The following is a 72089-nucleotide window of genomic DNA, read 5'->3' as shown; positions in this document are numbered from 1 at the left end:
TTGATCAGTCCTATAGAAGGTTCAATCGATAAAATATTTTATAATGAAATATACAATGCTATTCGAAAGACATGTCTAGCTTTTTTTATGGTTAGTATCTTGTATATATATGTTTTAAACAAGTCTCTGATTATAGTACATTATGATAAATTATGCTATTTAATTGTGTAATGAGTAAATTTACAAGCATATATGTACATTTATGTTGTATATGCAAATTATATGGAAACACTTCGACAAGTCATATTGGTAGAATACGTAAAATTTTATCACATTAACTAGATTTTCCCCAGTCCGCTCATACGCTTCGAAATGTAGTCCCTTAGCATCATTGACTGTTATAGAAGGACGAAGCCACTGGATGATGTAGTTTATTTCATGATTTGGCTCTACTGTATCTAAATCTAAATTAGTATTGAAAGGTGATATTCACTTGTGTGTCTTTTGAGTAATCTTAATACATGTCTGAGTGTGCACATTAACTTACTCTATACGGCAAATATACAGAACAAAAAGAATACATAGGTATCGAGAAATAATTTGTTTATCAGAACTATAATACATCCATTGTTATCCTGTTTTGCTATGTATATATTTTGCCCTAGTTTTGTTTGCATTTGAGTTTGAATTACGACACGTTGGTAATTTCGTGATGTGTTTTATATCAACAAAATATTGAAATATTGTAACAAAATATAGAAAATAAGTAGTTCGATTGTGTTATGCATTGTGCTAATATTTTCACAGTGAATCCTATTCCTTCTTTCTGGTCCTACAAACAGACTGACAACGCCGTGTTCTAAGATTGCATCCTGAAGCCTGTTTGATAGACAGCACTTTTAACATCACCAAATACAATGTTCCTGTCTACCAGATTGTGGTACAAACAAATGTGGGATATACATCAGTTGGATTGATAATAACAGAAAAGGAAACAGCAGACAGTTTATTCCATGGCATGCAGATTCTGCGAAGCTGGAATGAGGACTGGTCTCCAAACGTAGTAATGACGGACTACAGTCAATCGGAAATGCATGCAATGAAAACTATTTTTACAGGTAAGAAATAGCATGTCCACAATTTTGAAAAAAATAGTTAATATTCCGTATGATTTCCTCAAACTTAAATGATTCTTAAAATACTTTGAAAAGTTGGTTGATATACAAAAGTACCACATTTGTGCGGTGGTGATGACATGTTTTACTGCATTATGTAGTTTTGAAGCTGATTAGCAAGGAAGTGAAATACTTTAACAAAATGTTGTACAGAAATGGTCTATTTCCATTATACATAAGTAAACATACTATCCTCACTGATTTACCAAAGTGAAGTTATTTTTTTTAATAGCACGCATTAAACGAGATCTATAACTTTATAAGCCACATGTGCCTAAGGGAGTGTCGTATAAATCATTTCCTACAAAATATTTAGATTTTAAATCGTTAATACGTTTGTCTACACCAAGACACTTCTTTTTTATGTTACATTGTATAAGCGATTGTCTAAATAAAAGCTACTGTGCTTTCAGTTTATGTTTGGTAATATTTAAAGAATGAAAGTCAACGCAATGTTACATTTCATATAAATAACCCAAAGAAAGTAATCATATTCCAAATGATGCCGCTATAGTAAAATCTATCATGCTACAAAAGAGTAACGAAGCTAGTGTAAGCGGACACGTTTCACACTTTTGCCGTTTTATATACGTATCAGGTCATATTATCGTTCACTTGCTATTGAGCAGCTTCATTTTTATAGAAGCTACCGTCCCTCTGCTCGTTTGGTATATCTATGCCTTCTTATTGAAAAAATGTTTTTTTTTTTTTTATTTTCAAATGATCAGTGAAAGAATGACGGATGTGAACATCAAAAGTCAATAGAATGCTAAGGTGAAAATAGAATGTAATTAAATGCTTTATATACTATTGTACAATGTGGTATTTAACTGAGCCGTTTTCATACACAATATTCTGTCGAAAAAGATTTTTGAAGATTATAAAAAACAACCTTATACAGTTCAAAACACACCAAAGTTTTATCACAAGGATGGTTGTAAAATGTTATCTAATAGAAATGTAAATGCAGTAACTTTTACGTTTGATCACAGTAGTATAAATATATAATAAGAATTCAGGGCAAAACGAAAAAGTACCATGTCTGCCCCCATGTAGACACAAAACCGCTTCTACGGGAAATAGAAATAAATGACACATTCATGTAAACAGATATCTGTATAAAATAAAAGGTTTTAAGAAACACTCAACTTCCAATTAAGTCAAATTGGTATGAAAATGGACATCCCTTATAAAGCATTAGTTATTGTTCCTATTCGTCTAATGGACATCCCCTATATATCATTAGTTATTGTTCCTATCCGCCTGATGGACATCCCCCTATATATCATTAGTTATTGTTCCTATCCGCCTAATGGACATCCCCTATATATCATAAGTTATTGTTTCTATGCGTTTAATGGACATCCCCTATATATACTTAGTTATTGTTTCTATCCGCCTAGTGGACATCCCCTATATATCCTAAGTTATTGTTCCTATCCGCCTAATGGACATCCCCTATATATCCTAAGTTATTGTTCCTATCCGTCTAATGGACATCTCCTATATATACTTATTATTCCTATCCGCCTAGTGGACATCCCCTATATATCCTAAGTTATTGTTCCTATCCGCCTAATGGACATCCCCTATATATCATAAGTTATTGTTTCTATGCGTTTAATGGACATCCCCTATATATACTTAGTTATTGTTTCTATCCGCCTAGTGGACATCCCCTATATATCCTAAGTTATTGTTCTTATCCGCCTGATGGACATCCCCCTATATATCATTAGTTATTGTTCCTATCCGCCTAATGGACATCCCCTATATATCATAAGTTATTGTTTCTATGCGTCTAATGGACATCCCCTATATATACTTATTATTCCTATCCGTCTAATGGACATCCCCTATATATCCTTAGTTATTATTTCTATACGTCTGATGGACATTTATATATCCTTAGTTATTGTTCCTATCCGTCTAATGGACATCCCCTATATATCCTTAGTTATTGTTCCTATCCGTCTAATGGACATCCCTATATATACTTATTATTCCTATCCGTCTAATGGACATCCCCTATATATCCTTAGTTATTATTTCTATACGTCTGATGGACATCTATATATCCTTAGTTATTGTTCCTATCCGTCTAATGGACATCCCCTATATATACTTATTATTCCTATCCGTCTAATGGACATCCCCTATATATCCTTAGTTATTATTCCTATCCGTCTAATGGACATCCCCTATATATCCTTAGTTATTATTCCTATCCGCCTAATGGACATCCCCTATATATACTTAGTTATTGTTCCTATCCGTCTAATGGACATCCCCTATATATCCTTAGTTATTGTTCCTATCCGTCTAATGACATCCCCTATATATCCTTAGTTATTGTTCCTATCCGTCTAATGACATCCCCTATATATCCTTAGTTATTGTTCCTATCTGTCTAATGGACATCCCCTATATATACTTAGTTATTGTTCCTATCCGTCTAATGGACATCCCCTATATATCCTTAGTTATTATTCCTATCCGTGTAATGGACATCCCCTATATATCCTTAGTTATTATTCCTATCTGTCTAATGGACATCTCCTATAGATCCTTATTTACTGTTTCTATTTTTCTCATTTTTTATTCACTGATCTTTAGTTGACCGCAACTGCACCGGTTCTTACATCAATTCTTGTATCCCATTAACACAAGAAAATAGCAAATAATGTTCGCATAGAAGACCGAAAGTTACAGACAAAATAAAGCTGCTGAGTAGAAAATGATTTCTTTTTTGGTGAAGTTATTATTGACTTATTTTATATTTTACAGCTATTGCTTAAACCATTTTAACTTATTGATGGAGAGACGAACGAAGGTAGCATATAAGTGCATGATGCAATATTTTTCATGTTTGATGAAAATTTGTTCATTTAAAAAACTAGTAGCTGATAACCAATTCAAAAGTTTATCAAATACTTTCACGTTAAGGCGCCTTGATGCATACATGTCCGTTACTCTCGAATGCAGTACAGGTGACCGTAGTCATGTGTGTTTAGATCAGAGGCTTCCGATGGAATTGACTAGATGCGCGAAGGTTGTTATCATTATACCTTTCTAATGACAAATAAACAATCATTTAATTATCTTGAAAACATGCGTGATATATATATAGTTCAGCCTTCCTTAACCTTATCTGACGGATTCACACGTTAACCGAGCTAGGTGCCGTGACAGCTATGAAATTTATATCCTCATGCACTGGCTAACAAGACAGTTAATAACTGAAAAATAACTGAAACAGCAATTAAATTACCGCTTCACTTTCCGGTCACTATATTTCCATCTTAATAATGTTACCCTTTTTCATATCTTTTAAGAAATGGGAGTTGAACACACATGGGTGTTGAAATAAATGATATCTTGCGATAAGATATAAGAATATTATCATGCATAAATTCATGCAAAAATAAGAAATAAAATGAATACTTCAACGAATATCTAAGTGGCTAAAATGCAATTAATGATAGGCTTTAAAACGTTTTTAATGCGAGGAAAAATCGGTCCATATCAAACTTTGACAGTTATGACTTATCAAAATTCAATTGCGCCCATTGTGAGCTCCCCAAGGAACAAAAGAATATGCAAAATATCTACTTACACTTTGTAACAAAATTGAAAAGTCTTTTCGATGTATAAAATTGTGCATTTGTTCTTATTTCTATGTCATTTAAATGGTCGGTTACATCAATCAATGACGTAAACACTCTTGCATCAGAGCACATTTTGACTGCAGATTCTTCCCATTCCTCAATACTAGCAGACGACCATGCAACTTATGATTCCTCAATCGCACTTAACAGTTTTCGATTTTTTTTTCTTAGTCTTTATTTACACTCACACATATCTACCGTTGAAATGATTGCTTACATGCTTGTTTTTAGAGAAAGTTGAGAGAAATTGAAATAATATAAATTCTGGATTTTTTTTCCTGTTGAGTGGTTCAGAGTGGTTATTGCTCAAGAGTACAAGAAGGGTGATAAGTCCAGTTCAAATAATTTCCGAGGTGTAAGTTTAATGAGCTGTCTTTGCAAATTCAACATTTACATCTATACTGAATTCTACACTGAGTACAATTGATCCTGTTTATGCTTTAAGTTTTTTTCGGTAACAACAAACTTTAATATGCGACTGTTTCGTTGATTTCTAAAAAAAATGTTTGACCGTGTTGATCGTGTTAATCAGTGGATTAAACTAAGAAAGTTAAGAATACTAGGAAAACTCGGGTCTCTTTCAGGTGTAAATTCTGTCATCGATACTTTCTTCGTATTTCAAGATTTTGAAACTCTATAACACATTGTGACTCGCCTTATGGGTTTCAAGACTTAAGTTTATTCCTTTTGCTTTATGCTGACGATATGTTATTATTTCAGAGACTGTTCAGGGATTACCAGATCTGTTCAATGATTTAGAAAGATAATCTCGCGGAGAATATTGAAAAAACGAAAGTTTGTGTTAATAAATTTACATATTTAGGGATAAACTTGATATTTGATAACAGATTTAACAATGTTCAAAACCCGCTTTCTAACCAATGTAGAAAGGAATGCAGCACGGTTTGTACCGTTTACAAAATGTAGCAATGTGAGCTTCAATATTGAAAATATACTCCGCCGTTTGATAGGTGTGTTGGCATCATTTGTAATGATGGATGATAGAAATTGGGATCATCAAAGGCAAATGATATTGAAAAGGTTCGTACATATTTTTTAACATAACTAATATTCTTTTTAATCTACCTCAAATCTTATATATTGTAAACTAGATCGTATTCCACTTGAATATTACAGGAATTTTGGGAATAATTAGATATCGATTTTAATTACTTACGTCAGGAAATTATATTTTGAATCGTCCATATGACATTTTTTTAGATATGGAAATACGAGAAGTGTTTCAAATGTGTTAATTTTGTAAAAAAAAAAATCCATTTGGTTTCGGGCATGTATTGGAAAGAGGACCAACGTATGACAATAATTTTACCAAGATATTACTATTTATTTTTGACTAAGGCTGACAACATCTATAACACCTATAAACACCTTATTGATAATATTACTTTACCATGTTAATTAACTAAGTGCATCAGTCATTAAAATGTAGAATTCTTATAACTAAAATACGTGAACCTGCGCCGTGATTGTTTTTTAGTTGAATTTGGTCGATACAATAGTACTCCAAGGTCTGATTCTGTAATATATGCACAACGATTCTTTTCTTTTTAAATTCTTGAATTAATACGTATAAAATCTAAGGAAAAAAGAACATAAAAAGTACTATTGGAAAAAAGTCATTGTGAAGACGGTGTCAGACTGTGGGGAAATATTTACCTGAAAGTAATCAATTAAGAAATAACTAACCAATTGTATGATAATGTGCATCCCATTCTCTATGTGTTTTGTATACGCCGTGATGTAAACTACCCTACCTGATCTCATACAGCGGTCACTGATATTGTATTGAACTTTATAGCGAGCACCGTGTGTGTGGTTATTCAACTCCAACAAACTGTCCATACGATCAACTTTAGACGGAAGTGTGGCTGGAACTTCATTATCCACAATACACCTACTGCAGCACGCAATGAGAACTGCCGACTCGTTGAATGGATTAAAAATCATTTTGTTTATTGTGTATTTTCGTTTCAAGCTCTCATGTGGAAATGAAATCACACTAAAAGTCTTAAATAATTCACATGGATTTTACAAATATATACTTTAATGGTTTTAAACGCATATAACGAATATCTCGTTGAAAAATTACAATTTTAACCATTCAAGATATGAGGACGATTGTGCACCGACATACCTGATTTCCGGTTTAACCTTCGGGAACTTTCGTCACTTTCCGTAAGACATCGTCTCTTACACGAAAGCAGTCGAAAGGTACCAATTGGGCGAAAAACCTGTCCTGTCTCCTAACTATATTAATTCTGCAAGGTGTGGATATTCTTTCGATAACTGTTTGAAATTAATTATAATCAAGTATATGAAATGTTTAGAAATTTTCCAGCAGACACTTATAAGGCACGGTGATAAGATAACTATTAGTGGTGAGTTTTTTGTTGTTTTTTTTCTTCAGAAAAATGCATTTTATGTAATATGTTGTGACTTTTGAATTTCATGTAAACATATATATTTATATTTGTTTTCTGAATTATAATGTTTAACACAATAGTCTCAACAATGTTTATAACTTTACCCTCTTTTTGCTATCCAGACAAGTCAACATTACCATCTTGTATATTTGTTGTACAATAATTTTCAGGAAAGGGCTCAATATAAGTTGGTCAACTTGTGCCCAATCCCAATGTATATGTTGATACAATAAAGTATGTTTAAATCAAACATTGCTTAAAAAACTGAAGGTTCGAAAGCATTTTATGATTTGTTAATTAACATAACGAAAACTTCAATAGCAAAGAGAAAAGAAAACGATGGTAGAGAACATTCTGTTGTAAATAATGAAAACTTGTTAAACATATAACCACCGCCTTTACAAATCCGACTAAAACTATATTGTCTTTCACAATATTTTGACTACAAACTCTTTTTTAAAGCAAATTCGATATATAGTCCTTTCTGCAATATCTGTAACTCTGAAAAGGAAATTCTTGTACATTTATTTTGAAAACTTTTTTATCAATTTTTAGTCTAGATATGTTGTCGAAAGACTTTATTAGTACATTTACTGTTACCATTGAAACCGATGAGCCTCATAACGAATTTCAGTTTTTCTGGGCCAATGCTCTGAAACCATTCAAGATAATCGCTCAAACCTTTTTACACTTATTAGGCTTGTAGTATCTTTTGCTTTGGGGGAAGTTCACCATTTAAATACTTTCTCTGTTACCATGGAAACAGATATGCCAAATCACAAAGTTCAGTTTTTTTCCATGCCAGCTTTCTTAAACAATTCAATCTAGCAGAAGTTCTCAATTTCAATACTTTGTATGGAATGATTTGAATCGATCCCCAGACGGCTAGGTGAAAGACAAATGTGTTACAACTGTGCCACCAAATCATCGCCTGATCATGTTGATACATTGTTTTTCGGAAGATCAACAAGAAGAAGATGTGTTGATGACGACGATGTTGTTGTTGTTGTTGATGATGATGATGATGATGATGATGATGATGATGATACATTTGTATGGGCAGATGTTTTGTTAAAATCTTGAAAAATGTACAATTTTAAAAACAGGCTGTTCAAAAGGTGCATCTTGTTGACCAACTTGAGCTCGCTTTTAGGCAGTGCCTATTTCATATTATTTGTTATTTGATCTTTTCTTGAAATCTACAATGAATGGTATTCATATCTGAACTTTTTCTATTCGAAAAAATGGATAACAAAGCATCACTACCTATTTATAGGTAATTTGATATAACACGAGAAATAGGATAAAGTAGTCGATAAATATAGGATTTGAGTGGGTAACATTCCGATCCATTAGACGTATAAGATATTCGGGCATCGTGTATTTAAAAAAAACGGATGCGCGTCATCGCCATGTTATGTGAAGTACCGCAATGCATTCTGGGAGATATTGAAGCGAACAGGTTTACAGTTTTGAAGTCACGAGGATCTCGACCCTCTGGAGCATGAAGGGTGGGGCCCAAATAGAGCTAATAGACTAAATTCTTTAAAATTCTACACCTCCTGTATTAATTTTTAGATTTTGAGCAAATTTTGTGAGTAATGTTCTTGGGTGAGAAGAATCAATTTTGTAGAAACTGTACGTGGATTTTTTTCCACAAAACCTCTGGGTCAGCCTTCATAAACAAATTGTGTGCCCTCACAGTGGGCTCTCGCACACCGCTTCTCACATTCATCATTCAAATATTTTATGTAGTTACATAAATAACTGTCATCTATAATCACTGTTGATAAATACCATAGATACAATTTACAAACAGACCTAGCCATCACTAAACACACAACTACCAAAACTCAATGTATAGAATACCTACACTCACTGATGCTATTTTCTCTTAACACGGGTATGGGTTAACACGCATATACACTGGCCTACACTTGTTCACACAACCACAGATCCACACACCAAAATATGCACTAATCACAAGTTAGTTCTCAACACACATCATTCACACTGTCACAAGAGGGCTCTCATTCTCCTCACATCATTCACACTGTCACACGATGACTGTCATTCTCAACACATCATTCACACTGTCACAAGAGGGCTCTCATTCTCCTCACATCATTCACACTGTCACACGATGACTCTCAATCTCAACACATCATTCACACTGTCACAAGTGGGCTCTCATTCTCCTCACATCATTCACACTGTCACACGATGACTGTCATTCTCAACACATCATTCACACTGTCACAAGAGGGCTCTCATTCTCCTCACATCATTCACACTGTCACACGATGACTCTCAATCTCAACACATCATTCACACTGTCACAAGTGGGCTCTCATTCTCCTCACATCATTTACACTGTCACACGATGACTCTCAATCTCAACACATCATTCACACTGTCACAAGTGGGCTCTCATTCTCCACACATCATTTACAGTGTCACAAAAGGGCTCTCATTCCCCACATACATCATTCACACTGTCACAGGAGGGCTCTCATTCTCCACACATTTACAGTGTCACACGATGACTCTCATTCTCAACACATCATTCACACTGTCACAGGAGGGCTCTCATTCCCCACATACATCATTCACACTGTCACAGGAGGGCTCTCATTCTCCACATACATCATTCACACTGTCACAGGGGGCTCTCATTCTCCACACATCATTTACAGTGTCACAAAAGGGCTCTCATTCTCAACACATCATTCACACTGTCGCAGGAGGGCTCTCATTCTCCATAGATCATTTACACTGTCTATACTTTCAAGTTACATAAACATACATATTTACCCATGCACATCATTCTTTAATATGTACATTAGGAGCGCCAATCACTACTATTATCTGGTTATTGACCAGGACTTGTGTAATTAACAACATGTACTCATACACCCTCCTTGTATATCTTACACCTATTTTACATCCGCCAGATAATAAATCTTACTTGTAACTTTTGTTCACACCATTCTTACTACATCAACAACAATTCCTTTAACAATTAAAAACCAGCTGGTGTGCAAATGGTACCTAGTGGGGCATTGTTAGATGACCAGAATATGTGTCATCACAGTTATGTATTATCATGAATTAAACAATAAAAGGAGGATGTGATTAAGTGGTTATGTCTATGTATATAAGTTGATTTTATGCGTCCAATGCTTCAAAACATCCCAGTTTTTCATGAAAATCAACTATGCTATTATTTTTCCAGAGTATAGCTTTTTTTATTTAATTAAATGGAACCAAATTTATTACACTCTTGTCAAAATATTCCTGTAGAGCTGTAGTTTCAAATTGAATTTCGGATAATGCAAAGCAAATGTGCTGCCAAAATATATTTTTCCCAAATTTTAATCAGGTCAAGATCATACAAGGAGTCAACATCAACTGGCAATATTTCACTTAAGGAGTAATTTCCATGAAGCATTCAATTTTCGGAATACTCTTCTTATCTATTTAACTTAATGTCTTTTGTTCAATCCTCCTCCTTCTATGCCTGCAATAAAATGTCAAGCTTATTTTTTTTACTTTTCATTCCATATAAGATTGTAAATACTCTATTGAATTTATTGATAAACATGTGTGAAGGGTTTGGTAAACTAGTAAATAAATGTACAAATTTTAGTATGATGAGATTTTTAAAAATAGTTATTCGGCCTGCTATGGTTTGGCCCCAACCCAACCAGAATCTGAAAACTTTTTTTATTTGTTGTAATTTATTATAAAAATTCAGCATTTCTGTATCATTTATATTAAGTGAGAAGATAAGTCCTGGTAGTTGTAAGTTATATGTTGACAATTTTAAGCATAAACACGACATATTAATTCTTCTGAAAATTTCTGATATTCAATCAAATGTAGACTTGATTTACTTTTAACCCTGACATGTCGACAGAATCTTCTAACATGACTTGAACCATCTAGGAGGAGATATGCATCATCTACACATAACACTGAAAAGAACTTAGTTTTTTTTTTAATAAACTATGCATCTAACCCCCTTTGGGCAGAAGAGTGGGACCTAATAGTGGAAAAAGATACACATGATTTAAACATGTTTTCTTCAGTTTAATCAATTTCAGCAAACTAAACCAGATGAGTGATACTGGCTCCAAGGGACTCTTGTTAGTGTTGTTTTTACATGGTGTCCTATTACTACAGTAGAAAATGAATTCGTTAGATACTTCAGTGATGTTAATTTTATCATTACTTTTTGGAGGGTCATCATGTATGGGCACCATTTATTTTTATCATCCTCCATATTCCAGGATTAACGACCTCTCTCTCATTCACCCTGACATTTCATGGAAAAATTGAAGTTACAAATGAAGTGAGTGCGATGGTCTAGAGCGGGTTTCTGGAGAAACAGGATGTGTTTATGAAACATTATGCCCCCGATTGCAACAAAATTCTGAAATGAGACATCAAAACTGTACTGTGTAAGGCATGTGCTAATTTCATGCACACTTTGTGGGATATTTATGTCTTCATTGTGGTCATGATTTTTTATCATTCAAATGTAGGTCAGAGGTCAAGGTCACATGGTCAAATTTTTGGTCTTATTACAAGGAACAAAAAAGCCAAATATGAAAGTCCTACCACTTTTGGTGCAATAGCTATTGCCAATGTTAAAACTGTTCAAATGTAGGTCAAAGGTAAAGCCAAGGTCACATGATAAAAAAAACTTGGTGCCACCGGTACGGAGTTGTTACAATACAAAACATGAGCACATCACCAATTAGCGGCTCGACAAGATGATAGCGTTTTCTCACAACGAAAACACGATGATAAGCGGGACGACAAAACGATCATTAATCAGACAAATTATCAGTGTGGAATGTACTAGCCCTGACGTCACAATAGTGGCCGTTTTCTGCCATTTCGTTGTTTCCTTTTGTCGCCCCGACAACACGATAATTTTGGTCTTTTCGCCTCGGTTAACCAAAGACAAGATAATTCAATGCGAAATAACGATATTGTGAAGTCGCTAATTCGCGGGGTGAAATAATTTGCCTCGCTAACTGTTGTCTTTTCGCCGCGACAAAACGATTATTAAAATATGTCGTCCTGTTAATTATCGTCTTTTCGCTACGACAAAACGATAATTATCAATTATTTCAAGTGAATTTTGTTATACTGCTACCAGTGTGGTATGTACGACAGATTTGCAGTAGAAACTCTCCTGAAAGAAAGAATGAATATAATATGTTATACCTTGGTTCGTCAGCTACAAGGATGACCCCCCATATTGTCCGTAAGTTCGATAGTCCAAAGGTCCGAAAGTTCAATGGCCTCCAAATTTATTTATGTTGTTCATAATATTAATAATAGTTTATTAAAATGTCACATGTTGATCGCCAGTAAAATACATGTCACAGTTTTGAAATATATGTAAAAGCGATCAATATCCAGCCATAATTACTTGACTTACGAGACATTAAATTCTTCAAACGAATACAGTTTAAATGTTTAAAATCAATCCATTTTTACACAGGGACTAAGAGCAAAACATATTATTGTAGATATCAAAGGTAGAAAAACATCCGTCTCATATATATATATACACTGTAATTTACAATCACTGAATAATATTTTCATTCGTACACTGGGGCAAAGGAGTTTAAACTATCACACAAGGGTATGCTACTGTGAATAACGAAAGTAAAAATGTTCTTCGTCACATATCATTGTAACCTACAATCACTAATTGAAATTAACCCAATTTTACACTGGGGCTATAAAGTAAGAATATATACATATTGATGTTGATATCAAATGTGAAACGTCCTTCGTCACCTTTATATATATATATGCTGTAATTTACAATTACGGATTAATGTTTCCATACGTACACTGGGGCAAAGAAGTTAAACTATCATTTCAGGGTTTATTACTGTGAATAGCAAAAGTAGAAATTCCCGCGTCACATATGACAGTGTGTAATTACTAATTAATCAGGTACATGTATGACGTCAACAAACAAATCAAATTTCTGGTCAGGTTGCCTCGACAAGCAAACTTATTGTACATAAAGGTAGCTGTGATAGTGTGATGGTGTTAGCAACTGTTTTAGAACAAATCGTGTTAAGATTGATGACAAAGCAGTGCTAAATAATTATAATACACCATGGTATCTATAATGAAAAGTCATCAAAATACCCGGTTAATTGAAGCAAGTTCATATTCGAGGATGAGCATATCGCGGCTGAGTGGCCTGTTTACCTGTATCTCGCGCCAGGGTTGACTATAACATCGGATTCCTAGACAACTTGGATACAGTGTTGGTTTAAAAAAAAAAAAGCAAATGCAAGGCGTTAAAAAGTATTGGATCAATTTAAACTCACGCATTTTTCTATATAGTAACCTTTTTTTACAAAGTACGTTTTTGTGCAGAAACCTGTAACAAATTTGCAGTTAATGTCTTCTGGCTATTTATTTCGTCTATTATAAAGAAATATCACTTATTCAGATTATCTGGCTCTCGGAGTATCAGAGTGTGAAAGAGTTGATTTTGTTCCCTGCTGATTACGTTCTACCGTGCCGTTGAGTATGCCAAGATTATTTTGTGTCGGCAATGCTACACTTACTCGTCGATTTTTGATATACCCCTTTAACTGATAAGATATGGATGGATTTTGAATATTAAGTTGCTGAATTATAAAGCACTTTTATCAGGCTTGCAGTGGTATAGTTGGATTTGTACATACGCTGAAGGGATAAAGAAACGCAGGTTAAACTTTGAAGATGATTCTAGGCAAGACTTTGAGTGTAATGTTCAATATTTTTAAGTAAGAATGAAGATTAGGGGATAGGTCGGGACTGCAGGGCGGTCAGTCCAGTGAGTGGATATTGTTGTTAGTGAGAAAGTTGCGACAGACCCCAACTACATGGGGCCGAGCATTATCCTGATGGAATGTGAGGTCGTTTTGCTGCAATAATAGGACAATATGGGGTCGGAGGATCTCATTTCTATACCTAGCGGCAGTTAAAGTACCCGCTAACCCAACCAGTGGTGATTTAACTCCATGCGAGATTCCTTCCCACACCATAACCGATCCACACCCAATACATATCCGTCTCTACTACGCAGCAGTCGGCAAAACGTTCTCCACGACGTCGGTATACACGGCGTTGAACGTCTGCTCGAAACGGTTGTGAACCGGGACTCGGTAAACAAGACCCGCCTCCACTGCCTCAATGGGAATATTCTGGGGGCATGTGCCGCCACCTAAGCCATACGAGCAGTGGTAAGAGGCAGACCTACAAACGGTTGACGTGCTCGTAGACCAACTTCCCGCAATCATTTTCGTACAGTTTTGCATGGATATGGCGGTTATAAGTACCTTTGAAGGGCAGATTCAGTGGCAATAAGGTGCCGATTGCGCAAATGCTCGAGACGAATAAACCTGTCCTGACGTTGTGACATCACGCGCGGACGCCCAGACTTAGATCTGTCAGCAACCCGCCCAATTTCCCTTAGACGCTTAACAAGACATTCTATAGTGCAAATATGGACACATAAATTTCTGACAACCTGTATTTGCTTTTCACCTTGCATACTCATCACAATGGCCTGACTCCCCAGAACTTCCGTCAGCCGTGCTATTGTTTAATGCTATCAGTAATTATCAAAATATCCGATAATAACGTGTCGCTATGAGAACTACCTAATGTATGACGAGCAATGAAACCCAATGTCACAACGCTGTTGTGCACGAGACTTTTACCGTTTTCGTGCTTTCCGTGGAGGACATCGTCAAGCAATACACAAATGCAACATTCAATATTGGACCTGTAACCTAGAGAGATTCTTGACCGATTTTCATTGTTGTTGAACAACGCGTTCGCAAGATATTGCAACTAATGTCACCCTGCGTTTCTTTATCCCTTCGGTATATATAGGTATACATTGTAGTGTAATGGTTCACTTTACCATGGCCGTGGTTATTTATGTGTTTGTATGAATGAATCCGGATGATTACAAATAAAAAATGAAAAAAAGTTAATTAGTAAGAAAACATTGAATTGCTGGACTTTACCTGGCCATGGTGAAGCGAACCCCTCCCTATATTTCCCCCACACCAGACTTATTTCTTGTTATTTGTGTGTTTATATGATTGAACCAGGGTGATTAGGGGGAAACGATGAAAAAATAATTACTAAGAAAATGGTGTAATGCTTCACTTTACCATGGCAATGGTAGATCTACCATAAAGCCCTCCTGCCCCACCCTATGTTCCCCCACCCTTGTTATTATTATTTTTTTTTTAGTTTTATTATGTATTGAGGAACATAATTCAGTAAAGTTATAAAAAGTTATTGACGATTCAGCAATTGAAAACGAACTATAAACCATAATGGTGAAATTTACCGCGGTTCACTTTTATCACTCCATACCGGGCGGTTCTGCGGTTTAGAATGATCATCACCGGCATTTAGGCTTACTTCAGGGCAGTAATCATTTCGAAAGTTGGAGAGATGTCGTCTGCGCTGTTACACGGTTTGCATCTTTTGTTGTTGATGTGGATAATTTTCATTTTAGAATCGCATGCCTACGGCGATATTAGATTTGCCAACACGCCTATCTTCTCCACGAAGACACCGTATTTTTGGGTAAAACGTAGTGATGAAGTCATACGTGAAGATTCAGAATTTGTTTACGAAGGCACGGACACAATCGAATCTGCAAATTCTTGTTTCAGTTTTCACATCAACTCTCTGATTCGTCATGGCATTCGATATCCCGGTTTGAAGTGGATCAAACGCATGGATGAAGTTCATGAAAAATTGACGAAAGCAGCAATAAATTCAAAATCAACATTTATCGAGAAATGGGCAAACCCATTTCCATATGAAAAAGAGCATGCACTAGCTACTTTGGGAGAGACGGAACTTTTTGCACTTGGCGAGCGATTTAGTCAACGTTTTAAATTACTTTTTGAAGAAGAAACCGACAAAATAGAATATTTTGTATCGAGTAAAGAACGCACTTCTGACAGTAGGAAAGCGTTCCATAAAGGATTAACTAAGATATTTGATCCAGATATTGACGATGACCATAACTTAAGCCTACCAGTTCTTGACGACAGCACACTAAGATTTCATGCTGGATGTCAAAAATATATCGACCAGATAGAAAAAAATGATACTGCATTAGAAGAATACTTCAAATTCAAAGATGGACCAGAATTGAAAAGTGTTGTAAGTGATGTTACAGGAAGGATATTGGATAGCGGTGTGGATGCTGAAAACCTACTGAGCGCAGGTAATAAAGAAAGGGAAGATTTTTTCTATGTACACAACGTCTAATTTTCTTGAATTGCATGAGGGTAATGCTGATAATAGACTTGTATCAGCATGAACAGTGAGTAATAGTAAATACAGCATTGTTGATGCAATTACCATATATAATAAAATTTGTGATAAATACTAACACTTCTAGACAATATTTTATAAGTATTCTTATCACAAATTTTATTAGATGTGACATGTCTATATCATATATCACTATCGGACATAAATATGAAGAAATTTATTTCCTATTTAATGAATGGCAGTAAAAAGTAGTTATTTTCGATAGACACAAGTTTAATGCCAAAGTTAGTCAGTGATGTGTCAGTTTTACTTCTTGATCAATTCTCATCAAACTTCACAAACTCAGTCATGAAGCATTGAAATATCTTGAGCAAGATAGAGTTTCAGACTTGTTGGGTCAAGATCACTATTTTTAGAAAATAATTGTCTGCACTTTAGTTGCTTCATTCTTTGAAGGATTCTCATCAAACTTTACAGACTTGTAAAGCATCAAAATTTCTTGGACAAGTTCGAGTTTCACTGTTGTTGGGTCACGATCAAGGTTATCATGACTATTTTTAGAAAATAGTTGGTGTTCTAGTGGCTTGATTCCTTGTGGGATTTTAAGTAAACCTCACACTCTTACTATTGACCATAATATCTCAAACAAGTTTGAGTTTAAGGGTTGTTGGGTCAAGTTCAAAGTCATTGTTACTGTTTTCAGAAAATCATTGTCAGTGCTGTGGTGGCTTCACTCCCTGAGAGATTATCATCAAACTTCGCACACTATGAAAGCATAAGGATATATTCTGAAATTTTGAGTTTCAGGGTTGTTGGGTCAATGTTACTGTTACAATGTATTATTCGTAGAATATCATTGTCAGAGTTCTAGCAGCTTTACTTTTTAAGGGATTTTCATCAAATTACACACATTTTAAAGCACCAAAATATCTTGAACAAGTCTGAGTTTCAGGGCTATTTGGTTATTTTGAAGGTTTTAGCTTTTACAAAATATTTGACAATGTAAAATGGGACAGAAAATAACATGATCAAATTCTTGTTGATATACTTAATTTCTTTTTATGAGCGTGCTAAAACTCACCTTTGAAATTAAATACTTTCAGATGATGTTCAAACAATCCATCAGATTTGTGCCTTTGAATTGGCATTCTATGGCAAGTCAGACTGGTGTCAATATTTTGAACAAAAAGATATGGAAGTTATAGATTACTTAAACGATTTAAAGGTAAGTGAAGATGAATGGACTCGAGACAAATTCCATGAATATATTTGTTGTTAAGGAATGCAGGAAATCAATCATAAATAGAAAGAAAACAAGTATAATTCATTTCTTATTTTAAATAAAAATTCAAAGCACTATTTCATGATACCAGGTCTATACATGAAATTTTGAAATTCGCCCTGATATGAAATTTTGATAGCCCTAATTCTTCGATTTTAATTGAGAAATAAAGTATCAATAGAATTAAATTGTTAAGTATGTGAAAAACATTGCAAGATAAATAGTAAATGTTTATATCACATTGTGCTTTCCTTAAACTTTTCTGAAATAGCATTACTGGCAAAAAGCATATGGATACAAGCTTTCTTCAGAAATGAGCTGTCCTCTAGTTCAACAAATATTTCAAAGGATGGATAATGCTGTCAGTGACTTTGAAGATGGAGAAGAGTAAGACGCATTTTGTTATTGCTGTATATGTCTCGATTTTCATGCCCCTGAGACCAAAGATCAGGGGTCATATTGTTTTAAATCTGCTTGTTTGTTTTAGGGTTTCCACCAAATAAATTGAATTGTATGTTCGATTTGAATCAAATTACTTATATTTCACAAACTACTAATTATCAATAAGATCTTGAATGAGTTTGATGTTGATCAAACTATCAACATTTGCTTTAGTTATCGGACTTGAATATCCTTGAAATAGATTATATGTTTGTTTTTGTCAAATAACTTTAATTTCTACTGGCACTTTGCTTTTTATCAAAATCATGTTACATGAGCTTGATATTGGTCAGAAACCATCTATATTTGCCCAAATTGCAAAACTTTAAAAAATTGAAATAGATCGTTTCATTGTTTCTGCCAAATAAGTTTTTAGTTTTAAGGTAAAATTTGATCCAAATTTGGTTTATGGTTTTATATCAATAAGATCATTATGTTTGATAGTTTCAATTTAGTCAAAATCTGTAAAGATTGGCTAGAGTTATAGGACTTATGAAAATTATAGATTTGTTTTTTTTGTTCTGGCAAATAACTTGTTTTATTGCCAGGCTTGAATCAGAGTTTGTATTGCTTTACATTAGTAACTTAGATCAGTTCAATACTGGTCAAAATCAGTCAACATTTGTAAGACCTATGGGACTTAATACTGAAAATATAGAATAGTAAGAATTTAAACGGGTGAAAACAACAAATATGGCCCACTTCATACATGTATATGCTTTAGTTGCATTTCGTTTTCCTTAATTTGTTGAGAATGTCCCATAGTCCCAATTCCAATCATTATCTTAAACTCATTTAGAAAATTCTTTCTTATTTGCACATGGATTCCTTATGACCTTTCACTTATTTGTACCACATTTGTTCATTTACACTTTTTAGGTGAATGTCCTAGTCCTCATGTTTGCTTAGCCTTCATGAATGGCTTACCATCAGAGGCTTAGTGTTTCTCAGACATATTTTATTCTTACCATGGTACAATCTAACAGATTTGCCCTGAGATGCTGGTAGTTGACCACATGCTCCACATTTTGACCTCCTGCAATATATTTGTAACACATGGTTGATGAACTACCAGCACCCTAGACAAATATATTTAACTCTACTGTGATAATTTGTTTTGTTAACAATTATTACAGGATTATGAAAAATATATAAATTTGCTGTAACAGAAGATTTTTAACTTCAGACAAAGTATTGCTGACATGCATATTGTTAAGAAATTTTGCTGAACTCTTTCCATTGAGTTTTACTGGTACAATGATATTTATATTTGTACAAGAATTGGTTCAGATCTTCCTTATTATTGTTAAAAGATATCCTTGGCAATCTCAGCTAGTCTGAGGACAGGATAGTGATTTTTGTTTAATGTTGTCACTATATACCAGTTATGTGTTGATATGCAATGGAAAATCATCTTGCACAGTAATGTTATTATAGTAACTTTACAAGTTCAAAAACCACATTGTTCATAATCTAATTATTTAATATTAATAAGAAATCTGAATGTAAATGGAAATCTTGTTCTCTCTTTATCTGGTAATGTTATGTAATAAATTTGGAAGTTTCATTCACAACTTCATTGCTGAAATTTTCTTGTTGTGTTTACTGCCAACTTGAGTATCATAAATATTTATGTGGCTTTACATTAAATTTTCTTTTATTGTGCAGCTCCTCTGTTGGGATTTTTCGATTTGCACATGCAGAGACTTTGGGACCATTATATGCTGCTTTGGGACTATATAAAGATTCTGAACCACTGATGGCAAACAATTTTGAAAAGCAAAGGAACAGACTGTTCAGAAGTAGCAAAATTCTGCCTTTTGCAGCAAATGTTGCCTTTGTTTTGTATGAATGTGACACTAACAGTGATGAAGATGACATTGACGAGACTGAAGAAGAAAGTATATATGTGAAGCTTTATGTGAATGAGGAGGCAGTCATTATTCCAGCTTGTGGGAAGATTCTTTGTCTGTACACTGATGTCCGACGGTACTATTCACACTTTATTGATGCTTGTGATTTTGATGAGATATGTAAGAAGAACAAAATTCAAGACCATGATGAGTTATGAATTCAGCTACGACATGACAACTTCATATACAATGTTATCAAGAAACCTGAAATTTATTTGTGGCCTTAGTTTGATGTGACTGTTTTTCATAGTGACAAAAAATGATTGCATATTACAAAATCATGTACTTTTTAAGGGACCTCAGTCAGCAACTGGTACGTTATTTTGGTTAGAGCCATCTGTAGAACATAAGTCATATAACTATAAATATCATCAGAGCTTATGTGGGGCACCACATCTGTCCGTCCATTGTCAACTTTTCCCTTCAAACAATTTCTTCTGATATTTGGCCTGCAGCATACTGTAAAGATCAGCTACCTTTGCTCAAATGTGTTACCTTGATACACTTTTAAGTTCTTTAGATTCAAATTTAAATCTTTAAAAAACGTTTTCTCAATAACCACAATCCCAGGATGCTGATATTTGACTTGTGTACAAATGAATGACCTGGACCTACTTTCAAGGACACAGGGGTCAAGTATGTTTAAACATTCTTCTCCATAACCAAAAGGCCCATGTGCTGATATTGGGCCTGTAGCTTGCTGGAATGATAGCTATCAGGTTTGTTCAAATGAATGACCTTGGCCCATGTTCAAGGTCACAGTGGTCAAATATAACTTTTTCTCAACAACTAAAAGACCCAGGGTACTGATATCAGGCCTGTAATATGCTAGCTGGAAGGACTACTGTCTTTATTTCAATAAATGTGTTAAGAACTTCTTCCTTTATAATTTCAATAAGCAGTAGGTCCTGGTACCAGTTTGCAGAAATTTACTGAACAAGTCTTCTGTGTAGTTAAGCTGCAGAACAGGTGAGTAGCCAGGGCCCTTTTGGCTGTCATTAGATGTTAAGTTTCTGAGCAGTCTTTACGCCCTGATCCACACATATTTCTGTTGATAATGCTGATATCGTTTTTAAGCTTATACAAGAGAAAACGTTTTGAATGAAGAAAGGTAGCTGTCAGTAGCCATTTTGATTTTCATGGTTTTTTGTTTTGTTTATCATGGTATGGCATTGTTTACATGTTTTTACTGCCTGTTCACATGGCAAAAGTCACAGATGCTAAAGATATCAGACTTTGACTTCCATTGCTTTATAACCCATATATCTCAGAAATAAATATTCAATTATTGTATCCGTTAAAATTAAATTCCAAATCACACACTAAAGGTTAAATCACACACTAAAGGTTAATGATGCATGGTCAAAGGGAAAGATCTTAGAAATCAAATTTCATTTCTCTTAATTAGGAAAAGTTTGTAACGTTCTGAAACAAAGTTTCAAAGATTCTGAGTTGAATGGCAAAGGTAGAGCAAAGGTCAAGATCTTAATGCTAAATGTAACTCATGTTTCTTACTAGTTAAATTGCTTTTACTAATTAGTTACTAATTATTAATTACAAAAATTCTATAAACAGGTAAAGGTTATTCAAGATAACATACTTTTGAAATTTGATTGGCATTGTCTTGAAACCTGGTTATGCAAACACCATGCTGAACTTGGTTTTGAATTTTTAACTTTAGAAATATATTAACAGGTACTGTCATATCTCATTTGCTGCTGGAATCTAGATATGTTTACCATTATGAATAAGCATACCATCTTCTGAGCTTTACTAGATCTTCATTATCATTGCCTTCAGTATTTGATGATTTTTTTATGAGTTATGCTTTGAAGATTGTTTTTACTATTTTCAATATCAAATGATGCTGTCAGTCAGTGTATATTCAAAGAATCACTGTCAAAGGGCAAGGTCATTACAGTCATACATCTTTTGTGACAAATATTGAGTTACCTACTTGTGAAGAAATGCATGTATGTAGAACATTGCAGTGTATGATTCCTATTTTCTACTAATACAGGTAAATGCAGTGTTGAAAAATTGTGTGTTGTATGTATGTGTGTGTGAGTGAGAGGCTGTGTGTGTGTGTGAGTGAGGGTGTGTGTGTGTGTGTATTTATGTGTGTGTGTGTGTGTGTGTGTGTGTGTGTGGCAGTGTGTGCATGCTTGCACTCATTTTATTGTAAAAAATCTTTCATTTGCCTGGCAACTGAAACTGTAAAAAAATGCATATCAACTGAAATTTTTTTTTGTAATGGCACATAAATTTTTGCTTAATTTGGCCAAAAGCCATTTTTCCCATGAAGAACATGTATATGATGAAATTTATAACAGAATCTCGCTTGAGTACTCAATGTGAAAAAATCATAATCCAGTCAGTCATTCTGAATTTTTTGCATGATTTATTCAACAAAAAATCGGGATTGATATAAGATAAGCAACAACATGGTTCACCAAACTTTTTAATAGTTCATGTGAGCTTAAATATGGATAACAAGCTGATTATTTCTTTTAATTAAGAATTACTGTGAACACATACATTACTGTACACATGGGATGTGTTATTGGTAAATCTCAGGTTATTTATTTCATATGTTGACATGCATCTTTCATCAGTTGTGATCATATAATTTTTATTAAAGATAGAAATCTAGTTAAATCTAGTCGCACGTTGTGCGTTGTGCTTCTGTAAACAATTTAACACTTTTGACTTCTTCTCAAAAAACCCTGATCCAATTTCAATGAAATTTTACAGAACCTTCCTTGGCCTAAGATGAACCAAAATTGTGAATTATACAGTTCCCAACCCCTAGGGTCCTGAGGGACAGGGCCAAAAGGGGTCATATTGACTCAGATTTCAAAAATCTTATTCTCAGTACCGAGATATGGAAGAAGAAAAAAATTCATGAATGGAAGCATCTTAAGGTGCTTTGCCAAAATTGTGAATTTCATGACCCCAGGGTCTCTCATTTCCCCATGGGGAGGGGGTAAAGTTTATTTTAGTTTATACAGGAAAACTAGATTTTTGATTATAATTTATTTAATTTCCATTGGAAATATTTCAAACTTGGTCAGAATTATGAGTGAAAGATGACAGTTTGATAGTAATCCCCATTTTGATCCTAACTGACACCCAGGAGCTGATGGGCGGGGCCAAAAGGGGTCAAATTGACTTAAATTTCAAAAAAGTTCTTCTCAGCACCAAGATATGGTAGAATCAAATACTCTTTATGAATGGAAGCATCTTAAGGTGCTTTAATTACCAAAATGAGTCTCTAATTTCTTCCTTGGGAGGAATATCTTTTTAGACTTTACTGTAATTTTTCATAGAAAAATAGCATTTTTTGGCATAGCATTGGTTATTTCCCAAAGGAAATAACTCAATAAGAATTATCAGTATAGGATGACACTTTTGATGGAATGCATGTATTGACACTGTCTATATTCAGAGTCAGAAATTCTGTTTCATGGCACTTGATAAATATCCTTTAATCTTTATATTCAATCTCAGGTGACTGTCAAGGCCGCTAGGCCTTTTGTTTTTCAATACAACCTATCTAAAAATGAAAATTGAAAGTGAAATTGTTTAGTTTTAAGATATTGCACATATGAAAGCAATACCCCAACTTGATTATGTTTGCTTATATAGAAAACACTGTTTTATAACTAAAAATATAATTTATGTCAAAAAGAACATGATTAGTGAGATTGATGTATATCATCCATGATTTAATGTGCCAGAGGAAAAATTCCATATAATCAGCAGCATATAATTTGAAACAAATTTTGAATAACTTAGGAGATCAAAATTCTGTAATGGTATATATGGCTGAAGATTGCCAGTTGCTGGTATTTATGAATGTTGAACATATTTCCTGTTTGTTCACATAAATGAGAAAATATCTTCCACAGACAATTGAACTAATCTTAATGTATTTTCCAAGTAAAAATATATGTGCACTTCTGCCAACCCTGAATTTATATCTGCATGAAAAGTCATCATAGCTATCTGGACAGAATCCAGGTAGCTGTAGGAATGAATCTTTTCCTACAACAAAATATAAATGACAACTTTCCACCCAGATGCATGATAATCGTGATGATTTCTATTTTCCCATCATAAATTTTCCATTTGTTGTAGATGAATTAAACATATTCCAGTTGATTCCATATTCAAGGACTAATTTCCAATATTGTGATTTTTGTGCAAGATTATTAATAAGTTTTACTGTCATCATAAAGATCTCATTGAGATGTATTCGATTATCTGTTGCAATACAAAGATGGACATGTTTGATACCTGCTAGTTTGCCTTGGTGTTTCCACTGCTGTTTACCTTTTTCTGTCACATTTGGTATTATTTTCTTGGATTTACCATGACGACATGAGGATGAAGGAGATAATTACCCTATCTGAACAACAAGTCTTATTCTCTTTCTGCAGGGATTACCAATTAAGCATTACTTTTGTTAATACAGTACCATAATGTCATTAAATTTTAGTGTGAATTAAGATTCTGTAAGCAAGGGTCATAAAACTTGGTGTGTACATTTGTCAAACTAAGACTATAAGCAGTGTACCAAATTCAAGGGGCCCAACCTGTTACAGAATTAATATTGCAATACATATAATTTTGTTTCCAGCATATGTGTAGTTGATTTCAGGTACGTTCATCAGTTTCAGAGATACTCTTGTTTTCAAAAGCATGCAACAAGACGGAATCCTACATATTAGTTGATAAAAGTGAATGGAATTAGGGTGGTTGGGTGGCGCAGTGGTAACACGCTCGTCCGGGGTTCGATTCCTGGCACATATGTGAAAAGGTACAGGGTCTTCACTTACCCAACCATTTGGGTTTTCCCCAAGGTACTCTGGTTTCCTTCAATAATAAGACTCTTCGCACGCTTCCATCAGAGTCAACAAAGAGTGATTAGTATTAGCTGGAAATCTTGTTTTGCAATTGTTGTAAAATGAATTAAGTTTAAAAGAAGAATAAAAGAATTGGAAGTTTAAACAGCCTTATTTTTTGTTTTATGGGTGATACTGATAGAAAATTAACACCCCCCAGTAGTATATAGTCAAGGTAATGTTTAGCTGCTTTCGTGTTTTTTCTAGAGTTAACAAACCACATCAGATAATTATATCAAATCACCAGCCGGAAATCAATGACCTGAGTGGGACCTACTTTTTCACAAAATTCCAGTTTACACCTGTGATAGTGACAGATTCTCATAATGTACTGATAATTCACAGTTCCAATGAGTGGTCAACTTAACTGACTGCCAAATTGGTGAAAGAAACCAGGAAGTGGAATGAATAATCTGGATTTCAGCATACATCATTATGAATGACAAAACAAAGTCGTTCAATATTGTTATTGTTGCCCAAATTTTTGCATCTCCACAAGTCATATGTTTTATAAATTTGTTGTCTTCCTAACTCCTAGCCTGGAGTATATGTATTTAAATAGAAATAAAAAAAAATAAAGCAACATCAGTCTTTCACCAGTGTCTTGGTCTCTTCATGTTTATTTCAGAAGGAAATGGTAAATGCAATGTATGATAATGTCAGTTGCTGTGACATCATCTTGTACAAAAAACAATTATACAATGTAACAAAATTTTGTTGCATCCTGTTCAGCCTGTTTAGACTTGGTTTTACAATTTCTATGAAGGGATCTTCTTTCTTTTCTAACAGAATGATATCTTATGAATATAGCTAATACAATATATTATATGCGATATAAAAGATATTTGACACTGCACAATGTAATCTGCTCGCATGCTTTGTAGGAAAAATTGTCCTTTGGCATTCAAAATCTTTCCATATAGTAAATAAATAATAAAATCTTTCCACAAAGTTAATAAATAATAAAGCAATAAAAGTTACAAAATGGATCATTTTACAGATTTAATTACATTAATTAGAAACAGGAAAAAAGTTATTGTACATTTGTGTTTTCCAAATTTTTGGAGACAGGTTAAAAGAACAATGTACAATGAAAATAACATGAATTACTACCTTGTATATTTTTCAGAAATACATCACAAATACTGTAGCCAAAATACTCGATCATCAATGGCATCGTGAGGGATGAGTTTGAGGCAAATCACTCTCAACCACTGAATGTAGGCATTGAGTATATTAATATTCAGAAAATACAAAATTGTACTTTTATTAGTAATTTATTCTGGTACTAAGTGACTGAAATTACACTGAATGATGACACCAGTAGCACTACATAATAGATTGATGGACTAGTTCAATCCATACAATTCTAATAGATTTCAAAGTCAATATCATCAAAGGTAATTCATTTTTCAACATTTCTCATTATTTGCCAGTCTGACATAAATAAAATCTTCAAATACAGACTTACATATTTGGTGATATCACTTGAGATACCCTTTGGAATCGAGAAAACATTACATCTTACAGTCATGCTTATTTGGAGTGTTAAAAGAATCCCCATCTCCAATATCTTACTAAAAACTGCATTTTATTTGTGACAATGAACTAATAATACAGCTGATATTCAAAATTTTCAGTGATAGGTCTAAAACAAATGAAGCAATGTTGTCCCATCATTTAGATACTGTGTGTAAAGGTTGTTTTGGCTATGGTTCCAGTGTAGGTCTAAAACAAATGAAGCACTGTCATCCCATCATTTAGATACTGTGTGTAAAGGTTGCTTTTACCATGGTTGTTCCAGTGGTAAGTTGACAAGAAATAAAGCACTATCATCCAATCATTTAGGTACTGTATGTAAAGGTTGTTATGTACTTTTTTGTGAAATTTTAAAGCAATTTTTTCAAAGGCTTCTAAGTTTATAAGAATACATTCTGCACGACAACCTTCCTATTCAGCATGTACGATCACAAACACTTCTAATAAAGTCAAAAGAACATATTCCACCCTTGTGATTGCAAGGAACATCTTTTTCAGTGAAAAATGAAATCCATAGAAAATAACAACCTTCATTGTATCAGGTATTTCCATGTTTCACTACAGATTTATTCTTGATAATGCACCCAGAAAAAAGTCCATGTTTTGGTACAATTAAATATTCATCACACCAGAATGTTACTGAACTAATTACAGCAGGTTGTATAGAACAAGATCAAATTAAATTATTAGTAGAGATCAGCTAATTTTTAACATACTACTTGAAATGTCTTCCTGTGGATAAGTAATATTATATCATGATACGTTGTATTTACACATCAACATGGACCAAGTTAATTGTACTCTGCCTAAATGGAAGAAGGGGTGTCCATGTAGTTATATGCTATTTCTTGAAATCATAATGTATTTATCTGTCATATAGATTTATTTAGAATTGCAAAGGTATCTTTTATTAATGTTACCATGTTTGGAGTTTTCCATAGTTTAATTACATATCTTCATAGTGTCTTACTTAACAGGTCTGACAGATGTTAATGTATAAATTACAACATTTTTCAAAGTGAAACATGACTTCATATGATATATCTATTGAATATAACAGTTATTTATATTTTTGTTCATTTTTAACCAATCATATCACAGCATTTGCAGTTAAAATATCAATTTCCCTAGGGTGCATCAGGACTTCAGGAAGGACAACTCTAGTAAACATAGCCATGAAATAGTAGCCCTACATACAGATGTAGAACTATATATCTGGCAGAATAATGATACACACATGCAGTGAAATTATTTATATTTTTCAATCTTGACTGGCACGTTTGAAAAATATAAAACTTTCCACTCCACTTCTACTTTTATTCACTAAGAAACAAAGCATATCCTCTATGAATTATTGAAATATACTAACACCTACAAATGTACTGGCATTACAAAATCCCTCAAACAGTTTCATGTCAAGTTGATCTATTGGAACTCACCAAATGCTAAATATTAGCATTTATTACAGTGTAATCCTTAAAACTCATTGCAGTTATTATGTCACTATATGCTATTACACTTATATAGTTGAGTCCTTAGTTGGAACTTGTATGCTTACCACTACAGGTATTTCGGAGTTGCAGAAACTCTCTGAATGCTAATAGCATAACATTTTCGAATCACTTGTTAACTCATTGTTTGCTAACAGCATTAGGTAACGTTGAGCCAGTCACTAGTGATGTGCACTATAGGTTATAGGTACAGCTGTTCCAATGCTGCAGCAGATCTGATGGATCCATCATTTACAAGTAACTGTATCCCGAGTGTACCTTTTTGGAGTTATCATGTGCCAAGATATGTCTATTGTCCAGTCATGTGTTTGCCAATGGCATTGAATCCCAATCCAGATTTGATGCAGGATCATTCTGAGCTTGTAAAACATCTTGTAGCATTTGACCAAGCCTGAAATAATTTTACATATCTTTATATTTCTTAAAATACAACATCATGCAATGATTTCTTTCCCATCTTATTTTTAACTTATTCAATAAGCCACCTAAAATGCAAGAAGCAATGACAAAAGAAATATCCAAGATTGCCATATACAATTTTTGTTTGTAAACTGTGTACCTTCTGTGTGTTTCCTTAGAATCTTCGACTACTTGTAAAGACTCCAGTGATTCATTGCCATATAATGAGACAGAGATGCTAGCATGACCACTACTTCCACGTTGATTGATTTCACCACTCTGTAAAATACATTAAATTTAATACGAAATTGCTTGACTGGGATGCAGATTACAGTTTGAGAAAATCTCTCTTAAAACTATTGATTGCAAGTCCATTTTTGTGATGTTGATAAAAGAAAAAGAACACAAATGTTTCCATTTTAGTTGTTGAGCTGTAAGCCAATCTCCTTTTGTAGTATTAAAGTCTTCAACAAAGTTTGCCAAACATTACCACATTATTTTTGTATACGATCATTTAGATATTTCGTTAATTGTGCTGTCATTCAAAAACATCAACATGATAAGTGAATATACGAAGGAAATGATAATGAATTTAGTATCGGCAGTTCTACAGGGCCGCACAGTGTGGGTTATTGTATCAGATCCCCTAAATCACCAAGTACTAGTTTTGGACAGTGATCTTGATATGTGGAACTTGTGAAATACCTACTGCACATTATTATCCAAGCATAAATATGAAAAATTTAACATTCTGCATTCTGATATTGTCTTTAGAAATTAGACAGAAGACAAATACGATGATCACCACAGACTATTCAATATCTGATATATGTACCAAGTTTTAATGACGTTTTAAAAACAAAATTAAACTCTTACCATCGTTCTAAAGAGATGCCATATTTCGGACTGACGTCGCTTCTGACATTTAATCAATTGTTCATTCGCACTGTTTATATCTCTGCAACACTTCTCAATTCCTGGTAAAATTTGGAACAGTTCCTGCTTGCAAGATCCTATCTTCCTGTTGGAACAAAAGAAATAAGATATGAGTGAAAGATGACACATCACCTAAGCCAGTCTAGATAGGAAAAAACTGATTTATATTTGATTTTTCAGTAATTGATGAAAGAATGATGCTGTAGTGTCATTCATCTCACCACAGCCACTTAAAAAAGTATTTGTATATTAAGTCCAAAGTTGAGCAAAAACTAGGTATCATATCTGAACTATTAAGCAACATTTTCATTGAAGGCTTTGCTGGAAACTAGCAACAAAGGCCGTCATAGATAGGTTATACTCTCCGATTGGGACAAAATTGAAGTCTGAAAAATAACAAAGAGCAATAAGAGAGTTATGATTTTTGTGCACTGCCCTCCTACTTGTTGAGATCTATCTTTCTAGGAAGTCTTATGATAATACCTATTACCGTTTTAGTGTAATTTAAGTATGAAAATAACAAAGGGCATTAAATGTTATATTATGCACAAAAAAGGATGGTTCCTGTGAACTGCCCCTCCTACTTGTTGAGATCTATCTACCTATGAAGTTTTAAGCTGATACATCTTATAGTTTTTGTATTATGCTCCAAACAGAATGATGATGAGCAAATGGACGGATGGACAAGGTATCATCCTTTGCTAATACTTCTAACCAAGTTTGAAATATTTTCAATGGAAATTAAACAAATTATGCTCAAAAATAAATTTTTCCTTTACCTGGACACAACTGAACATACAGGATACAAAGAGAATACACGGTAAGTGTTTATAATATAAGCTGTATTTGGCGAGGGTGAAGAAAGACAAAAGTGGCGAGCCTCTTCATGATTTTTTGTAAATAAACTTGTTCATAACAACATCAAATATTGCTTATTTCAACAGTTTTACAGCCCACCATCATCAGATGGTAGACTATTCAAATGGCTCTGCGTCTGATCTGTCATCCGTTCATCCTGCGGTCTGTCATCCGGCCGTTTGTCTTTCAGTCGTCTGTCCGTAAACAAACTTTGTAATTGCTATTTCTTGAGAAGTACTGGATGGATCTTTCTCTAATTGCAAATGTAGGTTTCCCCTGGTCCCTAGTTATGCCCGTTTGATTTTAGGACTGATGAAAGAAACAAAATGACCGACAGGCAGCCTTCTTGGATTTTTTCAATTAAGTCTGTTATTGCTATTTCTTGAATAGTAAGAGATGGATCTTCCTCAAATTTCAAATGTAGGTTACCCTTGGTCTCTAGTTGTGCCTATGTTATTTTGAGCCATCTTGGATTTTTACTTTAAAAAATTGTTATTACAATTTCTTGGGAACTGCTGTACAGATCTTTCTCAAATTTCATGTACATGTTTCTTTAGGTCCCTAATTGTGCCTGTTTGAGTTTGGGACTGACCAGAAAAATAAAGCAGACAGGCAGCCATCTTGGCTTTTGCCTAGTAAAGATTGTTATTGCTATTTCTAAGAAATTCTGAATGGATATCTCTCAAATTTCATATGTATATTCCCTTTGCTCTCTCCTTGTGCTCATTTGATTTTGGGACTGATCAGAAGAAACAAAATGGCTTCCAGGTGGCCATTTTGGATTTGGCAGGTAAAAAGATTATCATTGCTATTTCTGCGATGGAATATTCAAATGTCTTGTCATTAAGAGCATCAACAGAGAAGAGAAAAGAAGGCAAAAGATCCAGCTTTCAAATTACATATAAAGATCAACCAATGGTGGGTGCCAAGATCCCTCTGGGATCTCTTGTTATATTGTTAAACATAGTTTTAAAGTAAATTCAGAAATTAATTCTGTTGAATTTAAGCTCATGCTTCATTACAGGGGTCCCTGCCGAATACATAAAAATTTATAAGGCAAGCATATTTTCGACAATGGCACTGCCATTTGCAGGATAAAGATAAATATAGACAACATGATACTACCAAGCACATGGACATTGAAAATATATACATAGGTAAACGGAGAGACACTCCCAAAAGTAACACATTTGACCCCAAGACATAGACTATAATAATTTTTACCCCTTTTCTAAGAGGAAATGTGAGACCCTAAGGTCATGAAATTCATAGTTTTGGTGAAGCATCTTAAGACCCTTCCATCCATGAAGAGCATTAGGTTCTACCATGTCTGGGATAAGACAATTATTGAAATCTGAGTCAATTTGATTACTTCAGGCCCCTGGGGAACAATATATTTCACTGTTTTGGTTCATCTGTAGCCAGGGAAGATTTCTGTAAAATTTTGTTTAAATCAGTGCAGGATTTTTTAGGATGAAATAGAAAATGTTAAAAGTTTATGTCTTTGTCTCAAGTGACCTGTAATAGGATTACTGTAATGCTTACCGGTATATGCAAATATATTTGATACATTCTATAGACCTTTCATGACAATCTAGGTTTATGTTTAATGGCACTAAGTGGTAATTATTTTTTTATTTTTGTCTACCTTGTGATTTTTATCTTTTATATCCTCCTGCTGCATAATAACTCTTCATCTAATAATTCAAATCATCTTTGATTCATAATATTAAGACAAAATTATTTACCAGTTAAGAAATAGTAAGATGTTGACATCTGAACGATTACACATTTGTTTCATTTTGATCATTCTGGTTCATAATATTATAACAAAGGAAGAAGCAGTAAAATATTTAATATTTGACCTTGACATTTAACTCTAAGACCTTGACATTTGGTAAAGTGACTTTTTGATCGTTTTTTAATCATAATTCTATAAAATATTGTTACCATTAAAGACAGAATATGTGGCCCTTATTTGAACCTGTTGACCTTGAAAGCACTTCTTCATTTAATTCTGGTCAACTTTGCTTTCATAACATTACAACAAAGTATTCACCAGTAAAATATTTATATTTAAATCTGACCTTGACCTGTAGTGAGGCAATTCTATCTTTAGTGATACACAGTAACCTTGACTTGGACAATTGGACTGGAAGACAATAAAAAAATAGTACTTTCTGTGAAAACAATTGAGAAAATCTTAGTGTGATCAGTGAAAAAGAAATGATATTTTGCAGTAACCGACTATTTACAGTGACCTTGAACTTTGAAACCCTAATCTGAAAAGTTATTCCTAACAAACAATTTGTTTGATGAAGCACAGGATGGAATAGGAGTGCAATTTACCCAACAAAACTGAAGATATTGTGCTGAAACAAAAATAGACTGGCAAACTGATTATTATTAACCCACATCTTAAATGTGAGGGGCACTATTTAGAGAATGAATAAGCATCATTTGAAGGAGAATACAAATCTTCATACACTAGGTGTCGATACAAGTCCTGAAGGTTTTTGTCACGACTCATCACACACTTGACTACAGCAGTCACCATAGGACGATGATCTCTAAAGGTTTCTCTACCAGCTGAAATACAACACAACATGTAAATGATCCAAACCAAGTTTTTATGCTAAAATGTGTTACTCCTCAACATGCATTTCTTATAGATGTCTCACAGAAATTAGGTCTTAATGTATATGTATGAAAACAAATCATGAATATGACGTAGAAATGTTTTCAGTGAACAAAGTAGTTTGTTGACAGATGACAAACTATACACAATCTTTAGGGAAACATTAAGCTAAAAAATATTACATGTACAGCTGGATAAAATTATAACGAGGAGTGAAAGCACTGCATTTCCTGCTTATAACTCTGAAAAATATATTTCATGGCAATTTAATGTCAGTGTGTAAAAAGTTTAAAATAGTTACTTAATAATAACAGAACCTTCTCATGCCAAAAGTGTAACTAATATCAGTAAAATGAAGAAGGTGTAAACAAATAAGATGTTCTTACGGCCTTTCCCAGATTGTCTTAGTTCCTGGTACAAATCCCTAGACGTCTTCTCCCTGGTGCAGACAAATCTTTATATTAGTCTTGCATGTAAGTTAACAGTATCTGATATTGATGTATCTGATGTATCTAATGTTTCACTGAAACAGCTTATCAAATATCACCTTTTTTCGTTCAGAACTTGATTTCCCAATTCAAGAAGTATGGCTTTGCATACAGATAATATTTCAATTGCAAATTCATAATAAGATTTGTTGAAAGGAATTTATAATTTTTAACTAACCCAAGAAGCCCAAAGACCTTAATTGTCATCTGACTAAAAGACCTATGTAGGAAAAGGCCAAAAAGGCCTAAAATAAAATGCTCAACTACTCTACAATTTACAAAGAAGATATTGTTGGTTCATAAAAACTTTTTCTGCAAACTTGAAATCATATTCTCTATACATGCTACTACACAAATGCCATTACTCTGAACCTGTTGTTTGCTGAAAAATAAATTTAAGATCTCAACTCACTTAACCCAAGAGATCTTGAATATAGGTCAATTATTCAAACAAATAGGTAGCCCTTTACTTATACTAAGAACCAATATCAACAGCCTGGACCTTTCAGTTATTGAGAAGTCATTAGAAAATCTGTACAACATTTGACCCCTGTAACCTTCAAAAAGAGAAAAGGTAAATAAAACAAAAATACTGGTAACCCTTCATCCAAGCTTGCTAATCAGCACTCTGGGTCTTTTGGTTATTGAGAAAGATTTAAAGATTTTTACACATTTGTCCCCTGTGACTTTGAAAGTGGGTCAAGATCATTCTTTTTAACAAACTTGGTAGTCCTTCATCCCAACATGTTACAGGTCCAATATCAGCACTATAAGCCATTTGGTTATTGATAAAAAGTCAATTGAACGGAAAGTTTAGGCACAGCGGATGGTGGACAGTACAGTGATTACTGAAGCGTAAATGATGACCAATCACTGAAAATTTCAAACAATTTCATCATGCAGGTCTTAAGTTCAAAATCAGAGGGTAGGTTTTCACACGACAAAGAAATACAATAATTTTGTTCATTGAACAGCTAAAATATCAGTGGATTTACTACCAAGCATTGACATGGTAAGTGGATCAGAATGTTACTTTGGTATACTGTGATAGTAAAACAGGACCTGCTAAACTTTGATTTTAAATTTCACTATATAGTGGTGAGTGGTTTTCATTTTTTTTAAGTACTTGTTGAAAGAAAAACTAACATTTCCTCTAAAATGATGTTCTTGTTTGTTCGTGCAAAAGGGCTTCTCTGTAACTCCACAATTTTTGTCTGCAATGCCGTGGACTGCTGGTCAAGTCTATTGCACTCTTCTTTCTACAAAAAAATAGGTTTTCAAATCAGTAACCATAATCTGAATTTAGTAATCATGTAATATAAAAAAAATAATTCCCGCATCTCAACCCCTACTGACATAAAACATAAATCAAGATTTTAAAGTGATTCCCCTATTTGTCCCTGTCTCTCTGCTCCCAGAGGATTAGACCCATTGTATGTACCTTTACCCAAGGATGCTGCAGATTACGTTTTGATATAACACTGTCATCCTTATAGAACTAGGATTTTAAAGTATATCCTCTATTTCCCTATCTTGATCTTACCCCAACCATCTGTTCACAAAGGGGTCAGACACACTGTTTATACAAAATTGAGTAACTTCACCCCAGGATGTTTCAGACCAAATTTTAACAAAATCCTGTCATTCCTACAGAAGAAGAAATATTTTGAAGTTACTGCTCAACTTACTGCATTGGGTTCTGCCCCTCAAGCCCAAAGAATGGTCATACACATGTTTTATACAAAATTAAGTCCTTTTCTCCAAAGAAGCTTCTGATCAAATTTGGTCAAAATATGCTGTCTTTTATAACTATCTGCGATCTGCAGTAAAAGTTGATGGACAGATGACTCACCACAACATAGGATCTCCAAACCTTTGGACCAGGTGAGCTGACAAAAGTTGTTTGAGGACAGCATAGTTCACATATTAATAACATATTTCATTTTAATACAAATTTAACCCTTTTGGGTCCTACACAATTTAAACAAGAGGCCTAATGACCTTGATGGTCACCTGAGGTTAACAATATGGAATATAAAGGTTAAAGAGTAAGGAGCATCCAAGTGTTAAGAAAAAAGAAAAAGTAATTGTAACATTGATGATCATGAGACTAAGTGGTCTGTTTTAAACTCTTAGGGGTCAGCCAGGGTTGATATATCCAAACTGTCATCCTACACTAACTATTCTTACCAAATTATTACCAATGCAAAATAAATAACTTTAATTTCCAAAATCAGACACCACTGGACAAAAGGCAATCACAACAGGTCATGATGGGATTTTGTCTTAGGTACCTTAAAGCATAGTTCAGCATACTGATCATAATGCATATTGATACTTGAACTATTTAATCATCAACTTCCCAAAGACAAGACTTGGTCTCCTTCTGGTCTCTAGAAATATGAAAAACATGGTTCAGCATACTGATACCATCAGGTAGCCCGCAGAAAACATTTCCTAATGTTTAAATCATGTAGAAGTATGTTGGTAATTACGGTACGCTATACATAGGTTCTATGTGATAAACCCATATAATCCCGAAGTCTGGTAACTTACTATAGCACTATATTCATTCATGTCTTCGCCACTTTGAAGCCATCTTTGAAACAATTCACCCGAGTCAGCTGAAGTGAAAACAAGAAATACTGTTAATATAATAATTTGTGAATAGTTAAATACCAATTCTTATTAAATATTGTATATCAAAAGAAACTATTAATACAAAAAAATCCTTAATGTTATAACATGACTACCATGTTTCCCATTATTATCATGAAATATCTCGCTGGAAGAAAATAAGCATAAAACAATACCATGAGATATGATCTGAAAACAATATTTTACAAAATTTTTAAGCTGGATACACAATATAATACTGTTAATAGGAGGTGTTGTACATAGGTCACTTAAAGCTAGTCATAGCTGGCTTCATGTACTTACAGAGGTTACCATTGGACATCTGGTCCTTATAACATGCCATGTCATGTCTCAAACTGAAAGACCATTTAAATGATATTAACATGTAGTATAAATTTCATTATAAGTAAAAAAAATGTGCTTCTTCACTTAAATACACATGACAATAGATTAATAATATGCACACATGGATCTGATCTAAAAAACATTTGATTTCTTCCATGAAAAATATAGAATTCTATGGGAGGTACACATGCAGGACCTGTGAGACCCTTGGAGAGATAGATATTTTACTGGAATAGCTGTTCATAAAATTTGAAAATGGATTCCATTATTTGATTTTAACCTACAATAATCGGATATGCCTGGCAATAGCTCCCTTCATATACACGTGTATATTGCTGTTAAATAAGATTTCCATTAAATGCTACATCAATGTCCAGTAATAAGCCCATCCTATGACTGTGAGCCAAAGGCAATGTGTGGATCCCTTAACTTTGGTAGTGGTTTATGAACCCCAAATAATTAATACTACCTCTGTTGGAAAAACTTCATCTTGGCCATCAGATAATCACTCTCGTTAACCATCTTTGACTTCAGACGAATAAAGTCTGAATTTGTTCTCAATAGACTGAGCCTGTTAAAACAGAAGTATGATAGGTGTCAAAACTTTCACAACATCAACACCAGAAAATCAACCAAATATAATTTGCTACGATGTCAGAATAAGTCAAAATCATAACTTAAAGATTGTAATCTGATCATCCATGTATGACAGTGTGTGCAAAGATACTCTAAATTAACAATCCTGCATTTGACGATTCACAGATAACTGAACATCAAGTCATAGAAAGTAAGAATTATTGATATCTTTACAATACAGATGAAATTTTGGTACACAGAATTAAATGGCTCAAATGCATCTTCTAAATCTGATTTACCCTATAGTGTAAAATGAAATAAATGTCAGTATACTTACATAGCTGCCCGCTGACTAAGGATCAAACGCTTATAGTCAACCACCTGTTCAGCACAGAAAAATACACACTCGGCCCATGCCTTTTTCTGCTCCTACATGGATGAAACAAAAAGATATGAAAATAACTCAGGTATTTTCAGTGTTAGGATGATCTTGCTAAATTGTTAAACTAAATCCAAAATATCAGTTGCAGTTGTTACATATTTCTGTGTCACCCTGGTACTACTTTGGCTTGGATACACATTATTACACATGTTGGTTTCATTGTTGATAATCTTGCTCTTATCTAACTGGATACATGATGCATTAATGTATTACTTGTTACCAGTAAAATGAAAAAGAGTATCAAATTTTGCATTATTTTTATGATTTCAAAAATTAATGACCACTCCAATGCATACAATTATTTCAATATATCTTCAAAAAAGAACTAATGAAGTTTGCATGCAGCTATGTGTGAATTCACCTCTGATGCAGGAACTTGATACAACACATACCAAGAAATGAGTTTTGAAGTATTCTTAAAATATATTTTATATTTTCTTTACCAGTATCACAGCTACAGAATAATGAATAGATATAAAAATAGGGTAAAAATAAATTAAGTTTTCAAACCGGATAAGGCAGTAGAGTTGTTGGATCTCGCACTATGTGTTGCACACGTGTGGGAAGTGGTTTGAATTTAGTTGGAACCTCTGAAGAGCCACCCTTCCTGAAAAGGAATACCACCCAGTCTTCATCACACTGAAATCAAGATTAACATAAAGAAATTAAAAAAGATGTATTTGAGCCATAAAAATCAATTTGAAAACCTAACGCAAACAGCAATAAATGCCCATGTAAATAGACAACAAGAGGCCCATGGGCCTCAACGGCCACCAGACTTCACTATATAGGCTTCCATCATGAAAAAGCAGTAGTGGAAGTAGGAACAATTCAAATTTAAAAAATCCAAATTACAGCAGTGTACTTCGAGTGCTGAACAAAAACCAACATCATTTTCTTACTCTGAATTGTTCCAAGGCACCAGTAGAACTGACGAAGTCTAACATGTTTTTTCTTTCAATATTTCTGCTGCAACTACATTCTAATGCTGGAGCTTGGGGGAAAATTTGAAATGTGTTTTGTTCTGGAAAACCATGACTGAGTAATTTTGTTTAAAATGGCAGCTGTGAGTGCCATGAAGAACTTTTGATCAGGCAAGAAATAATTTTTGTTTTGTTTCCTCCTATCTCCACTAATTTTCAGCTAAATAGTTTTTCTCTCATGGGAATATTTACCAGTACATACAGTACTTCATATAATAGGTCACAAAAGTCAACAGTACCAAACTCAAAATTAAATACAAAACATACTGGGTTAGTCCAGCACTGTGAGGCTGACTGTTGAGGGTCAGGACTGGCACCACTTGCCAACAAGAGGTCCTGATCCTTGATGGGAATTGATGTTTCCTGCTCAATGATGTTCATTAGTTGCTGCATGGAGTACTCCTCCGTCAGGGGATATGACAGCAAATGGTTAGTGGCTACGTTCAGGATGTGGATAATCTATGAAATGACAATAAAATATGATCAAAAGTTGGCAAGGAAGTCAATATGGCAGTGTCTTCATACGCCATAAACGTGATCAGTGAATTTTCTTCTTATGAAGGACATGCAGTACACATGTACCATTTTATATTTACATTTTGTATTATTGTTGCCATTAATTCTGTGTTAACCTGGATTTAGTTGAGATATATTCTGTAGACTCCTAGAATATTTCATAAAAATTAACAACAGTTACAGAGCAAGTCAGAGGAGTTGACTAGAAGTTGTCTATTGAGTTAGCCATCTCTGTAGCCCACTCTACGATTAGGATGTCCTCCCTAGACTTCCATTAGGTACATGGAGTAATTAGTAACAATTTCACATGATGCTTTTTTTAATAATTTTGTAAACTTGTGATATAACAAGGGAGATCATCTCAATTACTGTAAATCCTATTTTTCTCATTGAGCTCAATTTATGTGGTCTTTCAAAAAATCACTTTTTTTCCAGGACTCTATGTGGATAAACTTAGCTCAATAAATCTTCTTCTACAAATTTGAACAGTTTGTGGACATATGAATTGATGGATTAAGTATACCCATGAAATCAAGAAAAATAAATCCAGAAAATAGTCCCAAGAAATTAGTCTGTTTTGTCATTCATGTACTACCAAAGAGGTCTGAATCACCTTTTTAAAGCCTTTGAACTATTTAACAAGTTGGCTTTGATTGGAACATAAAACTGATGATGATCCTACTTCCTCAATGTATATTATAATAGAGTAAGATAACTCTATCAGAAGACATTACCAACAATTCATGTACCTTCATATTTAGTACTGTATCCAACACGCTGAAACAGCTAGGTCTACCGTCGACTAGACCTCCGCCACGTGACTTGGGGTCCCACCGCAGCATCAGTTGCAGAAACTTCTCAAAATACACTTGAAGTGTTCTGTCAACAAATATCAATCAGAATATCACTGATTCACATTTATGTAGCTTTTATAAAAATTGTATGTGATAATGAATTTTACTTTTGGTAAGTTTTTTTCTTGAATTTCTTGAACCATCAATCTTTTCTTACTTTTTCTATTCATGTTGAAGTAATTTTGAAAAATCTTCTTAGGGTTTGAATAAGCTTCTTCACACTTACCTGCAAAGACTTATTGGGTATAAAAGTTTCTTGGAAAATTTAACATCACCACTGATGTCATGATAAGCAGAAATATCTTCTGGGGATTTCTGACAAACCTCCTTGTGCCTTAAATTATAAGATTACATAAACAAATAATTAAACAAAAAAAAATATGTATCTTTGACAAGTTCAATAAATAATTAGATATAAAATGTCTGTGTTACACTTTTGGTCCTTTTTCACCAATTCACTGTTACTAATGCCCCTACATAAGTCCCATTACTCCTTTTAAATGTTCAAATTCAATAAGTCAACAAACTAAAATCAGCTCACATCATTTGTTAATGATTAATACAACATACAAAGAAGTATTGCACACCCTAATGTTGGTACCATTCACCTTTTTCCAGTAGGCAACATACCATCTCCCGACAATGATACATGCCACTATGTACTAAAGTCACATATATACAATAAAATCTCCTAAAGGAAGCTAATTTTCTAACAAAATTTTGACTGTATGGCATATACAGCTTATTTTCAAGGCTTTTATATTTTCAAGACATTCTATAACATGTCCAGTCCAAATCTTTTTGATCATTCATGTCTACCCCCAGTAGTTGCTATTTTCTATTAAAAAGTTGACAGATGCTGGATGGATGACAGATGCTGGATGGATGACAGATGCTGCACCATGACATACGCTTATTGGCCCTTCGGACCACATGAACTAAAAATCAAATACAGATCGCAGTGATGTGAACAATAGTGCCTGATAAAATACTATGCATTATTTGCAGAAAAAGCTGATGACCTACCATGTAACAGGAGGTGTGGAGGGAAGGAATGGTCGGTAGCCTGTGATACATTCAAACACCACGGTCCCAAAGGACCAGTAGTCTACTGTACATGTGTACTTTTGACTGGCAAATAACTCGGGGGCCTGAAAAAAGAACAAGTTTAAAATCATGATCTATTTCAATTTTTCCCTACAAGTACAATGTACTTTTACGTGATGATTCCCCTTAATATTTCTTTAGGATATAGATAAGGTAAGGTGATATTTGAAAAGTTTGTCACTCTATCTTAGGTTTTTTTTGACAACTGAAAATTTGTATTGATGAAAGTGTCTTTGTCAATCTATTGATCAAATACACAGAAGGCTAGATTCCAAACTTGATACATAAATCACATCTTATGTAGAGTTTTGGAGTTGGGATTCTGACATGACATGACATGAGTTATTTTTGCAAGTCATTTGCTTCAATAAAAAAATAAAATAATGAACATAGAAAAAGATGCTAATGATCAGTAAAGTCAACTTACAAGGTATTGTAACGTCCCAACAAAGGATGTACACACACTTCCTTGATCCAACTCTTTGGCATATCCAAGATCGATCAGCTTGTAAACAGTCTGGAATAGATTATTATATACAGCTACTTTGGTCAATGATTGTTTACATTTCAATCCCTGTATATGACCTTGAGTTTTGTTAAGACATGTACCATTTCCGTGTCAAAAGTTGCAAGGGGTATTAAAATACATGCACATCTACATATGGCTCTTATTACTCCTGTGTAGTTTCAATGAATTCAGTTCACAATTTACAAGGTTAGGAGAATCAGTTTGGGAAAGATTATCGGTCTTCTTTTGGTTGCCATGGCAACAATCCTAGCATGCTACAGGCCTAATATCATTCATACAAGCATTAAGAAAAAGAATCATTTCCAGGCAAAATATTATCGAACTTCCCCTTTTGGGGCCCGCCCACTAGTCCCTAGGGATGGAATCAACTTTCTGAAGATCAGAAATCATTCCTTACTCTCAGTGATGATTCAGACTAAATGTAGCTGAATCCATTCAAGCATTTTAAATGAGTAGTATTTTGAAGCAAAATACTGACTAACTTTCCCATTTGGGGCCCTGCCCACCACCACATCCATAGGGGTTGAATCAATCTCCTGAATTTAAGAAGGATTCTCCACTTGCATGCTGTGTGATGTTTCATACCCAATTTGGTTAAAATTCATTGAAACATTAAAAAAGAGGAGCATTTTGAGGCAAATTATTGTCTAACTTCCCCTTCTGGGGCCCTGCCCCAAAGTCTCTAGGGATTGAATCAACTTTCTAAAGATAAGAAATTATTCTCTACTCTCAATGATATTTTGGACCAAGTGTGGTTGAATCCATCCAAGCATTAAGAAAGAGTAGCATTTTGAAACAAAATATTAGCTAAAAGAGTAGCATTTTGAAGCAAAATATTAACTAACTTTCCCATTTGGGGCCTTGCTGCCCTAAGGTTCCTAGGAGTCAAAATAAGTTTGTGAATTTAAAAAACGATTTTCCAGTTTCATTGATGTTTCATATCGAATTTGATTGAAATACATTTAAGCATTAAGAAAGAGTAGCATTTTGAAGCAAAATATTCCCTGACTTCCCCTTTTGGAGCCCTTCCTGAATTCAAGAAATGATTCCCCACCATCAATGATCTTTCTGACCAACTTTGGTTGGTATTGATGTATTAAAAAGTGGAAATGTTTGGAAGCAAAATACTGACTAATTTCCCCTTTTGGGACCCCACCCTAAAGTCCCTAGGAGGTTGAACAAACTTTCTGAATTTAAGAAATGATTCCCCACTCTCAATAAATTTTAGACCCAATTTGGTTGAAATCCATTCAAGCATTAAAAAGGAGTAGCGTTTTGAAGCAAAATAATGTCTTATTTTCCCTTTTGAGCTCCGCCCTAAAGTCCCTAGGGGTCGGATTAAATTTCTGAATGTAAGTAATAATTGCCTACCCTAACTGATGAATTAGGCTGAAGTTTTTTGAAATCCATCCAGGAAGAAAGGAGGAGTAGGATTTAAAATCTAATTTCACAATCTCCTACTTTGGGGCCCCGTTCCTCGACCCCTAGTGGTTGAATCAAAATTCTGAATTAAAGAAATGATTACCCTCACCAAATGATGCATCAGACCAAATTTGGTTGAAATCCATCCAGGTATGAAAGAGGGGTAGCGTTTTAAAGAAAACGTTTACGCACGACACACAGCACACAACAACAGACGAAGCATGATGGCTATAGGTCATCTTGACCATTAGGATATACAAAAGAGATAATTTGCACAATAATATTTTAGCACATTTTCAGCATGAATGTATAGACCTTTACTACATCATCAAGACAAAAGAAATAAGATTTCATACATGTAAGCCAACAATCAAGAAGTTTTATCCTTGGTGAACTTTTGAATGGCAATTAAATTTACAGACCACTTTGAAGTATCACTACAAGTCATGATCAACTGGAATGAAGTTTCTAAAATTTAACACAAATAAAGACACTTTTTCAAAGATCAATATCATTATCTTCACATAAACATTCTAAATTTGTGTCACTGAATAATCTCAATCATATTATTAATCATATTCTCCATTATACATACCTTATCTTCTACAACGCTCAACACTATATTTTCTGGCTTAAGATCTCGGTGGATAATCCTCTTTCCATGGAGGTACTCAACAGCTGAAGCTATATCCCCAACCAAACAGCGGACTTCAAACTCTTTTAGTCCACAGCAGTTCTCTGGTTTATTTAATACCTGTCGTAAAGATTGTCAATGAAATTCAGCTACACTGGAAAACCCTGTGATGTTGCACCTTTCAACAAGACATCTAGGTTCATGGTTTTAATTCTCTGCATTGATGTGAACGATCTGCACACCTCTACATGCTATCACCTACGTCAAGAATAATGGTTGAAAGATGCTAATATTTTTTTCATATGTGTGTGAACTAAACAGTACTGTAATATATATATAAGGGATCTGATATTTCCTATAAAACTTTACAATGTATTTAGTCACCTGTCAGACCATGTTGATTTATCCCTGGTATCTAAATTTACTTTCACCCAAAGACCCCAATATGCTTCCATCCAGGCTTTCAAGAGTGGTTCCACAATGGTGTTAACATGAGTATACATTTCTTTCAATTTTTCAATCTGTGATGTCCAAACTAGTCTTGTCATGGATCTAGACACACAGCCAGAACTGACATCCCCAAGGAGAACTTATAGACACCTCAAGTTCTCTGCAAAGATGCACTTCTTCCACATACATGGATGCATCCTAAAAAATTCCTGAGGATCATATCATAAGTGAAAAGCAACAGTGGCTTTCTCAGGCAACAAAAAGATGCCCAGGTATTAAAGTTTATTCCTGATATCTATCCGAAAAAGCAGCTTTTGTTTTTCAACAAATGAATTATATATTGTGATTTTCAGAATAAGTATCCTCTTTTGATGCCAAGACCAGAAATAACATGGAAACAACCTCGCTGTCAGTGATTGCGTTGAAAATTTAATTGCATACTCATGCAACACACATTGAGTGAAAGCTCAGCATTTAGGTCCATGAATTTAAATTCTATAGGGCATTTTGTTAGCTGGCACCATCTGCGCTATGAAATTTGTCAAGGCAGTTGACAAAAAACCTGTATTAGCATTTAGAAGGAAGACAAAAGTTTTGTGAAATCAAGTTGTTATTTGACAGCAGCAATTCCGATAAATTTACATGGATCAATGATTGGCATGTGTAGTGACCTTACATATTTTCAGCTTTGTTGTGTTAATGGGTTTTCACATCGTAATTTTTAACCTGTAACTGTATGTCATTATATATCAATGTTTACTACTTTAGTTTGTTATATCTAACCAACAACATACAGTATATGTGTCTTGTCGAGTGTAGTACCTGTCTGTATTCATTGTGTAAGCATTCATTGTATAGCTTTAGGCTTACCGTTTGGGGTTTTTTTTCTTTGAGACAACCCAAAAATTGTATTGAATGATTCTGTGTCTGTAGCAGTCTCAGCACAGAACTAGTCATGTCTAATTCACCCTTAGGAACTCATCCTTCATAATCAATAGTTTATGATGGATTGTTTAAAATGTACAATCATACATCTTCACACTGATGTGAAAAACATCAATTGAACATTTGTTTGATACACAAAGTTCTTAGACACTGAAGAGAGACAAGTCTGGGGTTAAGTTCCAGAAATATTGTTTTAAAAAAATCATTTGTTCCTTTATAATTCCATTAATTATACATATTTTGGATATACAATGCATTATCTAAATAATTAAAACATTTCCCTGTTGAATTTACTTGAGCTGATAAATATTTATTAGAAGGTCTTAACTTTATATATTGAGTTGATACCTTTCTGAGATCACCTCCAGCACAATACTCCATAGCGAGCAGAGGCAGCTCATTTTCTTTCACATCCAAAGGTGGTGGTACTTCTCGTGCAGAGATCACATTGGGATGATCAAGACGTTTCATAATATCTACCTCCATAGTCCATCGTTGACGATGCTTTGGTGTCATTTCATTTTGAACTCTACATCTTTTGATGGCTACTGCTTCATTTGTTTCCTATAATAAATACCATCACACACCCAATTTTTTCATTACCACTTGTAAGAGAATTAGTTTTTATACACAAAATGCATCATTTGGTCCAGAAAATTTTTGGATTTTACCTTGAACTTATTGACTCAACACTACACAAACTATAGACATGCATTGATATCAGATAAGAATCAGAAAAACTTAATAACAACATACCAACTGACAGACTAACTACATGAGGCTCATAGGGCCTGTTTTGCTCACCTAGTTTAGTTTGCTAAAATTGCTTAATCTAAATAATTAAATGAAACGAGTTTGAAAGATTTATATCTATTTCCCCTCCTAAGCCCTGCCCCTCTATCCCTTGGAAGTCAGATGCATTGTTTACACAAAATTCAGTTTCCTTCATGTTAAGATGATTTGGGCAAACTTCAATCATTCCTAAAGAATAAGAATAATTTTATAGAATTTGCTGTATCCCTGCTCCAGGAGGGCGAGACCCATCATTAATACAAAATGATTTCCTTTTGCCCAAGAATGCCTTAAGACCAAATCTGAGTAAAATCTAATCATTCCTATAGAAGGAAAAGGGTTTTAAAGAATGTCTAAAATTTCCCCCTTTTTGGCTCTGCCCCTCAGACCCCTGAGGGAACTTCTGACCCAACTTGTTGAAATCTGCTCGATCATCCATGTCTTGCACTTATTTGTAGGAAAAGAGGATGAACAGATGGATGGCTGTGGATGCAATAACTGACATTAGCTTACTTGGAAAGGGCTAAGTGAGCTGAAAATGCAACATACCAAATTTTTCCACAAAATAACTGTACCAAATCCTCCAGAGCCAAGAGTCTTATCTTCCTTCCATCCATCCTCAGATGGCTGAGTGTTGCCGTGTTGCATACTGAGTAATTATTTAGTCTGAAACAAATAGAAGGGAGTGATCAGATCTTCATACAGAAATGAAACTGGTGAATACTCAAAGCCTCATATACCTAGCTTTTACTTTCTTGTCTGAGCAATAAAGTCATTTCAGTCCATGGCTGTCAATGTACCAAATCAAAAGTTCTTAATTTATATAACTAATGCTATCAAAACAAGATATCATTGATGGATACTACTGACTGTCCAGGGAATGTTTTCTAATTTTTGAGATTGATTAGTTTAGGGAAACTTGAGTTGTGTCAAAATGCATCTTCTACTTATAATAAGACGGTCTTACGTTTGGGTAACATTCTAACTTGAAAAGCAATCCAAAAACACCATGCACATTTGTTCAAGAAAGCAGTGTGCACAGAATGAGTTTGATTGGTTCATGAGAACTCAAATTATTGTATGGAAACAAATTTTCTATTCATAGTAACAGTGACCACTATCTTTTGACCTTTCACTTCAAAAAGCAATCCCAAAAATTCCTCTGGACAATATCACAATCATTCTTTAAAATTTTGTAAGTATTTCTATTCAGTTTTTTGTGGATATCTATTCAGTACGGATGTGTTCATAAATTATACAAAAAGCACTTCCTTACACATCTATCACAAGAGGCTTACTCTATCACAAGGCATATGACCATTTTAATATCAGCCCGGGGTAGAGAAGGAGGCCAGTTATTGATACATTACAGTAATAGCACTATACCTTGTTCACAGATCTAAAAACTAGGTTGTTATTTCTGTTGAACAATCAATATTTTTTATATTGTCATGATAAATTCAGGACTTTATTAAATGAAATACCTTGTGTAACAGAATTTTGATGCTGAATGATCAATTATATCCTTAAATAATTTTTCCCCATTTATTTACATAAAAATTAAAATTGTATTATGTAATTTCAATTACTGGTACTAGTGTAGTAGGAATGAGTACTGAAAAACAGGTTCTGTTCCTGTTGGTTTCTGTCTCTACTCAGGCAATCTATTGCTTGACTTAAGGGAAATCCCACTAGTTATGAATAGTAATGTGAACGTGATCTGTACTCTCATCTCCTTGACCAACTGGCCATTCAAACAAGATGCCCAAAGGACCTGTATCGCTCATAAGTTGAGTTTACTGAAATTGTGTCATCTAAATTAATCAAAACAAGAAGCCCACTGGTTTGAGAACCAGGTGAGCTAAAAACTGTGCCAGCACTGTCACAGATTTCATAAATCATGATAGTAAGGAAACTTTCTACTTTTAAACTTTGTTGATAATGTCTCTAAACAAATCTCAAAGGACACCTTAAAGGCATACTAATTATTTATCTTGAAAAAACATTCATGATTAACAAATATAATCACCAACTTAACTAGAAGATTTTGCTTGGTAAAATACAAGCAGTAGTAGTAGAAAGGGACATATAAAATTTTGTTGATGTCCACTCTGGTGTTCTGCAGGGATCAGTCCTCAAACCCTGTTTACGTCTCAATAATTCACTTCAATGAGATCCCTGTGGAGCAGACTATACTATTGCATACCTAATCATCAAATCTTACAGTGATGCCAAAATCCTACATCACAACTTGAATAGCGTAGTACTCTGGGGAAAAAAATGGGCAATGGCCTTTAATCCTGCATGGATATTAGAATATGTAGACCAGGTCAAATATCCGATTGTAAAAATAAAGTAGTAGGGAAATCCATATACGTCACAACACCCAGTGGCACTGTATGTACAATGAAATTGGGTACAGGACAGTACTTAGTGTTGAGTGCCCCGACCAGGAGTCAAACCTGAGTCTGCAGCATGATAATCGACCAGCTGAGCCAAAGAAGCATGCTTCATCGCCTGAGTGACAGACACTTTATTTAACACTGTATTAGCCACGCCAAATCAACCCAATCCTTTTACAAGTGTTTATCTAGCTAACGTTATCTAATTTTCAACTTTTGGAAATGAGACTCACTAAAGATTGTGTCTTTTCTAAATCTGAAAATTAAACTAACGAGTTAGATATACAAGATAAAATAACCGTCACTCATTTGGGAATCACTTAAACATTATGGTATGGGTATTTGTAGCATACTTTACACGAATAAAAATGCTATTATTACAAAAACAAAATCATCCTAGTTCCGAGTCTTTTCTCCTCCAATGATATTGTCTCTACTTTGTTGGAATCGGGAAGGACTAATTGTTTACATCGGTACTTTCACTATCAATGTAGTGTTCGACTGTGACGTGTTGAGATGAAGTGGATGCGATTAAAGCTGTTAATACTCAATTCATAAAAACGGGATAATACACCTTTGTCGATACTGATGAACTTAATTCAAAAGCAGTAAATGACACCATCACTTTTCCCGAACATCATCCGGATTGTTTGTCTGCATTCTTTCGGGAGGTATCGGATAAATGATAGCTATGATATACGCAGTTCAATCAAGTAGTTATTACTGTTGCATAGACCATAACGTCAGATTACATCAGGTTATCATTCGTAACGCATCGGGTGCCTTTCCAATAATACATTTATTTGGAGTTTTTTTTAAACAAAGCTTGAAAAACGGTACTTATCCGCTATCTTTCTGTTTATAATTTAAAAGTAAATTTAGAAATTGGAAACAGGAATATCAATGTTTTTTTTTTTAATTTACTTTATTACTCTGAAGTTCCGGGAGAAAATTGGGACTTCATAATGATAGGAACGCGACTGACATGACCTCACAGGCCTATCGTATGCAGTGTAGCCGAGAATCAAACAAAAGTCAAGCAGAACAATCAGATTGTGTTATTTTAAGAAGGAGTTATTACTATTGCTTATCTCATGGAAAAATTGGTATCAATATCATTAAGCACCGATATCATTAAGCAAATTTTGCTGCTGTTAGTCTAAAAATCATGAATGTGGCGTCTTTGTCAAAATTAAAACCATAGTAGAACCGCAGTAGGTATCTGGTGATATAATTTTAGAAATGTAACTTTTTTAAATTGAAAGTTGGCTTTCCATCAGAATTTGTATAGTTTCATATTATACGAATGGACATAAATATGAAAATGATAACAGAAAAAAGAATGACATCTTATTCATTCCCAACTGAGGTCACACGTTATCGCTAGAGGCAGTGTACTCTGCACGGTAATTCTCTGTCTTAATTTTAGTATCTGCCCTAAATAAAGCGGACACTTCGAGGCAATATGGCTGACGAAGAACTGCTGATGGATGATTTGGTATGTTATCGAAGTAAAATATGTGTACGTTAAAGCTTAATATAAATCGAATTGAATTTCACAATGTGATATTTTCAGACTACCTTCCTGAAATAGGAATTCTACCATGAATTAGCCTGGTTTATTTTTCATGGTCGTCAGCGCATTGGCTTAAATCACAATGGCGGACGATCGCGATCTACTGAAGTCGTCCGTCGCCTGTTAGGTCTACTTCGGTTTGACGCGGTAGATGGGGGAACATTCCTTTCATTACTTTTCGGTTTGTTCGATAACTTTCAAGATAAATTGATGTGAACCACGTGATTTGGTTAATTTTTTAAAAAGATTTAGCAACGAAGAAACAAACAACAGTACTGTACTCTAGTTGTCGCAATGTGAACAGGCTATTTACCGAAATTGAATGAGGGTAGGGATTACTGGAATGGAGAAAAGTGGGACGAAATAAACATCGTTCTTCGATGTCAAATGGCCATTTTGGTAAATATGTAACGTTAAAAAAGCAAATGGTTTATTTTGCCATTCTTGAAACTGAATTTTGATGGGATTCAAAGAATTTTTGAAAGTACTTCAATTTTACAATGCAGGACCCATTGTATTTAGCAATAAAGTTGAAAAGGACTCACGGAAATAAAATGTAGCAGGGTTTTCCATAAGAGCCGGTCGCCAGCCGATTTGACCGGCTTCTTTGATCATTTGGCCGCCTACACCAATCCAGTTCCGTAATAATGTTCCGTACACGACTACACGTACACAACAGGCCACCCCCACCTCGCCGCGTTGCGGCTTAGGTCTGCTTGCTTCACCCAGCCTCCTACTTTCACTACACAGCCTACTACTAACAAAATTATAGGAAACCCTGATGTAGATTGATCACTGTACAAAGAAAGTGATAGAATAATGATTTCCTGGATTGCACATGTATGGCTTCTGGTATGCTAATGCATAGCTGGTAACAGTTATTGATATCCCCAGGTCAACTTGTTATCTGTACTGTTCAGAGTAACTAACCTGTTTGGCTCCGAAGATTTTCCAGTAATCAACAATTGTTTTTTAATGCAACTTGCTTTTGAATATATGTTTTTGAGTTATCCTTGTGTGTTATAAAAAGAAACTTGGATACCTGTAGTGTTTAGTCTTGTCCTGTTGTTGCAATATTTGACTAGGTCAATGCAGGTATCTGGTATCTGGTGCCAGTAAAACTTAAACATCCCACCCAAGGTCAGAATAAAGATATTGATACAGTGTGTCAGTGTTTGTATGTTTACAAGACTTATTTGGGATTTCAATTATGGTATTAGTTATGTGGTAGGGTATGATGTTGAGTTGTTTGTCATGGACAGATGAGTTTAGTTTGTCTTATAGAATTGTGGTAACTGGTTTGTATCTCATTATGTTCTGTGATTGATAAATAGACCTGCTTACCATTCAAAGATGATTTCTCTCCATTTGCCTCACCTATGTATAGGCACTCCATATGCCGCTGGCCAAGATCTTAAACTTGAATTTGACAGAGTAATCAACTAATTTCTGTTGGACCAAGATGGCTCACTTGGGTTCTGATTATGCATATGCATAACATAGTTGAGAATACTGTAAAACAGCAAGCCCATGTGATATTAAAAGATAAGAGTTTTCATTACTGGCAATCATTGATTTCATATCTCAATCCATTTGTGCTGTGGATGCAAGAGCTGTTTTGTATATGCAAATATTTCGATGATATAGCACAAGCAAGTACTTTAATCTGTCCAATCATCCATACACCTTCATTTAATTTAGAATCACAAATTTGTCAATTGGTTATTATTCAGTGCTATTCAGAACTACTAATTTGGTGGTGATGCAATTACAGATTCTGAGAGTCAATAGGTAGAGAGTGACTTCCACTGATTTGTGAATATATTTGATGATTTTCCTCCCTGAAATAGAAACTGATGTAACACTCCAGCTGGCTGCAAAAATCATTTGAAATGAGATCTTTCCCTGAAAGATTGTCATGGTTTTTGATAATGTATAGCAAAATCTAATACATCAATTACAATATTAAAAGAGGTATTCATTCCACATTTTAAGGAAGTGGTGGATACAACTTCTCCTGAAGCCCCAGATGGGGAGCAAGAGAACGCAGCTGATGAGGAATCATTATTGGACCTGATGTATGGAGATATGGAGGTGGTGGACCAGGTGACAGCTGATCAGATACAGGTAATAAATAATTGTCTTGCAAATAAATGTGCAAATATGAAGATTATTTTTGGTAATTTCAAGTGGATTAGTAAACAGTTTGATGTGCATAACTGAATATTTTTAGATATAACTTGATATACATCTTTTATTTTTAGCCCTTTTGTCTGTGCTCTGGTATCTATCCACTATCAGTTCATCTGTAAACAATCACTGTATCTTGTAAAGTATTAAATAGCTATTTCTTAATCTTCATTTGTAAGTTCCCCTTTATCAAGCGACCGTCTAAGATTTTTACAAGTAAAAGATTTTCATTTCAATTTCTTGAGAAGTACTGGAGGAATATTTCTCAAAATTATTTAACTACTCCCCATGGTCCCTAGCAATGCCTATTTTATTTTGTGATGGATCAGTGAAAGAAAATGGCCAACTGGCAGCTATCTTTAATTTTGACAGTTGAAGTTTGTGATCACTATTTCTTGAGAAGTTCTGGAATTATATTTTTCACACTCGATGTGTAGGTTCCTCATCATTGGTCCCAACTCCCAAATAATTTCCATTCAGTCTTTCTTGGATTTCATATGCAGGATTCTATTGAAATTACACTTTATGATAATATTTGTTATCCATCAGCTCTTGTACATGTCATTTTCACCCAGTTATAAGGCCAAAAGCCATCATGACAGACCAAGGCCTTATGGCTTGGCCAATATGATATCAGCTATTCTATGACACTTTTATTCATCGCCAGGAAAAATGGATATATTGAAAAGTGAACATTTAAACAATAGTTCAGTTCAAATAAAAAAAGGAAAAATATTTTAATTCATATTTTCATCAAATCTAATATAAGCTGGAGTGATGCACTGGTCAGGGAAAGAGACATCTTCTGCTGGACATTCTCCAAATCAGTTTCTTAACCATTGAAACAATATTGGTTGTTTATCATGTCTTCATTTAAAACCACTGACATATCCTTCTTCTCCCACCCCTACCCCAAAACAAAAAATAATAGCCTACTACAATTTATCATTTTATATTGTAGGAAGAAGATGTACAGGAAAACGAGTACTTCCAAGAAGATGAGCTTGGTGAAGAGTTTATTGAAATAAATGAGGATATGGTGAGTTGAATGTGAATCACATTCACCTATACATAAGAAATTGAAAGGGATATATACATTTTCAAAACAAAGTTTTTTTATCTATGATTGATAACTTATAAAAGGAAGTACTGTGGATGGTTAACTTCTGAGGTATATATCATTCATAGACTTAACAAGATGTTTTGTGTTGTAGGTGGAGGTTGACGATATCAATTCTAAACAAGAATCTGGATTAGAAGGTAAAACAGATTTATCCTTTTGGTTATTGTTGGCATATTGTTGATTCTGGTGTGAATTTGTTTGAATTATTTGAAAATACTTAATACTATTCAGGGGTGTAAAATCCTACTTGTCTGATGCACTTAACTGCAAAAAGTTTGTAGACTTGTCTAAGGAATTGCAATATATTGGCATTAATATCACAACACTTACATACATTGGTTTTCTGCATTCCCCAAGCTGCAGGTGATGGGAATTTGATATTCTTTTAAATGGAAATTCTTACTTATCATTAGTATTCCATCCTTTACAAAATACTTCTAATTAAGAGATTTACTCCCAGACTGCTTCAGACTTCTGTTATACATTTGACAATAATCACTTTTTTGAGGAATACATAAATCTTTCTATGTTAGAAACTAAGTAAGCATTTCCAGAATTTGGTACATTTTGCAGCTTTATCAATAATTATATAAGTATTTTATTGGGCCAGTGAAAATCATGTTCAGGTAACTAAACTTGAATCTACTTGCACTGGACAAGTACTTTGAAAACCTTTTTTACACCCCTGGCTATTCAAAGCAAGTGATGAGGTGCTCAGTTTTTTCGTCTTTTGACAACTTCAAAATAGGGGTATATTGGGGATTTGTGTTTACTTTTTGAACAAATATTTACTGACTCATTATTTGAAAATGAGATGACTTTTTATGTTCCATTGTCTGCATCTTAACTTGATATATCTTGTCAATGTAAAAATTGTTGCACTTTATCACACTTGATTTGTTAACTGTTGAATTTTCAACAAACTTCAGATGACCAAATTTGTTCTCGTCGTAATGCTTTGAAAATTAACAGCAATCTGCTATCACTTCCCATATCCCACCACTGGAATTGTGATGGTGGGAGAGATAACGGCACCAGAAAAGATCTGTACATGAAGCCATGGAGAATATGCTTGTCCTTTTATGAGACGATATTTGTAGATGCCTGACACCTCTCAGAAAGAGATGATGAAAACTGTTTTCCAAGTTTTCCAGCTGTTGGGATGAGGATGAAGGCTGATGAAGTTTCCAGTATTTGCAGCTTGAGTTTGTTCATCATGTGTTGTTTGGAAATCTGTCCATATACCAGCTTATTATCTTTTTTAATAGATTAATTTACAGTTATGATATTCAAGATATAAGATAATCTCTTCTGTTCATAACATAAAGATAGATTTATGTTTGATATTTTGATGCTTTGATGATGTGGTATTAAGTCGTGATTTGAATTTCTCTAGCACATGTTGACACAGCTCCATGTAATGTTGATGGTGGTGATGAAGAAGAAGCTAAAGACAAAGCAGCAAGCAGTTCTGGAAATGATGTGTCCATTCCTATAGAAGTAACTGTAAGTGAGGTGCAAGAGGCTGAGAAACCTGTGGAGGAGACAGAATTTCAGCAGGTTGATAAGACTGACAGCACAGCTGATGTAAATACAGCTGATACATCAGAAGACATTGCAGAAGAAAGTGATGTTCTGCAGGTAGAAGACCCTCAGAATGATTTAGATGCTGATCTTCTGACTTCCCAGAAGGAGCAGGAGTCAATAAGCGTATCAGCTGATCAGGAAGGAGAGAAGGGTTTAGATAACAGTGAGATGGAATTGGCTGGTGGAGATAAGAAACTGTCCTTAGAGCTTGAAAGTAATGCTGAAAAAAGTGCAACTTCCCAAGAGAACAATACTGTTACATCTGCTAACAAAACCGCCTCTTGTAACGATAAAGAAGCAAAGAAAGAAGATGCCAACAAATCTCAGTCTGATACCAAGAGGTCGGTTCGGTTTGTATTCAAACATTTCTTGTAGCTGTAAAAATGTTAAAACTTTCATGTAAAATGTTGGTGTATTTTTACTTTGTATAATATTGGATGTTTTGTTTCAGGCATAATAGTAGAACAAATTTTAAAATCTCTTTGAAGTTTTCTAACTTTTTAGATTAACATCATTTGTATTTTGGCATCACACTATCTTACCACAGTTGTGTTGTTTTTGAATTGTTGCAGAATTCTAACATAGGTATGGAGATATAGAAATTTGAATCTCAATTGAGAACAAAAAATATTATAACTCATACCTACTACAATATAGCATCTTTTCATTTTTTAAGTCAGATAAAAAAAATGAACAATGTGAGTGCAACAAATATAGCAAACTTGTAATATATCGGCAGATGTCAAATTTGAAGTAGTTCTTAATTGTTTGGTAAGTTGATGTTGGTTGCAAATAGCTGAATCACTCCCTATCAGAATTGACATTTTGATCAACTAATTGATATGCTGATGCTATTTAACTCATTAATTGGTCTTAATAGAGGCAAGCAATAGATCTTTTATTAAAGGTCAAGCTACCAATCCAGTGGATGTGATATACCTACAGTACCTTTTGTGCATCAGTGTGCCCATTGGCTTTTGTATAGTGTATAAACAAATGATTCATGCTTCAATCTTATCCTGGTATATCATATCATTAGAAATCAGTTCAGTGATGACTCGATCTCAAATTGAAAACATCATGATTATTTGACCCTGACCCTGATCTGCTTAGTGGGCTTACAAAAATATGCCAATTCTCTGTGCCACCCTATGATAAAGATAATGTCATGTCATTTTAAGCTGATACTGATAGGTTTATTGTGCATATGCTGGTATTGTAGACCTGCTACAAAAGTGGTTCCACAACACAACCATCGGAAGTTTCGTGCTCCGATAACAAAACCATTTACACTATTACAAGTTCACAACTAAAAATATATATATCCAAAAAATGATGTTTGCTACTGTTACACTCAATTGTTGCACTTACAATTTTTTGTCTCAATTTCAAATCTGATACTAAATCTCCTTTTATGATGTGCTGAATGTGCTAATATTTGCCAGCTTGTCTGGTTTCTTTATGTCATAATTTCATTTCTGACATAAATATCCTGCCTTTTTCAAAAATTCTTTTCTTTCCTTTGCCTGTTGATGATTAACATACTTGAGTTAGTAAATGCTGATTTGTTTTCCTAAATATGCAGGTTTTTGTGAGGAAGTTTTGTGCTAAAGAACTGTATGTGTATCTTCTTATCAGAGGGCATATATCATGTTTACCTCAGTACTGATCTCCTTCTTTGTTTACTTTCAGTTCAAAGCCATCAGAAAGCAAGAGTAACGAAAAAACCGGTCAGTAATATAATAACTGTAATCTTTCAAAAAATTGAAACAAAATTGAATTCATTTTCTGAAGGTTAAGCTCTGCAATTTGATAAGTCATTTTAAGTCAGCATTTGCATGATATATACATTAAATTTGAAATGGAAGGACACAGCATTAGTATGAGAACATTGAACTGCATGTAATAAATACTGCACATTATATCATTATTATAGATCATGTAACAAAGTTATTTTCTGAAATTCTAGAGAGCGTCAGTCGCAATTTATGGGTGAGTGGTCTTCCATCCACAACAAAGGCAGCAGACCTCAAGACATTATTTAGCAAATATGGAAAGGTGGGCATTGTTCAATTATTTCATAATCAAACCTGTGACTTGTTCATTTTCAATATATTATGTTTTGACTTGTAACATTTAAGCTTATTAAATAATGTCACAATGGTACACCAATTAAGTTCCTTTGTATTTTCCACTTTTTAGTTATTTACTTATGGATATCAAATTAACATAGCTATGAAAATGATACACATGAACCAGTACATCGGTTTCTCTGTATGAAATGGAGTATAGAAATGGGAAATGTCTGGATTATTGATATCAAATCCTAGTATAGATGTTCAGACCTTTGTATATTTGATGAAAGATAAACTATTTTTCTTTGTTTGACACACTCTTTTGAATTTACAGGTGATGGTAACCAAAGTTCTGGCTAGTTCTAAAATCAGTGGTGCTAAGTGTTATGGTTTTGTTACTATGTCAACATCAAAGGAAGCCTCTGACAGTGTTCAGCACCTTAATGGAACAAAGATACAGGGCAAATATGTTATACAAGTGGTGAGTGAATGGACAAAAATTAATTGTAGAAATAAGTTCTTATCAAATTGAAAATTAATAAATAAGATGCTTTAAATAGAAGAGTCATTCATATTTTGAAGCACTTTCTGCAAACCAAGGGATGAAACTGGTCAGAGATAAAATCTCTTACACAACAAACTTCATTCTTAAATGTTTGTTGGCTACTCTAATGCTAAATATGAAATAAACACTTTCATTTTTAGACCAAGAAAGAACCTAAAAAGAACACTGCAAAAAAGTCTGATGAGAAAACAGCAGGTATGTGGTTACTTATGTTAGATATATGAAGTTAGACACTATAGGATAATGCACGTTTGTTGAAATATTCATGGCTTTCTTCATGTTATAACAAATTTAAGGTATTTGAAATTGAAATTATTGAATTCACCTCAAAGATAAATGTGTTATTGACACTATTAATCTTATTTCAATATTTCATAGATAAAAAGACAGAGAGTGCAGAAAAGAAAGACCAAGATAGAAATAAGAGAAAGATCACAGAACGAAGATCTTATCGACCTCGGTCAACCAATGACAGCACTCAAAGAGATTCAGGTGATTACCGACAGCTGTTGAAATCTGTATTTTTATAAAGATAACTGAGAGACCAGCCTTTCATTAATATGTCTCAACAGACAATGAATCAAACTGGAAAATGACCACCATGACCTCTCTTTGACAGTTGATTTATATCCTATTGTTGAAGCTTATTGAAGAGCACATTTATGCATGGACCAGAGTACGAGGGCTAATTGATAAGTTGTTAGCATTGTGATGAAGAAGTTAAGCAGGGATGTCCCTTTTTTAGCTCTACTTTCCCCTGACTATTTAAGGCAGTGTGCCCAAAGACTGGTGTCATTTGGTACGTTTATGTTGAAGAAATAGCACTGAGTAAACAAGCAAATGACTTGAAAAATGGACAAAATCGCTGAAAGAGCAGTGATTCAATATTTGCGTAAGGAAGGTCTAGCACCTAAGGATATCCAAACTGATATGGTAGCAACACTAGGAATGATGTCCTTTCATATACTACTGTGAAAAGGTGGGTGGCATGGCAGGTAGAGCCTTGGGGATAATGCCCATCCTGGAAGGCCTGTCACTGTTGCAGAAATGGTCAATAAAGTCCCAAGATATAGCTATGGCTGACAGGCAAGTTATAGAGGTATATAGCCAATACAGTTGAGATTACACAGGAAAGTGTACCCTCCATTTTTAAGGAAGATCTTGCAATGAGAAAACTCTCTGCCAGTTTGGTACCGAGACTTCTGGCAGTTGATCAGAAACATATCAAGCAGTCTTTGTCACACTCTAATCTGAACCTTTCAGAAGCAGTTCTTGCTAACGTTCTGCATAGGTTTGTGACTATTGATAAAACATGGGTCCATCATTTTACCCCAGAGACAAAACAACAATATAATCAGAAAATGAACACAGCAGTATCTGTTTACCAAAAGTTCGGCTCAAAATTAACATCCCAGACTTTCAGATGGGGTTTGATGTACTGCAATATCTATTCTCACTTCAACATGTGTTTCAGCCACCATCATCAGATGGTGGAATATTTAAATTGCCACATGTTTGTTATTGCTTTTTCTCTTACTTTTAAATTTTTGCATTTGTTATTCAATCAATTCAATTCAATTTAAGTTCCATATTCATCTAGGTAAAAGATGTGATATGACCTCTTTGACCTCTATTATACAGTCCATTTGTAAAGAGTTTTTGTTACCCCATGATCTTTCAGTGGTGGAAGGTCAGATTCCTCTGGGACTTCCAGTCTATTCTTTAGTTTTGGAATAACTAAAATTTGAAAGTGTTTTACATGCTTTTTTTCAGTTTAAAAGTCATTGTAACAGTGTGTCTAAAAAATAGGAAACTAACAGGGTTTTCCATGAGAGCCGGTTGCCGGCCAATTTGACCGGCTACTTTGATCATTTGGCCGTCTACACCAATCCAGTTCCATAATAATGTTCCGTACGCGACTACACGTACACGGCAGGCCAGCCTCCTACATTCACTATACAGCCTACTACTAACAAAATTATGGAAAACCCTGACTGAAATATTTAGATAATCTACTGTATTATTAAGTACAATACAAGAACTTTATAATCTCAGATGGCACAGTGCTAACACAGTAGCCTTTCACTTTGATATCTGGTTTCTGATTCCTCGAACAGACGTGAAAATGTATGGGGTCACTTCTCGAGATACTCCAGTTACCTCCTACTGTAAGACACCTTGTATGCCCTCTTCTGTGCCAACAAAAATTACTCATTTAATTTGTAGTAACTTGTTATGCAATTGTTGTAAAATTAATAAGGCCAATTCTGTTTTTAACTTGATAATGTATTGTTATAGATGTAAATGTAATTGTTTTGTATTTTTCAGGTGACCGAAACAGGTCCCATGGTAACACACACAGAGACAGCAGAATGAGTCGAGTATCATCGAGTAGCAGGCCACGCAGCTCACATCACACCAGCATACGTTCAAGTCACCAGAGTCGTTCTAGCTATTCCTCAAAGTACAGAAGATCTTCTGGTACTGGCTCCTCAAAGGACCACAGGCCTTCCAGCTCCCGTGACAAGTCACATAAGTCACCAGTAAAGAAGGAAAGTGAGAAGAAAGCTTCCAGTTCAAAACCTGAGAAAAAGGAGAAACCGGAAGCATCTAGTTCTTCTGAGAAGACAGGAGAAGCTGAAATTACTGGAGAACCATCAAAGGATAGTAGTGATGTTGATGGGAAAGGGGCAGAGGAGAAAACTGAAGCAAAAACAGGAGATGGTGCTGAAAAGAAAAGTGGAGATGAAAAAGCCTCTTCAGAGTCTAAAAGCTCTGAGAAGGGTATTGTTCCATTTGATCAGATGAAGGTATGTTTCATATAATGAAAAATGCAACTATACAAGATATATGTAAATGATATTGATATTTTCTCAGAAAACATTTTGATAAGAAAAAATCAGAAACCAATGTTAAGTATGTAATTATATTCAAATGTATAGTGAAGTGCTGGATATAGAAATTCAATGAATGCCTTAATTTTCAAATTTATTAATGATAGTGTGCTGACATTCATAGCATTAGCTTTGAAGGATGTCCTCCAAGATTGGTGATGAAAAGTAAAGGAATAAAGGAAGTCCAATCACCACAATTTTATACAGATAATTTTGCCAACTTCAATGTATATAAGCTTTTTGATTTAGCTCATTTTCTGCAGACTAACATTAGTTATATAATGGAATACAAATATAAAGTTACATCTATTAGAATTTTCTTGTTCTCATTTGGGAACGTAACATTGCTTACTTGGATTGACCAAGATTTACATGGCAGGTGTCGTCAATGAATTAGAAGATGCTTACCCTTCTGGAATGCCTTGTCTTATTCTCCTTGTATTCCATCAGGAGTGTTCATATACCAATTCAAATTTGTTTTTAAAATTAAGAATCTGTCATTTTCTCCCTCAATTTAGGAAGAAAAGATAAAGGAGTGGGAAAAAATGAAGAAGCGAAAGTCTTTACAGGAAGATCTTAAGAGGAAAGAGATATATCAAGAAAAGAAACGACAGAAAGATATTCATATAAGACAAAGGATGGAGTCATTGAAATTATCTAGGGAACGAGAAAAACTCAGGTAGGACAAGCTGTTAAATACTGAAATATTTATCAATACTGTATTATGACATCTTTAAAATGGAATTTTTGTGGCAAGATTAAATGCCCTTTCTTATCAAACTGTCAGCTTTAAGATGAATTTCACTTTGATTTTAAAGACTTTAAACAACAAATCACATCTCGGACAAAAAGTGTTGGGATTAAAAGCATGTGATTACCCTTGTTTTTGTTTGTATATGGTTGTTTATTCAATTGAATCCTCCTTCATAATAGTATGATTGGGAACTGTAAAAACAGTTGTATGTTTTTCAGTTCTTGTTCTTGAAAAGATTAGAGAATTGGCTCAGACTGAAAGCCAGAATAGATCTAGGAAATTCTCTGATGCTAGAACAGAATTATTGTAGTGCTGGGAACACTATTCATATTTCCTGGCATGTTAATTTTGGAACCATACACAGTATTATACCCTTGAAGTGTGAAAATAAACCTTTGGTCTGGTGGCAAGTGGGATACTAAGTATAACTTATTATTGCCTGTGATAGATTTTCAAATTATCATATATAAGATGCATCATCACTTACTGATTTTGACTTTGAATATTTAGACGAGAGAGGCAGCGACTGGAAAGAGAAAGGCTTGCTGCTCAGAGACGAGAATTTTTACGATTAGAACAGCTGGAGAGAGACAAGCAGGACAGGGAGAGGACTGAGAGACTGCGACTGGAACGTTTAAGGTAAAACCAGATGTATTAATTGTGCATTTATCATTAGCATTGGTATAAGAATGTTACAGTGTAAAAGCAGAAACATGTTATTATTAGGCTAATCACCAGAATGATACTGATGAGCTTTTCAAGTAGAGTACAAAATCAATTTGAAACTAAAATTTAAAAAGGTTCCTGTGAGGTGTGTCATCTTACAGATGTTGTATTGATTTGAATTGGACAGACTGGAAGAAGAGAGGGACAGAAGAGCATTGAAGCGTATGTTTGAAAGATCTATTGAAGATGAATGGTTGGACAACAAAAGATCTTTGATGTCAGATTCTTTTCAACGAGATCGGTATGTACAGAAACATGATCATGGTTCAAGATTTTGATATGTGCTAATTTTCCATAACCTTATCTATATGTCAGGTGTCCCTACAGAGCTTATGTCAACATATTTCACCAGTAGATTGTGAAGGTTTATGATGTTAATCTAAATAGAAATGTCTTGACTAACTCACTGTGTAGTAGATTTCAAACTTTTCAGTGATCACTTGATATTGGGCACTGGCATAGTCAATCAGCGACCTGTTCTTTTGTTTCCTTATACTCAAAGGTAAATCTGAACTGGTTGTAGCATGAGTAATGTTATGTAGGATGTATAAGATATGCTGCAGATTGTCATTTTCAAGATTAATCAATGTGAGTGGTATGATATTTCATATTTCACGAAATATCTAACAAACTGTTTCCACAGCTACAGAGATATTGACTCTCGTGATTTACGCCCCACTCGGTATGATGATGCACGATTAGACAGAGATGCCTATGACAACAGACGGATAGAAAGATACAACAGAAAGGACCTTGGCAGGTCAGATATCCGGGACAGGGAAGCTGCTCGCTCTTCTCTCAGAGATGATAGAAATGAAGATAGATTTGACAGGCAAGATATTTCAACAATCCCTCAATAATACAACAAAGAAGACTAAATTAACCACAATACTGAGTAGCTAATTTAGACACAAATTAATCAAAAATCTGTTTTTGCCTCGCCCATAAGTAGTATTGCTGAAGTAAGACTATGTTGGTACTTTTCTTTAATCAAACTTATGAACTGAGGAGCTCAGCTTCATAATTTACCATAATTTCTCATGAAGTTCAAGTGTGAATCCTGTTCTCAATCAAACCTTGAATATAGTAGTACACTGTATGTAATGACATCTGAATCCACTATATAGACATGAAATTTAGTGTATACTGCATTTTCCTTTCAAAGTACCTATATTGATTAAGCATTACAGGTAAGACACATCATCGATTCTCCAGAGGTTATGATCACTTTTGCTATCTACACCCTTGGAACATGTCATGGCAAAGTCGAAGGCACAAGTAAAGTAATCTAAATAGATCCAGGAGAAAAAACCTGACCAATCACATGCTGATACACTCCTTTTGAAGATTACTTAGGAGAGACACCCATCTTCAAAGCCTTTACAATATATCTTTATGTGACCTTGAGATTCGTTTGTTGTATATCAAAGGATCAAACTAGTCTTTTTGTCTTGTCTACAACGTGTCGCTCATGGAATGTTCAATTTTGGCATGACATGTTCCAGGGATGCAGAGAGAAAAAGTGATCGTAACCCCTGGAGTATTGAGGATTGGCAAGACAATTGATTTGATTTATGGTATATTTGTATTGAAATATGGATAAAATTTGCAAAGTTTTTTTTTTTAAATCTTAAAGATTTCAGTATGTGCAGTGTTGAAATTAGAATGACTATCCAAGGTAATGACTAACGATGGTCAGACACAGAAAATAGTAGTATACAAGTAGATCTAGCTAGTGAATGTATGAAAGTAATCTTGTGATGTGTAATGGCTCAAAATTCATATGTATTGATACCATCATAAGAAACTGGATGGGGAAGAACATTGATAGCATTTATACAGCACTAAATAAACAGAAATATTTAACCACTTCCTTTGTTCTGATAGATGAAAAATAATTTTATCTTACATTTCTTTTTTTTTAACCAGTTTGGGAAAATTGTCATCTGATTTCTTTTGAGAATACTTTTTCTTACATTTAGAATACAATTTTTCTATATTTCCAGATATTCCCTGTTTCAAAGTTGGCATATTGAATTTATTTCAAGTTATTTTCTTTTCTGACATTCAGAAAAAAGGCAGCTATATGGCAAAATAGTGATATGGAAAAAAAACCTGATCTGAAATTTCAATTTCAACACATTTTATTGACTTAATATGTGTAAGGGATTGGCCTTGTCCTAAAGCATTTGTAATTAATCAGCTTTGACTTACAGAAGATTCTTTGGATTAAGGAGTGATCTTTATTCTACTGATATTTTTTGATGTTATTATTTCAGATTTAGTGACCGAAACAGAGATGCTGTACGAGGCAGGGATGGTGATGCAGGAAGATATAGGGATAGCGATAGAGGCAGAGATGTGGACAGACGACCTCAGAGGAATACTTTTGACAACAGAGGGGAAAGGAAAATTGACAGAGGTATTGTATACCCCATTGAGATATATTCTTCAGATATTTATAGAAAATTTTAAATGGTATCTACCGATGCTAGTAGGAATTATTCTTGCTGTTTTGACTATGAGCTTTATATCAGTTGGTTTTGTATATATGAAGTTATTTACCTCGATGCAATTAGAAAATTATGTCATGAACATATCATAAAAGCTTGATCTAGTCATATCATTTGATTCATACAGTAATAAGAATTGAAATTCAGCACTTTTCTGGAAATGTGGAGTTTCGCAATCTGCTTGGAAAGTCCTGGAATTTGGCATTTATGTCATGAACAATAGTTTTGATTCTATATGTAACAGTCAGTAAAATGATTTCTGATGAAAGAGAAGAAAGAGAGATATTTAAGATGTAATTGATATCGAGACGTTGACAAGGGAAATAACCGTTTTGGTCAATGTAGTACAGTTTTTATTGGTGAATTCAATTAATTTTTTTATTTATGATGGTGGGCTATTCAAATCACTCTGCATCCATGGTCTGTCGTCTGCCTGTCTGTAACAATTTTTGTTGTCGCTATTTCTTGAGAAGTACTGGATGGATCTTTCTCAAATTGTACATGTAGGTTCCCCTTGGTCTCCCTCTCAAAAAAAGAGGCAGCCATCTTAAATTTTTTCAGTTGAAGTGTGTAATCAATATTTCTTCAAAAGGAAGAGATGGATCTCTCTCAAATTTCATTTGTAGGTTCCACTTGGTCTCTAGTTTTACCAGTATAATTTTGGAACTGCTCAGAAAAATGAAATGGCTGAAAGGGGACCATCTTGTATTTTAGCTTTGAAAGTTTGTTATAGCTATTTCTTGAGAAGTAATGGATGGATCTTTCTTGAATTTCATGTGTAGGTTCTCCTTTGTCCCTAGTTGTGCCCATCTAATTTTGGGACTGATCAGAAAAACAAAATGGCCGACAGATGGACATTTGACTTTGAAAGTTTGTTATCTCTATTTCTGGAGAACTACAGCTTAGATCTTTCTCAAATTCCATGTGTTTGCTTTACTTGATCCCTAGTTGTGCTTGTTTGATTTTGGTTCTGATGAGAAAAAACAAAATGGCCCACAAACTGCCATCTTAGATTTTACTTCAAAAGTTTGTTATCACTGTTTCTTGAGAACTAATCTATAGAGCTTTCTCAAATTTCATGTATAGGTTTCTTTAGGTCCCTAGTTGTGCCTGTTTGAGTTTTGGACTGATCAGAAAAAAAAGGCTGACCATCAGCCATCTTGGATTGCTTTTGCTATGTCATAAGAAGCTGTGAACGGATATGTCACAAATTTCGTAAGTGTGTTTATTTTGTTGTCATCTTGTGCTTGTGTGATTCAATCAAAAGAAACAAAATTACTTTCAGGCGGCCATTTTAGATTTGGCAGGTAAAGATTATCATGGCTATTCCTGCAAAGGAATGTTCAAATGTCATATCATTAAAACAAAAAACAGAAGAGAAAAGAAGTAAAAAGATACAACTTTCAAAGAGCATATAAAGATCAAGCAATGATGGGTGCCAAGGTTCCTCTGGGATCTCTTGTTTATTAAATAGATATTCAGCATGTCAGGATTTCATAAGATACGTTTTGAGAAAATTGTAGAAAACCAGCTACTTAATTTCTCATGGAAATTGCACGACTTTCACTATTTATTTGAGGAAGTTCCATTTAGGTCTTGCTTGATCTGTTTACAAATGTTCATGCTGCCCTGATGAAGTCACATCAGGTTTTGCACCTGTGTTATACACTGTAAACAAACAAAAGTAGTGACTCTGATGGTGATATGTTTAGGGCGAAAGAAAAGAGTTTGTATATTAGAGAAAAAGAGGAAAAAGTCAAAATGGGCGAAACGAAAGCCATGCATCACAACTGGGAAACAGTAAGAGAGGTGGCAGTAGTGTATGGAAGAGAACAGATAATGCAAAACGAACAAAAAGATAACAAAGATTGAAGCCTTGTTTTCAAAATGATCACGTTATAAACGCGCTTTATTTACACATTCTAATTTTAATCTGGTCAGCGGTTACTCCATCAATTTTGCCCGTCAGACGTGACCATAGGAAAGATATTTTAACACTTATAATAAATTGAATAGTCATAAGAAATATATCAAAAATGAATGGAGCAACAAAATTTCTTGGCAACTTTGTTGGAATATCCCTTTAAGCCCCACAAAAGAAGTTTGGGGACTAGTTTATATTTCTTTTTATTATTCTTTTTCTGCTTTCTACTGTAAAGTGTCCTTCCCTTTTCTTCAAAACTATTTATTGAATCTTCACATCAGTTATTATCAACTTGTGTTATCTGATTTCACAAGCTTGCCACCATTTTCTGACTCCCAATTGGCTTATATCTTTTCACATATAAATTTTGTTCCATTTTGCACATCACGAGGAGAATTGGTAGAAATGATAACTGTGGGACAGTTTCTAAGACAATGTATTAAAATAGTGACATTGTGACCAGTATGGCTGCCATAAGGAGGCTTCTGATCAGTTGAAATTTAAATATTGTTTGATTTTAGTGAAATTTGGTATGTAGGTGTAGTGTGGTATCTGAAACATGAAGGTGATGCTTTGTTTTATTGGAAAGTATGACTAATCAGGAGTTAGTTAAAGTTTCATTGTCACAGTTGTATGCCAGGGTTCAATGCCATTGTCAGGTTTGTTTAAAATTTTGAAAGTTGTATGCCAGCCTGTTCCACAGACTGCCTTTCCCTATATTTAAGTGCTATAATAAGCATTATTCATGGCTGAGAGGAAGTTTGAGGGACTTCTGTAACAGATCCCATTACTTGTTGATGGATTATTTTACTTGTCTGAATACTCTGATGGAAGATATCTATAAATGCCTCTTTGAATACGGTTCCTTAAACCAGAAATGAGTGTTATTTTGACAAGTTTATTTTACATTCTTTCCATACAGCACATATGAATTGGAAACTTGTGTAAAATCTTATTTTTTCACTACTGAAGATATAATCTAAGCTTTAATTGGAAACACTACTAAATTTAATTGTTTCTTAAATAGGTGTAGTACCAGCCTCTCGAAATATTGCACACCAGTCTAGTCATTGGGGAAGTGGGTCACAGTCAGCATCAGGACTTTCCTCCAATATGGGAGCTAGTGCATATATGACCAGCGTGCAGCAACCAGGTATAATGATGGGAGGACAGCGCATAATGACCGGACAGCATGCAGCTGTCCCCATGAACACTCACATAGGAATGAATCACAACATTAGACGATATTAACATTTTACTCATATTTGGACAACAGCTTTTTTGTTGTGTTTGTGTTGTGTACTTGTTATCCTTTCCTTTACTCAATAATGAGCCTTTAAGCAAAAATGATTAATTATGGTAATGGAAGTGAATATTTTGTGAAGACATTTTGTATTTCAGAAATATGTAACTAATTTTGCATGCTATCTGAAATTTTTCTGTCTGTGTCAAATGTTCCAATTTTACTTAATTACGTCCAGCATTATTGTTTTACTTAACCCACATGAAAGGGGATCAAGGAGGGGTTTCTAAAGTTCACCACCCCACCTACCTAACACATCAACAGTTTAATTAAAAATCCATATATTTACACATGCCAGTACCTGACTGTTTCCTGCACATACCTGGGAATTAAATCAAAATTGGTGCTTGTAGCCTGTTTGGTTGTGGAGAAATAGTTTGTACCTCATTTCTATGTATCTAAACAGATGTAATATATAAATGCTCTATTTATCTTGATACAGAAATAGTAAGTCATCCTTCGACACATTTTTTATCTGCTCAGCACAACCAAGCGTGAAAATAAGTCCAAAACTGAAGGTCTGTTGTTTGTACCTAAATGTTCAGAGGATCAAAGTGTACACCACAGAGTACTTAAATTATCATAGTTTTGAAAAACATGATTTTGTTGTTGTTTATTTGATTCATTTTGTAATTGTTTTTAATCATGACATGTTAATGAATTGTTGAATTGACATATTGTCATATTTGTAATTCTTGTATGAAAATAGAAAAGATAGTGTTGAACTGATGTAAGTATATGTGTAGTTTGTTTAACAGGTACATATTTCCATAGTTTTAGTTGTTAAAAGTAATTTTATATTTTCTGATAAAATTAAATCATGAAAAATGTACTGTTCCATGTTTTAATTAATTATATTGGTAAGATATCAGAATTCATTATGATGCCAATTACAGGAAAATAATTTCATCTTCATTAATGAAATTTAGCAAGAAGATTTGGTATTTTTTGGTTTCTTTTATCTAGTGTTGTCAGTTTGAACATTGGATTTGTGAAATCATGACCAAATATCATAATGAATTTTTAAAACTTGCTGTTTTACCTGCAAATACTGAAGATATTTGATTATATTTAGTATATGTTGATGTGGTGCTGCTTAAATATTGGAAGATATTGTGTTCATAATTGTAAAACTTGCATAGTTTTAAGTGTAAAGTATGAGAATAGATTGACCATAATGTGTGTTGACATATCATGTCAGAGGTACCACTTAAGTTATTATTTTGTATTGAATCTCAACAAAAAAAAAAAAAGAAAAAAGAAAAAAAAAAGAAAACATCAAGAAACTTTATATTACATACTGTTGAATAATGTCATTTGATCACTGAGTTTTGTTTATTAGATACTGTCACAGTAACAAAGGATCAAACAAAAAAAAATATTTTGAAATATGACTCACTTCATGTGATAAAATCTTGGATTTCTACTTTTGTCAAATAGCTCAGCATTTAAAGATAGATATATATATGTTATTATTGACCCAAAGTTTGGTATCCTTGATACTCCAGGGGCTGTGATCACTTTTGCTCTCTGCAGCCCTGGAACATATGGCAAAAATGAAGGCACATGTGAAGTAATATAATTGGTTCCATGAGGAATAAAGCTGATCAGTCAGTCAATCACATGTTGATACCTTCCATTTGAAGTTTGCAAAGGCATGACACTCAACTTCAAAGCCATTACAATATACTGTTATGCAACTGCGAGATTCATTTGATATACATTAAAGGGTCAAACTACATCTTTTCATCTTGTCCTCATGGTGTCGCATATAGAACATTCAAATTTGCCATGACTTGTTCCAGGGATGTAGAGTGGAATATCAAGGATGTATGTTAGGTGATCAATGTGAAAGATCTGTTGCAGTGTAGCAGGATTTTAATTTAATGTTTATATAGATTCAAATGCGAGGTATGTTGTATAATTTTTACTTTGTATTGTAATGAAGATGTATCCTCTCTATGCTCATCATTTGTAGAAGTGAACACCTAATCACTAACAGTTCCAGTTATTTTTGACCATGTAATAGCACATTTAGTTGGTACCATTAAATTTTGTGTACATATTCAGAAGAGATGCAAGTAGATGTATGTATGTCTGCGTGAATCTATTCTTCTGAACATATGAGAATAAAATCAACCTGATAAATGTCCATACTTGTTTGTTAAATCTCACACCAATGTTGTTCAGATGAATTGGATTGTTCTACTGATAATTTTCATAGACAACTGACATTCTCAACATGTACTAACAGAAGGTCGTGGAGTAAAGCCAACTAATATTTGCAAAGAGATGTTATTTTTAATGTTCACATTCAGACACAAAAATCAATCTATGCAAGCACATTAACTTCATGATGCGATACACCAGACTGTGATTAGCAAAAATATATTGCTATGTAGTATAGTAAAATCATAGAAAACAACACAATCGTTAGCCACAGAAATAGGCAGCTTGAATATGGGACTTTTGAAGTTGTTGAATTTCAAGGTCATAAAGGTCAAATCTTTGTAGTCTCAAAATGGATAACAAATTAATTCTGAATCCACCAAAAGATGTTTTTTGCAATTCAGCATGTGAGATATCAACCAATTACAAAAAAAGTAGTAAATTATTAACATATCTGTAGTATAATTATAAGATTAAACAGGGAGTGCTGGTTGTTTTCCAGGGAACGTGTGTACAAATGCCTTCCCTGTAGAAGCCAAAATAGAATATGATAGGGTTTTTCATTAATGGCATTGAACATTGTTCTTTAGGAATCTCCTCTTAAATATTTATGTACAATCCTGAAAGGCAATCGTAGGCAAGAATCTCTTCAAAGAACTAATGGGTGAGGTCAGAGAAGAATCAATAATTTGTGAAGATATGTGGAAACTGATGTTTTGATTATAGGGATAGTGACCTTCTTAAATCTCTTGATCTTAAAAGCTTTCCCAATCAAGCTTGTCTTGCAAAGGAGCAATGAATGGATTCAGCTCAACAGATTTCCAAATATTGTACCACATCAATTTTTTATTTAAAGAAAAGATTGTCTTTGACCTTTGAAGCTATCTGACAGATCTGGATATATTGTACAGAAACCAATTTTCAATTTATTTATACTAACAGTGACCTTTACCTTTGACACCTGAACTTGATAGGAAATTCAAGCAAACAGTTTCTTTGAGGAAGCAATGGATGAGTGTGTGAAAAATCAGTCCACCAGAACTCAAATACTGTACATATACAGAAAGGAGATATATGAGGGACAGACGAACCAGAGTGATTACGGTTATATATCGGTATGTAACCAGGATCATTCAGAGAAGGTAGATATTTATAGTTGTTCATATTAGTGATCTTGAGATTATGTTACTCTAATAGTAACTGACATAATGGGCTGAAGAAATTGTCAAAAGAACAAGTGCCCACCATCCCATGAGCTTTATTATTTTTTTATTGGTTGGATTTCTCTTCTTTTTTTTTCTAACTGATCTCAGCATCAAATACTGTATGTGCAACCTGCTTCGTCATAAATTCTCAAGAAATGGCAATAGCAAACTTAATGTGACAATATCCAAGATGGCTTATCTGTTATGCATGTATTTGTCAAAATTTGTACCTTAAACTAAAATGCACAACTTAGCATCATGGAGAACCTAAATTACATCTGAATTAAAAATATAATCCATTCAGAACTAGCAACTGTCAAAATTGTAGCCAGTTGCCTATCTGCCATTTTTCCACAGAGCAATCCCAAAATTGATCATGCATGCACAGCTAGAAACTAAGAGATGTCTGCATATAAAATAAAAGAAAGGTCCATCAAGAAATAGATAGGTCCTCTCAAGAAAAAGCAATAACACACTTAAAGTTTCAAAATCAATAAATAGCTATAATGAACTTCAACTTTTAAAATCCAATGTGACTGCCTGTTAGCCATCATGCTACTCTGTTCAGTTACAAAATTGAGCATGACATTTGAATGACTTTGTAGGGAAAATGTTTGATTTAAGTGTTTTCATTTTTGCAAGCAGTTGACATTTTTGGCCGTCACATTATTTTCTGATAAGTTATTTCACAAAATCGTAGTTTGTAGCAAAAATTAGTGGTCATCCTTTTATACTTCAACACTGTTTGAGGTATAATTTTAAAGAATTTCTTGTGCTACCATAGTGTTCTGAGGCATTCTTTTATTTCAATAAACCAGTGATATCTTTTATTTTAAATCCTGTATGAGAGTGGAGATAAATTTCTTGATTTGTTACGCTTCTTTGTACACCTCCTGTTTTTTTTTATGTCTATCACCTGAATCTGGTTTTTTTTCTATTGTTTTCATCCAATGTATATAACCTTATACACGAAACAAAAATTGCTTGCAAAGTTTGAAATGCTCTAGGCTAATGATGGTCATCATAGAATTAGGTTGGTTTTTTTTTTTTTTTTTTGAATACATTTATTCAAATTCTGTGTCAAACATTTCCTCGTTTTCTTTCTGTTTGTTTATGTAGAATTACAATATACATGTAATATTAATATTTTTGCCAGTGTTAAATGCCTTCTGAAAATTTGTGTAAATGCAATAAATTTATTCATTAGGATTTTATTAGGAAGATTAATGGACACAGGCTGAAAGCCTCTATATCCATATCAACAATATATATATACAATGAGTAAATTTACATCCTCAGGTACAATAGCTATGTAGAGTCCAAAAATATGAATCATACAAACATTAAAATTAAATATCAAATATTTTTCCAAT

The 72089-nt window shown here is 34.1% G+C and overlaps 3 protein-coding genes across 3 annotated transcripts; 2 read left to right on the top strand and 1 right to left on the bottom strand.

The window, feature by feature from the left end:
- The first annotated feature begins 15729 nt into the window (after window positions 1-15729).
- LOC132559817 (multiple inositol polyphosphate phosphatase 1-like) lies at window positions 15730-25215 on the top strand. Its single transcript, XM_060224445.1, has 4 exons — window positions 15730-16516; window positions 17670-17791; window positions 18120-18235; window positions 19958-25215. Exons 1-4 carry the CDS (start codon window positions 15730-15732, stop codon window positions 20358-20360), a joined length of 1428 nt encoding a protein of 475 aa, XP_060080428.1. The 3' UTR covers window positions 20361-25215.
- A 498-nt stretch (window positions 25216-25713) lies between these two features.
- LOC132559814 (inhibitor of nuclear factor kappa-B kinase subunit alpha-like) lies at window positions 25714-48766 on the bottom strand. Its single transcript, XM_060224440.1, has 20 exons — window positions 48687-48766; window positions 46260-46376; window positions 45267-45482; window positions 43485-43643; window positions 41366-41455; window positions 40858-40982; window positions 40058-40165; window positions 39727-39856; window positions 38729-38920; window positions 37989-38117; window positions 37374-37465; window positions 36930-37031; window positions 36419-36471; window positions 36035-36102; window positions 34625-34737; window positions 33377-33429; window positions 32839-32941; window positions 29435-29579; window positions 28719-28837; window positions 25714-28550 (listed from the first exon to the last, which is right to left on the bottom strand). The coding sequence occupies exons 2-20, from the start codon at window positions 46356-46358 to the stop codon at window positions 28460-28462; spliced, it is 2187 nt and encodes a 728-aa protein (XP_060080423.1). The 5' UTR covers window positions 46359-46376; window positions 48687-48766; the 3' UTR covers window positions 25714-28459.
- Window positions 48767-49571: 805 nt separating this feature from the next.
- On the top strand, window positions 49572-69494 carry LOC132559820 (SAFB-like transcription modulator). Its single transcript, XM_060224448.1, has 17 exons — window positions 49572-49610; window positions 51684-51815; window positions 52840-52917; window positions 53093-53138; window positions 54398-54929; window positions 56281-56318; window positions 56558-56646; window positions 56998-57144; window positions 57369-57423; window positions 57607-57720; window positions 59557-60038; window positions 60641-60801; window positions 61387-61515; window positions 61730-61843; window positions 62246-62434; window positions 63882-64024; window positions 67067-69494. Exons 1-17 carry the CDS (start codon window positions 49578-49580, stop codon window positions 67288-67290), a joined length of 2706 nt encoding a protein of 901 aa, XP_060080431.1. The 5' UTR covers window positions 49572-49577; the 3' UTR covers window positions 67291-69494.
- The last annotated feature ends 2595 nt before the right edge of the window (window positions 69495-72089 follow it).

This window comes from Ylistrum balloti, unplaced genomic scaffold (genome assembly GCF_031769215.1).
Source record: "Ylistrum balloti isolate Yb309-2 unplaced genomic scaffold, AGI_CSIRO_Ybal_v1 Utg370974, whole genome shotgun sequence".
Lineage (NCBI taxonomy): Eukaryota > Metazoa > Mollusca > Bivalvia > Pectinida > Pectinidae > Ylistrum > Ylistrum balloti.
This window is presented reverse-complemented; position numbering and strand designations above follow the sequence as displayed.

Excerpts from the sequence above, each read along its gene's own strand:
- LOC132559814 (XM_060224440.1), bottom strand. The coding sequence starts at position 46,358 with ATGCAACACGGCAACACTCAGCCATCTGAGGATGGATGGAAGGAAGAT. Across the intron at positions 37,466-37,988 it reads CAACTCTACTGCCTTATCCG|GAGCAGAAAAAGGCATGGGC; the intron begins GTTTGAAAACTT and ends TCATCCATGTAG. Across the intron at positions 28,838-29,434 it reads GGCATCTCTTTAGAACGATG|AGTGGTGAAATCAATCAACG; the intron begins GTAAGAGTTTAA and ends TGTATTTTACAG.
- LOC132559820 (XM_060224448.1), top strand. The coding sequence starts at position 49,578 with ATGGCTGACGAAGAACTGCTGATGGATGATTTG. Across the intron at positions 54,930-56,280 it reads TCTCAGTCTGATACCAAGAG|TTCAAAGCCATCAGAAAGCA; the intron begins GTCGGTTCGGTT and ends GTTTACTTTCAG. Across the intron at positions 56,647-56,997 it reads TATTTAGCAAATATGGAAAG|GTGATGGTAACCAAAGTTCT; the intron begins GTGGGCATTGTT and ends TTGAATTTACAG.
- LOC132559817 (XM_060224445.1), top strand. The coding sequence starts at position 15,730 with ATGTCGTCTGCGCTGTTACACGGTTTGCATCTTTTGTTGTTGATGTGG. Across the intron at positions 17,792-18,119 it reads ATTACTTAAACGATTTAAAG|CATTACTGGCAAAAAGCATA; the intron begins GTAAGTGAAGAT and ends TTTCTGAAATAG. Across the intron at positions 18,236-19,957 it reads GACTTTGAAGATGGAGAAGA|CTCCTCTGTTGGGATTTTTC; the intron begins GTAAGACGCATT and ends TTTATTGTGCAG.